The 72,089-nt window shown below is 40.6% G+C and overlaps 1 pseudogene; it reads right to left on the reverse strand.

The window, feature by feature from the left end:
• Positions 1-34,042: 34,042 nt before the first annotated feature.
• On the reverse strand, positions 34,043-56,562 carry LOC122541234 (muscarinic acetylcholine receptor M2-like; annotated as a pseudogene).
• Between the last annotated feature and the right edge of the window lie 15,527 nt (positions 56,563-72,089).

Raw genomic sequence — 72,089 nt, forward strand, 5'->3', positions numbered from 1 at the left:
GACGGGAGTCACTCACCGCCTAGGCACACTGCATGCATTTTGCGTAGAAAAATGTAAATCATTTGGCCTTACGTTAATTGAGATAATGGGAATGGGCAGCATCTTGATGATTGCGGAGTCAACGAATGGATCAAAATCAGAACACCGATTCCAGATGCAGCATGTCTATGCCATAACTCTATCTCCATCCTTCACTCCCGTCCAAGCGGTTCCATCTGGGATTAGATATTTCAACAATTTTCCTTCTCACTTTCACAAACTTGCAATCTCTCATTCCCTTAATCTCTGATCTCTAACTGAACCATTGACATAACCCTTTAATTCAATGATGCCCATTCGGAATACCTGTACAAACATTCATTTTTCTCTCTGCTGCTTCCTCCCATCCATATTATCTCCCTTAGAGATGGCAGGCCAACATTACCAATCGTTTTGTTGGAGGCGCAGCTCTAACAGATTAGCACAGAGCTAATACATGAGATTTAGCGAAACAACAGTTGAAAATAAACCTGTTATTGCTTGGCAGATTATCATATTATCTGACGTGACAGAAGGCTTTTTTTTTTAAAAAAAAGACATCCTATCAACACTCCTATAAACCATTAACGGCTGATCCGAACTGCATTTTCAACTTCTTTCCTTTCGCTTATTTTTCTAAAATTTCTAAAGTTCCTGTGAATTAGGTCACATGAATTTCAATTTAAAAAAAAATCATCGTAACGATGATTTTACCGAAATTTTAAGTTTATCTTGTCACTTTATTAGATTACTGTGCATCCGTGCATCAACTTTGATTGGCTGTTTTTGTTCCATTCTCTTTGTTATTCTCATCATCTGCAATTTCGAAACTTTCAGACCTTTCCGATTTTTAACTGAGTTTGCTTTAGACCAGCAGAGAGATAAGTGAATTGTTTTACCTTTTGGTTGAGTATCGTTGAATAATCCAGCACAGCAAGAGGCCTGTTACCAGCGGTGGAACAGAGTTGGGTCCACGACTTTTCGTCATTTATATTGGATGTGCATATATTGTACAACAGTCTCTTTATTGTGCACAGGTTTCTCAACGAACGGGCGGAATGGTTTATAGACAATCTGGAAGAGCAAATGGAGAGTCAGATGCCGGAAATGGCAAAAAATAGCAGAGAACAAAAATTAAACTCTTTCTCATCGATCTGGACATATCAACTTTTTAAAATCAAATTGGGTCAAAGCACATTGAGTCTCTAGAGTTACGTACTGTCCTCTTTCCCTGCTGCCCCACAAGCTCCAGTCATGAATGGGTTTGGCCCCTCGTGGCGACTGTAATGCAGATATTGGACATCTGTTCATTGATTTTCAAGTAGCTCAGTAACGTCAGCCAAAGGTTATCTTGCTGATTGCCCTCGAGTTATGTTATCTCACCTTATTCGTCCCAACAAAATGCATTGTCTTATATTTCAGTTGTTCAAACTGAACCAGCACAAGAGATGCTGATGTTACCAAACTATGTGCTGTGGCTGCCTCTCCATTCTGACTGTTTCATTTGTTTGGCCTCAGTGAACGTCGAAACGATACTTGGTAGAGCCACTTCACGTCAATAGTTCTTGAGAAACAAGTGGATTCATGACAACGACTTCTGGAGGATACTGTTGCATAACCAGGACTCAGACTTAACATTGCACACTCGCTACAGTTTTCCAGACGCTTGCCTTCTAAACAGTTTGATAGCAGTTACTGAGCTTTAAACTTTGAACTTTGAATTTAAGTTTTCTAATGGGGTTGCTTTACTGTGGAAGAGCCGGTATTGGACTGGGGTCGACAAAACTAAAAACCTCACACAGCACAAGGTTAGAGTCGAACGGGTTTATTTGGAAGCACTGGCTTTCGCAGCGCTGCTCCTTCATCAGGTCGCTGTGAAGCAGGATCATAAGACATAGAATCTATCGCAAAGGATTACAGTGTCACGCAACTGAAATCATATATTGAACAAACCTACATTGTTGTTAAGTCTATCTAGGTTTGTTCAATATATCATTTCAGTCGCGTGACACTGTAATCTTTTGCTATAGATTCTATGTCTTATGATCCTGCTCCAGAGCGGTCTGATGAAGGAACAGCACCCCGAAAGCTAGTACTTCCAAACAAACCTATTGGACTTTAAACTGGTGTTGTGTGATTTTTAACCGAGTTTGCTTTAGACCAGCAGAGAGACAAGTGAATTGTTTGTACCTTTTGGTTGAGAATCGTTGAATAATCCATCACAGCAAGGGGCTATTTGGTTAAACGATTCTGTGCTGGCTATTTCAAAGATCTGTTCAATGGGCCTTACATCCTCCCAGCACAGCCCCACGTTCTGGCAATTGTTCCTCCTTCAATTGGTTAATCAATTCCTCACGACTGAGTCTAAATCAACATAACAAGAAATGATATTAAAAGTTTTAACGCTTGTTGTGAAAAAAAAGAATAAACCCATGTTGCAATACAGAAGAGGTCCTTCGGCCAATTGAGTCTATATCACCAAATTTATATTAATTTACACTGGCCCCACTTTCCAGCAGTGCAGCTGACTGTTATGACGCTTCAAGTGCTCATTCCAGTACATTTAAAAGGTGTTAAGTTTTTAGCCTCAACACCCTCCCAAGCAGTGCACTCCAAATTCCCACCACCCTCTGGGTGAAAACAAAAACTTTTCCTCAAGTCCCCTGTAACCTTCATGCTCGTCATAATTTCATGCACCTCAGCCAGGTCCCTTCCCCACCTTCTCTGCTCTGAAGAAAACAGCTCAAGCTCATCGAGGAGATCTTCATTGCTGAACTGCTCCATTTCAGCCAACATCTTGATGAACCTCCTTTGCAACCCCATCCAGTGCAATCACCGCCTTTCTATAGTCTGATGAACAAAACTGCATGAAATACCTCAGTTGTAATCTAAACAAAGCTCCAACACAGCCCATGCATTGACTCATCAAGGAAGGTGTTACCTCTGCATTTTAACCACCCTATCAACTTGCCTTATTGCCTCCAAGGATCGCCTTCTTTTGTGACAGTTTCTTTTGGTACCAGCTTGTGTCCTGTGGTTATTGATCCGTCAGCCACTAAAATAACCCATCTTTTGGTGCATTTTTATGAGCAATGAATGGATGTTTTAAATTAATTTATTGGATGTAGGCGTTGCCGGCTCAGCCAGCATTTAAGTACCATCCTGGTTGCCCTTGCCCTATTTAACTGTGTCAGTGATATTCGTTTACAGCTATGCAGCCAAAGAATATCAAACCTTAGATATCAAGAAGAAATTAACATTAGTAGTTTGAAATCAACTACAGGCTTCATACCTCTTTCCAGGAAGATTAATTAAGTTGACAAATACATGATGTATTTTATGAAGACAGGAAAAATATGTTTATTTATGATAATCTGTGACAACAATTTTAAGTAAACGCTGCTATATAATGTTAAATAATGTGCACTGTCTCCAATTTGTATAATGTATGCAGTACTTTTCAAAATAAAACATTTGGTGACAATTTTAAATGATCTTTTTGGGACTGTATAAAATATATGTGCTGTGACCATTTGAAGTGATTGTGGTGTTAATTTAAATAGACAATCAGAATATTGATATTGAGTGATAATCATTGTGGAAAATATGACCGTTATTTTCTGGGGCTAAAACATATTTTACTACTGATGTGAGTCACAGCAAAGTATCATTTGGCCCAATCAATTATTGTCAGCATAAATGCTCATCACCATCTTCATCACTTTTCAAGAAGGGCAGGAGAAAGAAAACAGGGAATTACGACTGGTTAGCCTGACGTCAGTGTTGGGAAAGATGCTGGAGTCAATTATGACAGATGAAATTACGACTCATTTGGGTAGCAGTAGCAGTAAGGTCAGAGTCAGTATGGATTTACGAAGGGAAATCGTGCTTGACTAATCTTCTGGAATTTTTTGAGCATGTAACTATGAAGATATACAAGGGAAAGCCAGTGGATGCAATTTATCTGGATTTTCAGGAAGCCTTTGAGAAGGTCGCACATAGAGGATTAGTGAGCAAAGTCAGGGCACATGGTATTCGGGGCAAGGTACTGACTTGGATTGAAAATTGGCTGACTTAAAGCAAGCGAAGAGTAGTGATAAACGGGTCCCTTTTGGAATGGCTGGTGATGACCAGTGGGGGTACCACAAGATTTGGTACTGGGCCCGCAGCTGTTTACAATGTACATCAATGATGTAGATGAAGGCATTCAACGTAATATTAGCAAATTTGCTGATGACACAAAGCTGGGTGGAAGCGTGAAATGTGAGGAGGATGTTATGAGAATACAGGGTGACTTAGTTAAAAAATCACATAACACCAGGTTATAGTCCAACAGGGTGACTTGGACAGACTAGGTGAGTGGATGTATGTATGGCCGATATAGTTTAATATCGATAAATGAGTGGTTATCCGTGTTGGTGGCAAGAACAGGAAGGCAGATTACTATCTAAATTGAGTCAAGTGAGGTAAAAGGGAAGTACAACGAGATCTATGTGTTCTTGTACATTAGTCAATGAAAGCAAGAATGCAGGTACAGCAGGCAATGAAGAAAAGTAATGGCATGCTGGCCTTCATAACAAGAGGGATTGAGTATAGGAACAAGGAGGTCCTCCTGCAGCTGTACAGATCACACCTGGAGTATTGTGTGCAGTTTTGGTCTCCAAATTTGAGGAAGGACATTCTGGCTATTGAGGAAGTGTAGCGTAGGTTCACGAGGTCAGTTCCCAAAATGGCAGGACTATCATAATTTGAAAGATTGGAGCGACTGGGCTTGTATACATTGGAGTTTAGGAAGATGAGAGAGGATCTGATTGAGACATATAAAATTATTAATGGATAGGACACTCTGGAGGCAGGAAGCATGTTTCCGCTGATGGGTGAGTTCAGAACTAGAGGACACAGTTTAAAAATAAGTGGTAGGCCATGTAGAACAGAGTTGAGGAGAAACTTCTTCACCCAGTGAGTAGAGGACATACGGAATGCTTTGCCCCAGAAGGCAGTGGAGACCAAGTCGCTCAATACTTTCAAGAAAGGGATGGATAGAGCTCTTCGAAACAGTGGAATCAAGGGTTATGGGGATAAGGCAGGAACAGGATACTGATTGTGGATGACCAGCCATGATCACAATGAATGGTGGTGCTGGCTCGAATGGCCGAATGCCTACACTTGCACCTATTGTCTATTCATCCCATCTCGGTTAATTTCAATGTAACATCATAACCACGTGCTTCCTTCTCATTTATCTGTCCTCATATAAACACATTTATAATATTCATGTCAACAACTCCTTGAGATAGTGGTATCAATTTTCTTATCACTTTTTGAGGGAAGACGTTTCTTGAGCTTTCCCAGTTGGGAAACATTCATCTTATTTTGATGCCTGTAATGTGAGCTTCCCCCGAAAATATATTCCTTACTTAGTTACTCCATTGAAATATTTCACAATTCTAACGATCTCCATTATGTTATGCTTTAGAGTAATTTTCCAGAGAAATGTGATCCATTCTTTTATTAACTTGCTAATATATGCATGTATCACATGTAAATCGTCTCCACATCCCTTCTGGTGCCTCCATCATTTTCATGCTACTTGCTGATCTGCACCGTATGCGGTGCTGCAATTGTGATCGAACTGAGGTTCCATTATGCGTGGTATGTTCACCCTGCTTTAAGTTCATTCATTCAATGAATGAATTGTGCTTAGTTTGCTTTTACAAGACCATGGTAACTTATGCTGCAACTTGTTGGATTGATGTATCTTTACACCAACTATCCTCACTATTCCATTGTCCCATCATGACCCGAAACATCCAGTAAGAGGGTAATTAACTACCCTTCCCATCGAAATGTTCAAGACTACAAGTATGTGTGTTAAATATTGTTTTGAAATTTTATTTTGCTCATTTCTCATTTATTAACACTTACTTGCGAATTGTTGTTTAGCATCAATGATTCATTCTAAAATCCTTGCCATTGCGCACAGGCATGCAGCCACCTGGATCTTAGAATCCCTACTGTGTAAAAGCAAGCTGTTCGGCTCGTCGAGTCGGCACTGACCCTCTAAAGGGCATCTCACTCAGACTCATGCCTGTACACGATCCCTGGAACACTGCATTTCCATTGCTAATCCACCTCGCCTGCACGTCCCTGGACATTATGGGAAATTTAGCATGGCCAATTCACTTAACCTACACATGTTGACTTTGCGAGGAAACTGGAGCACACCCACACAGAAACGGTAAAAACGTGCAACTTCACACAGAGGGTGGAATCAAACTCATGTTTCTGGGGCTGATGGGCAGCAGTGCTAACCATTGAGACACTATGATTATCTACAATTTTATTGAACATGAACACGTTAAGAATTAACGTTAATGCTGCAAACTGTTCAGTTATTCTCATTTTTCAGTGAATTAAACTATTCTAAAGATGCTTATTGAACACATATTTCAACTACCTCTGAATGTAGTCAGGGTCATGGCATACATCTAAGTGCACATACAGCAATTCCGAAGCTGAAACATGAATCCAAATTCTCATACATAATAAGATATAAATACAGACTCGTCACCTACGATGAGTGGTAGTCATCTTTCCAGCACATGCAGAATTCACCACATAACATCAACTATTAGAGGAGGAGCTTCCCTGAGATAAGTGCAATAGGAATTTTGTTTGGCTTTCCATTCCGAGATCTTTAAGATGTTCCCCATTGCTATTACAATGGAGTCACTTACAGGTTGGCTGGGTAAGCAAATATGTCTTTCTAATGGTGACAGCAGAGCAATAGAATGAAAAAAATGTGGAAGCTGCGCGGTAAGAATGCAGTGAAGAAGCATGACTCGTGAATCCCATAAATATTTTTCAATACAGAACAAAACCAGAGAGTTGCTCACAGCTGATAATGATCCGGTACTATAAAATATCACTTGATATCCTCTAAACAGCTCAGTACAACCATTGCTCACACAGAGAAAAAAAGCCGCAGTTTTCTCACTGCAATATTTACGTTTCAGCTTGTGGAAATAAATGGCCACAAATCAATCAAAAGAAAATATGACAGAGAACCAGACACAACAGTCTGTGGCTGTCTAAACATATTCCGAGGGATCGAGTACACAAATAAAAACCAATGCTGAAAAGCAAAAGGGGTGCACCTAATTATCAATTTAACAATAACAAGCAATAGCCATGGTCACCAAGTAATGGTTAAAGCTTTTAGGAAGCCTGCCCAGTCCCTGGGATAGGATCACAAATGTCACTATGAAATGGTGAGGAAGATGCATTAAAATGAGAAAAAAAGGCTTGCAGTGCTTTCATTATTTATATATTGAGAATTGTAAAATATCTATTCAGTGATGGATGAATTATTTCTAGTTCTGTTTAGTATATTTCACCAGTTCTGACTCGCCAAACTATCTCATCGATATGGATACGACGTACGCTTGTCTAGAAGAGAAGCTCCTCGCATGATCAAGATTGAAAGCCAAGAAAACAACTTAACACACCCAGTCAGAAGAAAATGATGGTGCTGTACTTTTTCTGCAATCAGCAGACCACACACAAAGACTCAAGGCAAGTTATTCCCACTCGTGCAATTATTTCCGCTGAAGTATCATCACATGGATGGAGAAAAGAAAAGAACACACCACTAGATGCAATCGGTACATTCTGCTGTCTGGATACCCGGTGAGAGATGGATTCTCTTTTCGAGGAACTCGACACACTCAATGAGAAAGGCAGACTTCAATGTTGTCTCAAATGAAGGACTCTTATGGATAAACCACAAACTCATCCACATGACCGTGATTATTCACTCAACAACATGATGCATTATGGCATCGAATCTGGATAAACCTTTCAGCCAAACATTCAAATAAATTGGGTTTGCTCATGAAACAGAATATGCTTCACAAGATTGGACATCGGCGAGATTTCCAAGAAACATCTTGTGAGGAGGTAATCTGCACCAGGTGATGATTACATGCAAGGAGCTTCAGTTCAGAGATACTATTAAACTGAAACACGGAGGTCTTCAAAATCACACGCAAGTGGGGAAATTCTGGTCATTATCAACGCAACTGGAGGCAGCAGCCGTCAACCTGGCACTTGGGCGACACCTCTTTTCAGACCTTTGAAATGATATTCCAGTCCAGGCATCAAGGTCATAACATACTTTGTCTCATGCCCATTGGTGAGGGTCAAGTTCGTTAGTGGAGCTTGGTGCAGACTTCCTCATTCCAGTCACTTGATCAGCCATCAAAGCAAGTGCAGCAACTGGCTACATCCTAACTCAACGTTCTGAGACTGCATTCCCATTATCTGTTGGAGATGTTAAGATACCAAACTGAGGCCAATTTTGAATGACACGTAAGACCATGTTACTCTCTGGAAACTATGATGATCGTTCAATGAAATCAATCATGAAATGGAAATTATTACTTTGAAATAAAACAAAAATTAATATTATAGTTTATGTAAAAAAGAAATGAGAGTCTCATGGCAGCTCAGTATTGTTTTCCTATCTCTGAACAGGTGACTCTATCTTCGAGGACAACATCAGAACATTTTGTGATGGAACGCAAACAAAAAATAGATCTGTATGTCTGTAAGCTCTTCCAATACTCTTGATGGTGTTCAGAACAAAAAGAACATCTCCTGCTTAGTAATCACACAGAAAACAATGACAAACACCTATCGTGCTTTGCTCATAAGCAATTATCTGTCCAATAGAGGTCCAAGGCTCAACTCTCCGAAGACTTCGGAGGTTTCTGTCTGTTGGACAAGTCTTAATCTATTGAAGTACGTTACCACCCTAAATCACATAGCATGACAGCAAATCATGAGATAGATTAAGGGTAGGTTTCAGACTGAAAACAGAGTTGAAATTAATTGGTAAATTTTGACACTTACAGTACCACAAGGATCAATGTTTTGGTTTCAGCTTTTCACAATATCTATTAATGAATGGGAATTAAGAGTGTAGGGGAGAACGTGTTGTAATGGTAATGCCACTGGACAAGTAAACATGAGAACATGTGTTCAAATCCCACTGTTGTACCTGGTTCATTTTCAATTCAACTAATAAACCTGGGAACACAAAGTTAGTTTCAGTAATGGAGTCTATAAAACTATCAAGACTTGTTCTAAAAACCAATTTGATTTACTAATGTCCTTGAGAAGGAAATCTATACCTCTTACCTGATCCAGCCGACATGGCACTCAAAGAAGTGACTGGTTCAAAGGCAATTTTGGATGGTTGAGAAATGAAGATCTTACCAGCGACAATTACATCCTCTGAAAAAAAATACAAATCGGGAATTAAATGTAATGTTTCCAAATTTGCAGATGATTGAAACGTTAAGTAGGAATCTATCTTGTATGGAAAACCAAGAACCTTTCCAGGAGAGTTGGTCATGAATCAGTGATTGGGAATGAACATTGAGAGGATGGAATATAACGTGGAAAGATGTGACGTTATTCACTTTGTTAGGAAGAAAAGATCTGTAGAGCTTTTCCTGGTGAGAGTTTGGAAAGCATATATATATATATAAAAGAACTGAGCTATCCTTGTGAATAAGACACTGAGGGTCACATTTGTGAGAGTAAGAAGCAATTAGGAAGGCTAATGTAACTTTTGTTGATATAACAATAAGGTTTTTGTGTACAGGTACAGTGAAATATTGCTTCATATTGTGCAGGTTCACTTCACCAGAGGTACTGTATATAGTTTTCACCTCCTTGTCTCAGGAAAACTAAAGTCATAGCGGTAGTGCAATGATAATTTGCCAGACTTATTCCCAGGTTTATAGGGCTAGTCTCTGAAGAAATTTTGGATAAAATGGATCTGCTTTCCTGGATTTTTGAAGAATGACAGATTATCTAAATTGAACTCTATGCAGTACGTAAAGAGATAAACAGGCTAACTGCAGCTAAGATGTTTCCACTCGTTAGATAGTCTCGAATTAAGGGACACAATTAGAAAAAAAAGGCAGTATGTCTTAAAATTGAAACTAAAACAAAAAAAACATTCAGAGTGCCATGAACAAAAGAATTAAATGTTGCAGGAAATATGAACGACAAAGTTGTTTGCAATAAAGGATAAATGGAACTCATTGAAAGGTGCTTGTTGGACTGCATGAAAGATTCCTTCATCAGTAACAGTCAAAAATTACATGTCAATAATTTCAAAGGATTCCACTAAACGTCTACCTCTGGAGGTTGGCTAACGTGGTGCCACTGTTAAAGAGGGGTGGTAAGGACAATCCAGGGAAGTATAGACCAGTGAGCCTGGCGTTGGTGGGCAGGTTGTCGGAGGGAATCCTGAGGGACAGGATGTACGTGTATTTGGAAAGGGAAGGACTTATTAGGGACAGTCAATTAGGGCTTTGTGAATGAGAAGTCATGTCTCACAAACTTGATTGAGTTTTTTGAAGAAGTAACAAAGAAGATTGGTGAGGGCAGAGCAATTAATGTGATCTATATGGACTTCAGTAAGGTATTCAACAAGGTTCCCCATGGGAGATTCGTTAGCAAGGTTAGATCTGACAGAATACAGGGAGAAATAGCCATTTGGATACAGAACTGGCTCAAAGGTAGAAGACAGAGGGTTGTGATGGAGGGTTGTTTTTCAGACTGGAGGTCTGTGACCAGTGGAGTGCCATAAGGATTGGTGATGGGTCCTCTACTTTTTGTCATTTTCATAAATGATAAGAGGTACAGTTAGTAAGTTTGTAGATGACACCAAAATTGGAGATGTAGTGGACAGAGAAGAAGATTACATCAGATTACAATGGGATCTGGACCAGATGGGCCAATTGGCTGAGAAGTGGCAGATGAAGTTTAATTCAGATAAATGCACGGAGCTGCATTTTGGAAAACCAAATCTTAGCAGGACTTATACACTTCATGGTAAGATCTGAGGGAGTGTTGCTGAGTAAAGAGACCTTGGAGTGCAGGTTCATAGCTCCTTGAAAGTGGAGTCTCAGTAGATAGGATAGTGAAGAAGGCGTTTGGTATGCTTTCTTTTATTGGTCAGAGTATTGAGTACAGGTGCTGGGAGGTCATGTTGCGGCTGTACAGGACATTGGTTAGGCCGCTGTTGGAATATTGCATGCAATTCTGGTCTCCTTCCTATTGGAAAGATGTTGTGAAACTTGAAAGGTTTCAGAAAAGATTGACAAGGATGTTACCAGGATTTGAGGATTTGAGCTATAGCGAGAGGCTGAACAGGCTGGGTCATTTTTCCTGGAGCGTCGGAGGCTGAGGGGTGAGTTTACAGAGGTTTACAGAATTAGGAGGGGCATGGATAGGATAAATGGACAAAGTTTTATCCCTGGGGTCGGGGAGTCCAGAACTGTAAGGCATAAGTTTAGGGTGAGAAGGGAAAGATATAAAAGAGACCTAATGGGTAATTTTTTCACACAGAGAGTGTTACGTGCATGGAATGAGCTGCCAGAGGATGTGGTGGAGGCTGGTCTAATTGCAACATTTAAACGGCATTTGGATGGGTATATGAATAGGAAGGGCTTGGAGGAATATGGGCCAGGTGCTGGCAGGTGGGACTAGATTGGGTTGGGATATCTGGTTGGTATGGATGCGTTGGACTGAAGCGTCCGTTTCCTTCTGTGCATCTTTCTGACTCTATGACTCCACTTAATATATCAATGCGTGATTAGAAGCTAATTCACACTTTCCTTAAAGCCAAACCACCTAGAAGAATAACGTGAATGATGGGAATGGATTCTGATCATGATATTAAAATATATCTATTGACCTATGATCTACATATCGCTGTGGCCTTATATAACTTGGTGTTATGGTGCGTCATACAGAATAGAGTTAGTGATTTCCAATCTGTGCTTCAAGTTTGAACTATTAATCTTAACAAAACTTGAAAGTCACTAAATAAATTGATATAATGCCTTCAAACAGTGGAAAATTTACAGAATTAATAAATGGGAACACCAGCAGCATCAAGAAGAAGATAGTATATCGCTTGCATGTCAACAATTAAATATATATCATCCACTGGTCCAAGTCAAACGTTTACTGATTTTCTTCTAAGTACCAGAGATGGTGCTTCTACTGGCAGTAAGATATGGAACACAAGGAAAAGAGTGTCTTATTAAAAGTAAATGGAAATCTTCCAGTGACTTAGTTTGATTCCATAAGACAGTCAGTAAATAAATATGTTCAGTGAACTCCTTTCAATCCACAACTGATTACTATCATAACTTATCTTTGACCCCATGTCAAACATTCATTAAACATATATATTGTAAGCATAAACATTCAAGGGGTAACTAAATCATTAAAACAACTTAATAATCATTTATAGCATCACATGAAGTTAGTTCTGTGTTTCATATGTTATGCTTTGATATGTATAATCACCCCCCAATGATTATTCAGATACAAGTGGGTAGTTTCTTGGCAGAGCCAGACTCATATCCTCCACGGCCACAATAACGATTGCCATTCACATGTGCCCTTCCACCATGTATTACATTCTGCCCTCATGTGGGTAACTCCAAATATGTTCCCATCTCTGTGCATGTGTTTGGCTTCATACCAACTCAATTGCCTGCCACTCGCTGAACCCGTGTCTTACCCCTGCTCAGAGGTGACATGAAGAAAGTAGGATGTGGGAGAGAGGTGGGAGGATGGTGAAGTCCTTCACCCAAAGGGAAAGGTCGGCTAATGGAGTTAAAAGCAAAAAAAAGAGCTGCAAGTACGCAAATGATGTGTCAACGTCTCTGCATAGAAGCATAATTAACACTTTAGAATATTTACTTTCATCAGAACTGAAGAAAGGTTGGAATGTAATAGGTTGAAACCAGTTGAGTGGGAGGAAAAATGAACTTGAGAACAAGCGGAAGATATGAGACATTGTGTAAAGTACAGTATTGGGTGTGGAAAAGTGATTTATTTTTCCACTGCAATGTGAATGGATGCATAGTACCTGTGTTAATATAACGTAAAAGGATCAATTACGAAAGGTAGCAAATTAACCAAAATAAAAACACTTGGCAAGTTTTATACAAGTGTTATGACACGCCATATTCAGTTATGCCATCAAGTCTGCATTGAGCTTGATTGGAAGACTGCATCAGACTGAATTTAGATTAGATTACTTACAGTGTGGAAACAGGCCCTTCGGCCCAACAAATCCACACCGCCCCGCCGAAGCGCAACCGACCCATACCCTTACATTTGCCCCTTACCTAACACTACGGGCAATTTAGCATGGTCAATTCACCTGACCTGCACATCTTTCGACTGTGGGAGGAAACCGGAGCACCCGGAGGAAACCCACGCAGACACGGGGAGAACGTGCAAACAGTCAGTCGCCCGAGGTGGGAATTGAACCCGGGTCTCTGGCGCTGTGAGGCAGCAGTGCTAACCACTGTGCCACCATGCCGCCCACAAATCTAAAAAAAAATTTAGAAAGGTCAGAATGAGACCGAAATGCAGAGTAAAATTAACGATGAACAGAACACTTGGAGCCATTCTTGCAGACGAACTACAGGTAGTTTGCAAATCAGTCATACAGTCTGCATTGATGCTCTCCAACATGCAGATTACAATGTTATGAACAGAATACTATGTTAACGGAAGCACATGTGAAGAACTGTTTTACTTGGAGGGAGTTTTGGACACTTTGATGCTGAGAATGGAATAGGAAATAGGAAGATTTTTATTTCCTGAGATGTTTTAAGTAAAGACACTGTGGAAAGGAAAGTGAGGTTTGGTTGATGTGAATGGAAGATGAATGGACTTGGGTTTCACATGGAGAACTGAACTTTTGCAAGCTTGCAAAGGGACGTGAAAGGAAATTTTGCTTCACAGTGCCATCAAGCTTTACCTGACGAAAATGATGAAGAATGATCTGTCGATGAAGGAAAAGTCAGAGATAAGAGCAAGGGGAATCTCTTATGTGTATATCATTGCGCCGGATAGTGAGAACAGAATGGAGCACGATGGGGTGTGAATGGTGCATAATCATTTGTTGAAGAGAAAGGAATAAATATTGTAAGTGTTAATTGACAACGATACTTTGTGTGGACTGATCATAAAGAGAAGATGGGAGATAGCAATAAGCTTCATTATTACTAAATTGTCACCTCAATACTGAATGTGATGCCTCACCTACAAAACAAGCTAAGAAATGAGAGACTTATCTTTTCTCTCAAAATGGGCATGGGTTCAAATAATAATTATCAATTAAATTTCTGTCAATTCAAAAATTATCTGCTTGAATTCAAATATTATCAATAATATCACAACATTTTAGAAGGCTATGATTATTCAGTTACGAAATTATGTGCCTTTAGTCAAACCTCTATGGTAGGGATTTTACTAGTTCTGCTCTTACTAAATCAGCAAGGACAAATGGGATATGATCACCAAATTGGAACAAGTATGTCACAACTGCCAACTCTTACTATATAAGAGAACTCCTATGAATGTTTAAGCATTGGTTTGATAAGGTTCCCCATGGTAGGCTATTGCTGAAAATACGAAGGCATGGGATTGAGGGTTATTGGTAGTTTGGATCAAAAATTGGCTAGCTGCAAGAAGATGTTCATCCTGGAGTTCAGTTACTAGTGATGTACTGCAATGATATGTTTTGGGGCCACTGCTGTTTGTCATTTTTATAACTGATCTGGATGAGACTGTCAAAGGATAGGTTAGTAAATTTGCAGATGACACTAAAGTAGGTGGAGTTGTGGATCGTACCAGGGGATGTTGCAGGTTACAGAGGAACATAAATAAGATGCAGAGCTGACCTGAGATGTGGCAAATGGAGCTTAATACAGAAAAGTGTGACGTGATTCGGAAGGAACAACAGGAATATAGAGTACTGGGCTAATGGCAAGTTTCTTGGTCGTAGACATAGATCCGGGAAAGTTACCACCCAGGTTGATAGGGTTGTTAAGACGGCTTATGGCGTGTGAGCGTTTATTGGTAGAGGGATTCAGTTTCAGAGCCATGAGATCACCTTGCAACTGTACAAAAATCTGGTGTGGCTGCACTTGGAGTATGCATACAGTTATGGTCACCGCGTTGTAGGAAAAATGTGGAAGCTTTGGAAAGAGTTCAGAGGAAATTTATTTGGATATTGCCTGGTATGGAGCAAAGGTCTGATGAGGAAAAGCTGAGGGACCTGAGGCTGTTTTCCTTAGAGACAAGAAGGTTGAGAGGTGACTTAATTGAGACATACAAGATAATCAGAGGGTTAGATAGCGTGGACAGTGACAGCCGTTTTCCTCGGATAGTGATGGCTAGCACGAGGTGACGTAGCTTTACATTGAGCTGTGATAGATATAGGATAGATGTCAGAGGTAGTTTCTTTAGTCAGAGAATAGTAAGGGCGTGGAACACCATGCCTGTAACAGTAGTAGACAAGCCGACTTTAAGAACGTTTAAATGGCCATTGGATAAACATATGGATGAAAATGGAATAGCGTAGGATAGATAGGCTTCAGATTGGTTCCACAGGTCAGCGTAACATCAAGGGCCAAAGGACCTGTACTGCACTGTAATGTTCTATGTTCTATTATCGCTTGATGTGTAGTTTATTTCAATGCCTGCTTTGTGATTGGGTGTAGAACTTATTGTCGATGCTGCAGTTTATTGTTGACTGTGATGATACTTCTGGAAATACGTCCTATTATGGAAAGCTGGGTTCTTCATTTGATGTGGAGTTAATTTTAGTCATGAGGTCTATTTCTGATGCAGAGGTTTCGTTTTCGTTGGAGAAAGTCTCGTCTTCCTATGCCCACATCTTCAATGCTTAACTAAGCTTTCTGTCACATTTTCCTGAGATTTTCTCACACAGGATTTGGTTTGGAAGAACCTTTTGCGACTCTTTACAAATGACATGTCATTTAGAAACTTGGCCTCAGTTGTCTAACGTAGCACCTGACACATGCTGTTAGCGTGCTTCTCCATCTATTAAATGTCCATAAGCATCACTTCTCCTTTCCATTCATCACAATGTAACTACATCCTCCCTCAGTTTATCGACGTGTTGTGGATCAGGCCAGACCCTCCTCGAAAGATTTCAAGAAAGTAGCCCGGACCCCAGTTTTGCTAAATGTTTTAAGCAGGTGTCAGTAGATTTTCGAGGAGTGATGCAATTGGCCCAACCACTTAGTTTTAAACATTCAAAATTTATTTGCAAGACTACCAAATGAAACACAAACAAAAATGAAGAGATTGTGGAATAACTGATCTTATCCGAAAACCAAATAGATTATCTCAACTTAATGATACTGTTCCAAATATGTGCAAAAATCTCTGCGGAAAAAATGTAAAATCAATCACAGGCTCTTACAAGAGAGATGTCAGAGAGAGAGAGGATCAACATGGACCTACTTCTTTGGGTACAGCAGCTTCATAACTGACTGCTTTCCGAAACCAAATCAAACCAGAGAGAAGTCGAGCTGGAAGAATTGACTACTCCCTATCATTGTACATGTGTTTTTGAACATGAGGCAGTATATGTTAGCTATAATCAAATTGCCCCAAAACCCATCCAGCCAGATCTCTTGCAACCTGTGTCCTTACGAGCTCTCTGAATAATAAAAAAACAACACAGACAACACAACCTTCTTAAAGGAGCAGCATCAAATCACTTCCACACTAAAAAAAAAACTATCAGCGTCTCCTACATCTACTTCATTCATAATTAGGTTAGTACTTCAAGCTCAGCGAGCTAACTTACATACTTGGATCAGTACTTCCCAGCTTATTTCCACATATCTCTGCATGTGTTAGCAATAACTCAGGTCATTTCGATTTTCCTCTGCAAGTTAACTCACTAATTTATCCCAATATTTGACAACTTCCTCATTGTCAAATTTAATTTCAGGAATGTCCAATTCAGAATCCTGTAAACTTAGTTCTTCCCTCTGTGTTGTAGCCAATAACACATTGGCTTTCCTTTCCTCTCAAAATCCTTTTGAGCTTAGTCATATGATGCACTTTGTGAGATTTCTTTCTGCCTGGAGTCCTCACCAAATTGTTCATGTCACTCAATTTCCTTTTGAAATGATAAGGTTCACTAAACTTTGCCTTTAAACGTTCACCTTTAGGAAGTTAAACTAGAACTCTATTTCCCATAGCAAAATTGTGAGTTTTTTTATTTCTTGCCTGCTTCTTATTTCATAGTATGCTGTGACACTTTTAAATGCGGTCTAGCCAACGCCCCTGCTCTATTCAATCATTCCCGAAAATTCGACATATAGTCCAAATATGTGGTCTTTGAATTATGACTTATCAATTTTCCTGAATCTATTTTAGCCCTCCTCTCACTTAATGTTCAAAAACTAATTTAAATGGATTAAATTTGGTCTATTCTTTTGTTGAATCTCTGATTGCAAAAAGTACAAACAGAATTCCCTTATCCCAATCACTGGATAGTCTTGACTATAACCCCTGAACATGATCTTTAGTGTCTGATGCAACCTTTCCAGTGCTTCCTGTGAATCTGGACGGCAAGCAGTAGATTTGAATTGTTTTATTCATAAGCTGTCCAAAACTTCTTCGAATAATTTTGATGTTAATTTTTTTTTTCTCTTGATCTGATTTTATCTCTTGTGGGTAGTAAGTATCTAGCGAAAATTTTGAGTAATTCTCCTACAATGCTTTTAGCTGTGTTGTTGCGTAATGGAATAACCTCTGGAAATCTAGTGGACACATCGATTATTATTAACAAATACTAATTCCCAATTTTGTTGAGGTGGGCATCCTAAGCAATCCTTTAAGACTCTTGTAAAAGGTTCCTAAAATGTAGGAATACGTATTACTGCCAATGGTTTTACAATTACCTGACATATGTGACATGTTTGGCAAAATTCAACAAAATGCTTGTGCAGCCCAGACCAGTAAAAAAAAATATATTTTAGTTTGGGTTTTTCTTGCCCCAAATGACTCCACACTTTTAGTTCATGCGCCACTTACGACACCTCCTTTCTATGATCCACTAGCAATATGATTTGATGAACAGCTGCCCGTTTCTCCTCTGCCTCAATATGTAATGGTCTCAATTTCTTCATTAATACGTTATTTTAAGATATTAGCATTCAGGGATGCATTCAGATTCTTTGCCCATGTATGCTTTTTGATACAATCACTTTAAAGTTTCATCTGTCTGCTGTAAGATAATTATTTTTTCTGAGCCAAAGATGTCTGCTTTGTCATCTATCTGCTCCTCGTTTTTTGCAAAACATCAATTCAAACATGGTGTCTGCTAATTCCACGTCAACTTGCTTATCTGTACTCTACAATCTCTCCTGCTTCAACTGGTGACTTTCTGATCTTGTTACTAAACAATCCCAAAATATCCCAGGATGTGTGTCTTGCAATAGTTCTTTGTGTGAGTTTCCACTGGCCTTTCAACCATAGTAGGCATCACTCTACCAGTGAACCAACTACATTGTTAGCAAGAACAAATTCTGTAGTTGAGAGCTTGTCCAGTAGAACTACCACAACTTTTCCACTCTTATCTGAACACTCTTATCTCACTTTGCATAATCGAGCACTTCTTGTCTCACCGTGAATTCCCGTTACTTGCACGTTTTCTGCCAAGTGTCCTTCAGAAGTACATACCTCCTAATATTTAAACATCAAATATTTATAGGATTCTGCTCTTTACCTGCTGCCCCTGGCCGATGAGAGTAAACCTTACCTTCACAGGTACATGGTTGAAGAAGATCTGTAACATCATCTTTAACCAACCTTTGTTCAGGTTATACATCCTGGTGCAGCTTTCTAGCCTCCACTGTACTTTCCATATCACTCCAAGAAACTTCACTGGCTTATCCTGTTTTCCTATATTTGGAGATATAAAGGCTGTATGAGCAGCTGAAGAAAGCAACCTTAATTGTATTGTGCCAGAAGCCTACAGACAACGTTTCAGGAATCTAAAGAGGGACCTTGAAAAAACCTACATTAAGTTTGAAAGGATCAAGCAAAGTAATTTTGATAAGTGGATAAGGGCATTAAAAACAGATAAAAACTATGATGCTCTGAGACAATTATTTTGTAGGAGCTCAAAGATTCACTTCCTGGAGTAATGAATACTCATGTGGAAGTTTAGAGAATTAAATTGGCAAGATTAGAAGGGGAAATGACTAATGATTACGGGTTGCTCCACAAATCAAAGTTAGGCTTCCAAAATCAGTTTCAATCCGTGAGGGATTTTCTATCACAAAGCAAAATAAGACTTCAGAGACTAACAGATGATTTAAAAACCAAATCAAATGTACGATAACATTCTTTGCAATTGAAGGAAGTATTCTTATGCATGACAATACGTACACAATGCTGGTCAACATAATGATAACTACACGTACGCAATATATGTTGTTGTGATAGATCATTCCATTCAACACAGATCTGTCATCGTGCAGGGAAAATCAAACAAGCAAAAATACTTTAAATTCTGTATATAAGACTTCAACAACAGTAAAGATATATACAGGAGACATTTATTTTGGTCTTCCAGAGATTCACAAAAAGTGAAGATGGGCATATGATTATTTTATGTTACCGACAATGAGGTGTGTTTTTTTTTCCTATCAGGCATTTTCAGCTCACAAAAACGAAAAGCAAAAAACAAGTTGCAGGGTAAGGAAGTATGTTCTTTTTCCTTCAAAAATAAAAAGTATTTTGAACCCCTTCTCAATTTTGAGAGGAAAACCGAATCTCAGGTGCTCACATAATATTTGATAGGCATTAGTAACAATATGATTAATTTCTGCAAAATGAAACATTCATTGCGAGCCTTGGAGAGCTGCGATGTAAACACCAGTGTACGTGGTAATATGCATCAAATGCTCAAAAAGATAACATAGATGATTGGGTCTCTATCACATTGCTGCCAATGAGATATTCTTTCATGCAAATTAGCTACCAACAATTGTTACATTAACACAGTGCTATGTTTTACGTGTGTTAAATTAATTTAACAGCAATTTATGATCAACACCAATGACGAATAGGATTGAGAAACGCAAGGCCAATTCTAATACTTCTGTTCTTTCAGTCTCCCCCGCTTTGGATCCTGAAAACTCTATTTTTTTTTTTGTTCAATCTTGTCACATTAAAATATTACTAACATCGAATCTGTTTCTTTTTCTTTAAACTTCTGAAATCCACGAATGTAGAGAACTTGCTTGTGACGAAGCTGTCACTTTATCTTCGTTATTTTGACCTTTTTTTCTGAAGAGTCGTGAAGTTTGCGGTCACATAAAGTCCACTTTAACAATGGCAGGAGAGTGGCCAGTTCTCCCAGTTCAGGTGCACTCTTGCTTGGTTTAGTTGTAGCAGAGAAACTGCTGATAGCTGTAGCAGAAGTTGCTACAATGCAAAAAATGTTCCATGCTTCAGCAGATGATTCTTGAACAGTTACCAGGGTTGGAGGATCTGATCGAAAGGGAGAGGCTGAACAGGCTGGGGCTGTTTTCCCTGGAGTGTCGGAGGATGAGGGGTGGCCTTATAGAGGTTTACAAAATTATGTGGGGGCATGGATAGGATAAATAGACAAAGTATTTTCCCTGGCGTGGGGGAGTCCAGAACTAGAGGGCATAGGTTTAGGGTGAGAGGGGAAAGATATAGAACATAGAACATAGAACAATACAGCACAGAACAGGCCCTTCGGCCCACGATGTTGTGCCGAACATTTGTCCTAGCTTAAGCACCCATCCATGTACCTATCCAATTGCCACTTAAAGTTCGCCAATGATTCTGACTCTGCCACTCCCACAGGCAGCGCATTCCATGCCCCCACCACTCTCTGGGTAAAGAACCTACCCCTGACATCTCCCCTATACATTCCACCCTTCACCTTAAATTTATGTCCCCTTGTAACACTCTATTGTACCTGGGGAAAAAAAGTTTCTGATTGTCTACTCTATCTATTCCCCTGATCATCTTATACACCTCTATCGAGTCACCCCTCATCCTTCTCTGTTCCAATGAGAAAAGGCCTAGCATGCTCAACCAATCCTCGTACGACCTATTCTCCATTCCAGGCAACATCCTGGTAAATCTTCTTTGCACCCTCTCCAAAGCTTCCACATCTTTCCTAAAGTGAGGCGACCAGAACTGCACACAGTACTCCAAATGTGGCCTAACCAAAGTCCTGTACAGCTGCAACATCACTTCACGACTCTTGAATTCAATCCCTCTGCTAATGAACGCTAATACACAATAGGCCTTCTTACAAGCTCTATCCACCTGAGTGCCAACTTTCAAAGATCTATGAACATAGACTCCAAGATCCCTCTGCTCCTCCACCTTACTAAGAACCCTACCGTTTACCCTGTATTCCGCATTCTTATTTGTCCTTCCAAAATGGACAACCTCACACTTGGCAGAGTTGAACTCCATCTGCCACTCCTCAGCCCAGCTCTGCATCATATCTAAGTCCCTTTGCAGCTGACAACAGCCCTCCTCACTATCCACAACTCCACCAATCTTCGTATCACCTGCAAAGTTACTGACCCACCCTTTGACTCCCTCTTCCAAGTCTTTAATAAAAATTACAAACAGCAGAGGACCCAGAACGGATCCCTGCGGAACTCCACTTGTAACTGGGCTCCAGGCTGAATATTTACCATCTACCACCACTCTCTGACTTCGACCGGTTAGCCGGTTTTCTATCCAACTGTCCAAATTTCCCTCTATCCCATGTCTCCTGACTTTCCGCATAAGCCTACCACGGGGAAGCTTATCAAATGCCTTACTAAAATCTATGTACACTACATCCACTGCTCTACCCTCATCCACATGCTTGGTCACCACCTCAAAGAATTCAATAAACTTGTAAGGCAAGACCTACCCTTCACAAATACGTGCTGGCTGTCCCTAATCAAGCAGTGTCTTTCCAGATACTCATAAATCCTATCCCTCAGTACCCTTTCCATTACTTTGCCTACCACCGAAGTAAGACTAACTGGCCTGTAATTCCCGGGGTTATCCCTATTCCCTTTTTTGAACAGGGGCACAACATTCGCCACTCTCCAGTCCCCTGGTACCACCCCTGTTGACAGTGAAGACGAAAAGATCATTGCCAATGGCTCTGCAATTTCCTCTCTTGCTTCCCACATAATCCTAGGATATATTCTGTCAAGCCCGGGGGACTTGTCTATCCTCAAGTTATTCAAAATGTCCAACACATCTTCCTACCTAACAAGTGTCTCCTCGAGCTTACCAGTCCATTTCACACTCTCCTCTTCAACAATACGGCCCCTCTCGTTTGTAAATACTGAAGGAAAGTACTCATTCAAGACCTCACTTATCTCTTCTGACTCAATACACAGTCTCCCACTACTGTCCTTGATCGGACCTACCCTCATTCTCCTCATTCTCATGTTTCTCACATACGCATAAAATGCCTTGGGATTATCCTTGATCCTATCTGCCAAAGACTTTTCATGCCCTCTCTTAGCTCTCCTAATCCCTTTCTTCAGCTCCCTTCTGGAAATCCTGTATCCCTCCAATGCTCTGTCTGAACCTTGTTTCCTCAACCTTATGTAAGCCCCCTTCTTCCTCTTTACAAGACATTCAACCTCCCTCGTCAACCAAGGTTCCCTCACACGACCATCTCTTTCCTGCCTGACAGGTACATACATATCAAGGACACATCGTATCTGTTCCTTGAAAAAGTTCTACATTTCCACGACATCCTTCCCTGACAGCCTGTGCTCCCAACTTATGCTCCTCAGATCCTGTCTTACAGCATCGTATTTACCCTTCCCCCAATTGTAAAACCTACCCTGTTGCACGCACCTATCTCTCTCCATAACCAAGGTGAAAGTCACAGACCCGCGGTCACCATCACCAAAATGTTCACCCACTAACAAGCCCATCACTTGTCCCGGTTGGTTACCAAGTCCCAAATCCAATATGGCCTCCCCTCTGGTCGGGCAATCTAGATACTGAGTTAGAAAAGCTTCCTGTACACACTGCACAAACACCACCCATCCAATCTACTTGATCTAAAGAGCTTCCAATCAATGTTTGGGAAGTTGAAGTCACCCATGACTACTACCCTGTGGCTTCTGCACCTTTCCAAAATCTGTTTCCCAATCTGTTTCTCCACATCTCTGCTGCTATTGGGGGGTCTATAGTAAACACCCAACAAGGTGACTGCACCTTTTCTATTTCTGACTTCAGCCCATACTACCTCCAAAGGCAGATCCCCCTCGAACTGCCTTTCTGCAGCCGTTATACCATTTCTAATTAGCAACGCCACCCCCCCTCCTTTTTTACCACCCTCCCTAATCTTACTGAAACATCTGTAACCAGGAACCTCCAACAACCATTCCTGTCCCTCTTCTATCCACGTTTCCGTGATGGCCACAACATCGTAGTCCCAGGTACCGATCCATGCCTTAGGTTCACCCACCTTATTTCTGATACTCCTTGCATTGAAGTATACGCACTTGAGCCCATCTCTGTGTCCGCAAGTACTCCCTGTCAGTGCTACCTTCTCCACAGCCTCCCTCCATTCTTGGACATCCTGACAAACAGCTAGCCTACTTGCTGGACTACAAGTCCGGATCCCATCCCCCTGCCAAATTAGTTTAACCCCCCTCTCCCCCGAAGAGTGCTAGCAAACCTAAGACCCAGGATCTTGGTGCCCTTCTGGTTCAGGTGCAACCCGTCCTGCTTGTACAGGTCCCACCTTCCCCAGAATGCAGTCCAATTGTCCATGTCCACAGAACCGCCTGTCCGTCCCTCTAACTAAAGAGTCTCCTATAACTAGCGCTCTCCTCCTTTCCCCCTTTCCCTTCTGAGCCTCAGAGCCGGACCTCGTGCCAGAGACCCGGTCACTGCAGCATACCCCTGCTAGGCCTTCCCCCCCCCAACAGTATCCAAAGTGGTATACTTATTGTTGAGCGGAACGACCACAGGGGATCCCTGCACTGCCTGCTTCCTCCCCTTCCCACCTCTAACTGTTACCCAGCTACCTCTGTTCTCTGGCGTAACCATGTCCCTGTAGCTTCTATCTATCATCCTCAGCCTCTCGAATAATCCTCAGTTCATCCAATTCCAGTTCCAGTTCCCTAACTCGCTCTGTGAGGAGCAGGATCTGACTGCATTTCCTGCAGATGAAGTCGGCAGGAGTATCGGTAGTCACCCCTACCTCAAACATCCTGCAGGAGGAACATTCCACTGCCTGCGCTGCCATTACTCTACACCTAGTCTCCAAAACAAGAACACTGAGTAGCTTACCTGTGGACTTTAAAGTTAGGTTCGAGGAGGACCATGGAAGGGAGGCCCTACTATGTAGGGCCTGGGGTCTAGAACACACCCACTCAAATATCAATCACTTACCTTCCCGACTAGCTCTGCGCTTCAACTTCACTTCCGCCCAGCTCGCGCCGCTCTTTGCTGTGAAAAAGCAGACCCAAGGGGCAACTTTTTCACGCAGAAGGTGGTATGTGTATGAAATGAGCTGCCAGAGGAAGTGGTGGAGGCTGCTACAATTGCAGCATTTAAGAGGCATTTGCATGGGTATATGAATAGGAAGGGTTTGGAGGGATATGGGCCGGGTGCTGGCAGGTGGGGCTAGATCGGTTGGGATATCTGGTCCGCATGGATGGGTTGGACCGAAGGGCCTGTTTCCATGCTGTACACCTCCATGACTCTATAATAGGTGGATCTCAGGCCAGTTTCCTGTGCGGTACATGATTCTTTGTTGGGAAATGCAAGTCAGTACTGAACGATTGCAGTCTCACCCAGTTACCCGAAATCACAAAAAAAACGGATTAGAAATTTTGACTGACATATACTGGAGGAGCTGCAACCTCTTTCCAGCCGGGCAATATATCATCGTTGGCGCAACTCTTTAGAACATTATAACGTGAACAATGATCAGGAGATTGAAGTAAAACAATGGAAAATCATTCAGAAATCCCAGTAGCTTCATAATATGAGCAAAGACAGCTTTTGTCAGAGAGGATCATTGGATCATCGATTGTGTCTCGACAAGTTGGTTTATTGTCTGATGTATCTTTGCCTAAAAATATATAGCTCTTGTCTTCTCATATATACAAGTATTTTAAAAAAGTTGGTATTCGAAGATATTTAAGATTAACTTTCAACTTGTTTAACACTCAAACACTTCACCTCTATTTAATAGTTACTTATTTATTTTTGCTCGTATCATTAAGGGTTGATACATTTCATGTCATTATTCCCTCCCAGCAACTTGAAGACAAACGGAGTTTGGAAATTTCTGTCTTTTAATCTAAATTGGGTTTGATCCTGCGTCCTGAAAAATGTAAAAGCACTATTGTTCTAATGTATATTACGTTCACAGTGATTCTTTTTATAAAACATTTCTGACCTATCCACCATCCTCAGTGCCATTTTTCTGAGAGGCACAGAAGGCAATCCCAGAGGATACGTAACTGAAAACTGCCTTACCATGAGTCTGGCGTTGCATTCAGGTCAAACATGGCAAGATGGCAGTGCGGTATTACTCCGATGCGATTTGCTGAGCGGGTGCCTCAGCACTTTGCACTGTATTCACATGCTGAAAGCATCATCCTTAATACACCTTCTCTTCAAGGATTATTTGGATGTTAAGTTTGCGGTTGGAAGTGGGATCATTACTGTTTTGATCCTGAGTCAAAACAATGCTTTCCCTTCAATGATCCTGAATCTTGAATGTAAGATTTGAATCTGACATATATTTACATATAAAGAAAAAATATGCAACCCAACTTCTGCTCCCATCACTAACAGAAACCCGCACGACATTATCCTAATGGTGTAGCTTGGTCAGAGGGAGGTTCCGATTTGCAAGATACAGGGTGAAACGTGAAAACTTAGTGGATCAGCTTTATTTTGGAGTTGATTCTGAAGAACGTGAGAAAAGCACATCTTTGATCTAAAGTTGCTGTTGGGTTATTTTCCCCAGTTTAGACTTTTGAGGCCGTCTGACCTTAACTTCAGCTTTACCTTAGTACGATGAGGGTGGAAGTGAGAGTAATGGAATCGTTCAACCCGAAATACCAGCAAAAGTTAAGCAAACACGTATCCCAGTATCATTTTTTTCCGGCTAGAAATGGAAAGTGCGAAGTTTAGCATCATTCTGACTAAATCCATTATTGAGGTTTAATTTCTGAGGAATTGCTTCATAGAGTCAGAAATGCATACAACATGGACACAGACCCTTCAGTGCAATTAGTCGATGCCAAACACAATTCCAAACTTTAATAATCTCACCTGCCTGCTCCTGGCCCATATCACTCCAGACCTTTTGTATTCATGTACTTATACTTTTAAATGTTGTAACTGTGCTTGCATCTATCAAATTCTCAGGACAGTCATCCCACATGCTAACCAACCTCTGTGGAAAGAAAAGTGCCCCTAATGTCTTTTTTATATCTCTCTCCTCTCACTTTAAAAATATGCCTCCTAGTTTTGAAATTCCCCATCTTAGGGAATAGAAACCTACTATTAACCCAATCTATACTTCTCATGATTTTGTAAATCTCTACAAGGTCACCCGAAACCACCTACACTCCAGTGAAAAACATTCCAGGCTATACAGCTTTACATTATAACTCAAGCCTTCCATGCCGGACAACATCCTTGTAAATCTCTTCTGAACACTGTCTAGCTTAAAAATATGCATCAGGGCGACCAGAACTGGACACAATTCTCCAGAAGAGACTATACCCATTCATACTCAAACTCAACATGATTTCTCAACTCCTTTACATATTATGAACTTTTGGGCGTACCTTTAAGAGAGCAAAAATCAACAGAATTAGCGGACATAGCACCAAGTGTTCTCAATAAGGCAACAATGTAACACTCAGTCGAACAACTCAATTAGGTCATTGCCTGGAGACAAAAGCAAATTTGAATTTGGCTAATCAGTTTAAATTATACCCCGAGAAAATACCAATTTCCAATCAAGTTTGAATTAAGTATGATGACAATCCTAAAAGCTTATGACACAATCTAGTGCTTGGGGATATAAGACCAGGGAAAACTGAACAGTTGAGAGGAGAACTGCCAAGTCTTAGCATGTAACAGACTGCTTGAAAAAATATCTCTCTGAAAAGAGCCTTTTTGACCAGTAGCCTGTGACACAGAAATTCCTAACAAGGAGAAAAGAAGACACCAGAACATTCGACGGCAAGAACCTAGAGCTGTGAATTGGCCAAGCTAAACTGCCCGTAGTGTTCAGTAAATGTAGGGAAATGGGTGGGTTGCGCTTCGGCGGGCCGGTGTGGACTTGTTGGGCCGAAGGGCGTGTTTCCACACTGTAAGTAATCGAATCTAATCTTTAAAAAGCTGTCTGGTGTTGAAAAAAGAAGTGTTGTTTTGTAAATCTTAATTGGGAGTTTTATTGGACTAGTATTACAGAAGGGAAGGTAAAAGATAAATTACAGAAAGAAATGGTTAGTTAATTATTCTCTGTTAGTTAAAAAAGTGGTTAGTTAATTATTCTCTGTTATACCTTAAGAAATAAAGTTGTTAATTTTACTTTACATAGTTCTTGGCCACTCGAAGTTTTACAGATTACTACACGGATAAATTATGATGTGTTGCTGATTTTAAATTTAGTAGGAGAATTTACCCTGTGTTGTAACTTAATCAAAGGACTGAACACTGAAGGCAAGCATCTAAATGCATTTAACTACCCCTAGTGATGCAAACTTCAATGAATTATGTACCTGATCCCACAGGTACCTCTGTTCTACAACACCACCTAACGACCGAGCATTAATTGCATGAGTGTTGCCCCAGTTTGTTGTACCAAAATGCATAGCCTCGCATTTATCCAACTTGTACTCTATCTGCTATTTTTAGCGCATTGACCCAATTGATCAATTTTTAAAAATATTCTTTGTATTGAAAATGATTTGATACTGGAAGTACTTCAACACAGCAATTTTGGTAACCAGTAAGATTAAATTTCAGACAATGACAAACAATTATTCAGAGTGAAGATGATTTACACATATTGAGGAAGTGATTCTTCTCCTGATATATGTCTGATATTGATGAGCCACAGAAGGGTGTGATTGCATCGTGATTAGCGCTACTGCCTCACAGCATCAGGTACTCTGGTTCTGTCCCAGCCTTGGCTGACTGTTTGTATGGAGTTTGCAAATTCTCCCTCTGTCTGCGTGATGTTCCTCCCATAGTTCAAAATTATGCAGATTAAATGATTGGCTGTGCTAACGTGCCCAGAGATGTGCAGATTAGGCAGTTTAACTAAGTTACAGTGATAGTTTGGGTGTGGGTGCAAAGTCTTTTGGAGGGTTGGTACAAGGTGATCCGCCCAAAGACTTCTACCTGCATTGCAGACAATCTATGAGTCTGGTTAGCTTCATACACAGTGGTTGTTCCATCTCAGTTGTTCCACATTTGCTTTTGATTTGTGACATTGATTAATTTTCTATTTGCATCTGAACATAAATCAAAGTATTGCTAAGATAACAATCGAACGTTCTAAGATATTTAATAAACAGGTGACAATAAAGAAAGAAAACAGGATTTCCCTCTTTCCTGCAAAATATGCATCATGAATAATTCGTTCGGGGCTCTTTCCTTTATTGATTAGAACATTGCGGATAAGAGTTGAGAGGTTAACCTGCGGTTGTACAAGACATTGGTTAGGCTATTTTCGGATAATTGTGTTCAGTTATGGTCTCCCTTCCATCGAAACGATGTTGTGAAACGTGAAAAGGTTCAGAAAAGATTTACAAGGATGGTGCCATGGTTGGAAGGTTTGACCTATCGGGAGAGGCTGAATAGGGTGGGACTGTTCATCCCGAAACATCCGAGGCTTGGGGGTGAACTTATAATGTTTATAAAATCATGAGGAGCATGGATAGGGAAAATAGACAAGATCTTTTCTCAGGAATCGGGTCCCTAGAACTAGAGGGCAAAAGTTTAGGGTGAGAAGGAAAATGTTTAAAATGGACCGCAGGGGCAGTTTTTACACACAGAGGTTTGTGCGTGTATAAAATGAACTACCAGTGTAAGTGGGGGAGGCTGGTATAATGACAACATTTAAAGGACATCTAGATGGGTATCGGAATAGGAAGGGTTTGAAAGGATATGGGCCAAGTGCTGGCAGATGGGACTAAATTAATGTAAGGTATTTTGTCTGCATGGGCGAGTTGGACCGAAAAGTCTGTTTCCGTCCTGTACATTTGTGTCTTTATGATTCTATGCAGTGTCTGTAACATCTAATCACCTGAATTTATGGTAATTTCTTGGAGGAAAAAAATAATGTCTTATTTGTAAGTGTTTCAAGATAGCTAAGCATCTATTTCTGTCTGAACGGCAGTTAGTTTTAATGAAATTACTTCAGTGTGAGTTTCAATCCGACAATCTTTGAGAAAGGCAAATGACAAAGTTTGCCGCTCAACCAGAACTTATACCCCAGGCACGTTAACTGAATGTGAACCTGCACAGTGGAATTAGGGTAGTGGCCTTGAGAGAGCAGAGGCATCCCATCCTCTCCGCCAAGCTCAGTTAAGCACATTCCCGTTGGAAAGTGACTGTCAGCTCTGTTCCCCCCGCGGCTGGGAATCTCAAGGTGGGAAACATGGAAACAATTCTTAACCGGTTTTAAAAGTAAACCAAGACTCGATGGTATTATTCTATGTACAAAATGAATTTGAGTCATTCTTCGCGGATTCACAGAGCTGCTGTAGACAGTCGGAGCTTCCAATCGTCCTACAGAGACGGTGGGGCGTTGGAGTGGTGGGTGGGGATGTGGGTAGTGTTGTGGGGTGCGGGAGTCAAATGACGAAAATGCTCAGAATGCAAAGGGACCATTCGGGAACCAAAACTTTTATTAACCTGCACATGGGAAAATATATATTGACAGAATTTAAAGTAGGTGAATGCTTCAAATTCGATACAAACTGCTCATGGGGGTGCAGTATGTTTAACAAGAGCAATGTGAAATTTGAACTCTTCACAGAGACATTGATGTCGATCTATAAGCCCATTGCGTCTGCACCAGCCAGAAACACTTAACCCAGAGCCTTGCACATCTTGGCAAGTATACATCTAAGTTCTTGTTAATTTTAATACGCAGGAGCGCTTCAACCATCTTTATAGGCAGTGAGTTACGGATTCCCATATACCTTCTGGTGAAAACATATTTTTTTGTCAATTTTCTAAGGGTTTAAATGGTTATCTTCAATCCATGGTCCATGGTCTTTGATCCCACGTTATTGCCACGCATCCCGCACTCATTGAACTTTGCTGCAAGGAAAATAACTCCAGTGCATCCAATCACAGTTCAATATTCACAGATTTCCGTAAGGTTACAACATAGAGATATTTTACCACATCAGAGGCATCTGTTTGAATTGGCTTTTTGTGAACTCCACCACCTCTGCTCGCTCCACTTTCCATAAATATATATTTAAGTATGCATTGTATTTCTTTCTGAAACGACGATTCAATTTTTTTTCACTATCATTTAGGAAAGGCATTCCAGATCTTAACAACCAACTGTATAAAAGTAATAATACTCATTTCTTTTGTTTTTTTTTTGTAAACAATGATATCCAATTCGTGAGCTTTGGTTATCGACCCTCGTGCCAATGGAAAATGCTTCAAACTTTTGCCAGTGAGGTTATTTGTCGCAATTGCATTTTACGTTGAAGGAATTCTGGATTTCAAATTTGATTTTGTTAGATATCGGACAGAGGAAGGGAGTTCCCAATGAGAAGAAACATCAAAGGAACGGATGACAAGAGTTATGCCTCAGGCAGTTTCAATGACAGAAATGGAACACAGGCTTGGACAGGTCTGAAGGTTAATCTCTTACTTGGAGGGTTATTACATGACCTGAAGAGCTGGTCCGAGTTGAATTCTAGAAGGCAAAGGGGATATGACTATCCATCCAATCAGTTGTGAATGGAAGTGTCATAGAATGCACCAAAAGTGTCTGAGCTGACAGGAGGGCAGTTCAGGGGATAATGCTTTTTGGAGCCAAATCCCACGTACACCATTTGTTTCCGTCCTCCTTCGTTCTCACTGTACGTCCTTTTTTTTTACGTTAAGGAGGGTCATGCAGCAATGAAAAGGAACCTACTGTTTCTTCTGTCTTTACTCCTTCTATGTCTGGTGCAGTTGGTGTGTTGAGAGTTCTGCTTTCCAGCAGAGCTGGGATGTGCTACTTATTTGCATTTTGAGATGGAGGTCCAGAGCTGGGAGGGAAAGGTGTTGGTGAGTGAAGTGCTGAGCATTTGACTTATCTTGCAAGATAGTGGCAAACACTTGATAAGAATGAAATCACTCAAAGGGAGGTGAACTGCTTTGAACAGTGTTACGTCTTTGTTTGCTGAAATGCCTAAATGGGGATTTTGAGGAGGAGAAGCTAAAGATCGATGCACAACAGTAAATCATAAGTCTAGTTGCTAACTATAAATGCATGAAAGCATGATCATTTCTCTGGAGGATTATCATTTGAATACATTATTTGTGCCAAAACATATTCAAATACTATCCACAGATTCCTGCAAACCTGGATGAGAAACCACTATTGATGATAATACAATCTTGGGATAAAATACTTAGTTTTTTTTTCGTTCTGACTGCTTAATCGTCAATGAGGTTTATTTATGATTGAGCTGATTTATACAACGCTGGTATAGATCCATAGGTGAAAGTGAGGACTGCTCCTCGAATGCTGCCTGACGTGCTATGCCTTTCCAGCACCATAATCTCGATTCTGGTAAGGATCCATAACTTCTTAGAGAAACCAAATTCTTACATACACATTGGCCTGCTTGAGATGAGCAAGAATTATGAACAAAAGGTCGAGAGAAGTGTTAGCAATTTAAAATAAAATATATCGCCTTCCTTTCAACAATGGTATCTTGCAAAATAAAAGCAAAATGAGCCAGGAGCTGAATTGCGTATAAGGAATTGTTAATAAACGTATGTTAGGATGGACAGCTGAGAAGCAGAATGCACGATGCGCGTTTGTAGAAATTGGAAAAAGCTAAACAATACTTACACTACTGATAGAAATCTATGATGTGGAGATGTCAGCGTTGGACTGGAATGGACAAAGTCAGAAGCCTCATGACACCAGTTATAGTCCAACATGTTTGTTTGAAATCACAACTTTCTGAGTGCTGGCCATTCGTCAGTTGAAGTGGCCACAATCACTTGGCACACTTCATCTGACGAAGGAACAATACGCTGAAAGCATAGAATTCCACAGTACAGAAAAAGGCCCTTCAGTGGTTCAGCTGCATTTAGAATATTGTGTACAGTTCGGGTTGCCACATTACCAAAATAATGTGGACACTTTGGAGAGGGTGTAGAGAACGTTACCTGGAATGGAAGGTGCGAGCTATGAAGGGAGGTTGAGTAGGTTAGGTTTATTTCCGGTAGAAAATAGGAGATTGAGGGGGGACGTGATTGAGGTTTACAAAATCATGAAGGGTATAGACAGGGTGGATAGAGACAAGCTTTTTCCCAGGGTGAAGGATTAAATAACCAGAGGTCATACTTCCAAGGTGAGAGGTGGAAAGTTTAAGGGGGGATACACACGGCAAGTACTTCACACAAAGGGTGGTGGGCATTTGGAACGCATTGCCAACAGCGGTGGTAGAGGCAGGCACGGTAGATTAATTTAAGATGCATCTGGACAGATGCATGAGTAGGTGGGGAGCAGAGGGATACAAATGCTTAGGAATTGAGAAAAGGTTTAGACCGTACATTTGGATCGGCTAGGGCATGAAGGGCCGAAGGGCTTGTTCCTGGGCTGTAAATTATCTTTGTTCTCTTTCTTTGTTCTAGCCCATCGGATCCATGCCAATAAAATACAACTACCTTATTATTCCAATCCCATTTCCAGCACTTAGCTCAGAAATTTGTATGCCTTGGCATGGTAAGTGCATATCTAAATTCTTTGTTATGGACCAGCCAAACCCCCTGAAAATGCATTAAATGATCGTCCAAAAACTATTTTTTCTTACTTTAAACATAAATACAAGGTGTCGCTTACATTTTCAGTTCCAGGTGCTATTCAGTTAGTCATAATACCAGGTTTGTTGAAAAACATACTTTATTCTACCGTTCGAAGTTTTAAAAAAAGGCTTCACAAGTTGTTTATCTTCTCCTAGACTGTTCTTCATCTCTTCTCAAATCTGTCTCGAAAAATACCAAAACGGTAAAATGCGCACCTTAATACCACAGCATCGTCACAACTTCAATATTGTAATGATTTGGAGATGCCGGTGTTGGACTGGGGTGTACAAAGTTAAAAATCACACAACACCAGGTTATAGTCCAACAGGTTCCAATTAAACCTGTTGGACTATAACCTGGTGTTGTGTGATTTTTAACTCAATTTTGTAAGGGTTTCTGTCTCTACCAATCCTTTCAGGCAGTAAGTTCCAGATACCCACAGTCCTTTGCGTGAAACTCTTTTCATCATATATCCACTACAATGTTTCTTCCAGATCTTAAATAGTTAGCTTGTTCCTCCACTTGAATATAGGTATCTGCTTATTGCTTGATAAGCGTTGATTTCACGACCAGATAATATGCAAAGGTTTACACCAAGACTTCCTCAGTAATGGCTGGGATCAAATCCTGTGCTGATGGCATTAATTTGCTAACAGGCGAGTTGATTCAGTCCTTCGGCCTTATTAAATTGCACGCTATAACCTAGATAACATATTTTACGTTGAGTGATATGATTTAAAAATGAACTGAGCATTTCTCGCTAGATATTATTATACCACGTTTAATATTGCTGAGAATTTTATCTTTCAGTTCCTTCATACATTCATGTGAATAATCAACACATTTTTACATTTAATGTGCATCGCACGTTAGTGGGGCCTAACTAAACGGGCCTCCAAAATTACACATGACAACTGCTTAATTGGTCCATAATCAGACACAAGAAAACACATGCTTCATTGCCAGTCGTGGATGGATATCATGAGAGTCACCATTATGTTCGCAAAGCAGTGCTTGTTTGAAGTATTCATCTTGTTGCACCAACATTTCTGTACTGACACAAGAGAAGATACTTGAAAGTTTTCTTGAAATTGTGATTACAGAGTGCATAACAGGCTGGGTTGACAGTGCTGTTAATGTAACAGAGCCAGTATCCAATAGTCCAAACTGGATTGGGGACACAGATTGAACAAAAAGTTTTAATGAACACGATAACATTGTATGGGGTCCAGGTTATAATAAATGCCAGGAGAAGTGCGAAGATGGTTTGAGTCACCCTCATTTCTCGGGTTGTAATGACCTTCTTCTTAGCAGAAGTCTTGGTCACGGTATTGATTTTATCGTCAGCTCTGATCTCTCTGCCTGTCCCATTCTCGCTACTGATGGTCGCTACTACTATTCCTGAATTAGTTGAACTGTTATTGTAGTTTTGAGATTTGAGAGCTATCTTTAAACAAAATAGTTTGCATATTTCCTTACTGAGACAGCTTTGCTCACTTGGAAGATTTGTTCTCTGTTTCATTCCTTGTTTCATCTGGATTGATGGGAACCCACTGAAAGAAGTGCGCTAATTGAAGAACTCTGGCCCCTTTTTTTGGGCACAATTAGAATTTGTTATTTCACCATTTTGCTTTTGGACGGGGGAGGTACCGTCATCCACATTGGTTATGCTGTTGCCATCCAATTTTATAATTGTATCCTTCATTAGACTGGGACAAACACTGTCCTTGCTTGATTCTGACATCTTCTTATTCTCTTTTATTCGACACTTGCTGGCTCGAGATATGTGCACATACAGGATCACCATGATAGTAACAGGGAGATAAAACGCGAATACCGTAGTACCAAAAGTAACAACAGGATTTGAGAGGAACTGAACATAGCACTCGCCATCACTAACATTCCGTTCCCCTGTGATAAGCTGCCAGACGAGAATGGGAGGAGTGAACATAATAAATGGTAACATCCAAGCAGTCGCAATCATCATCATTGCCCTCTTCGTTGTTCTCCTCAAAGGGTAGCTAAGCGGTTTGGTCACACAGAAGTAGCGGTCAAGGCTGATCACAAGGAGGTTCATGGCGGAGGCATTGCTGACAACATAATCTACAGCAAGCCATAAATCACACATCATTGGGCCCATCGACCAGTGACCTATTACAATGTAAATGGTGTATAGATTCATGGAGAATACACCTACAATCATGTCAGCACAGGCTAAGCTGAAAATAAAGCAGTTATTAATAGCTTGTAATTGTTTGTTGACTTTAATAGAACATATGACCAGAATGTTTCCTATTATAGTCACTAAGCTTAATGATCCTGTTACAATCACAACGAACACCAATTTAAGCGTTTTGTACGAAGTCCCTTTTCCACTATCGAGCCAACCAACTGGGTTACTGAGAGATTCATTTCCATCTGTTCCATTTTCTGCTATGCGATTCTGATGCGCAGTTTGCGCTGATGAAACATAAATGTTGAAGTTAAATAAAAAGATCAATAAAGCATTTTGATTCCAGATCGTTCATTGAATTCTTACAGGAAAGAACAAACAAAGCAAGCGGCTTTTATAAACGTGAAGATGCTTCTCAGGCCCGGGTTTAATTCGAAACGACCTCATGAGGCATTAAATCTAAACTGATTACAATTTGATATTAATCACGCATGATAGCTTATTTACATTGGTCCAAAATGCCCGAATCACGAATGTTTTCCTTACATTTTTAGTGGTTAACATTTATTATTTTTGAGTTGTTAGATTTTCTGCATCAGCAGCAAATAATCATTTAAACTCATTCAATTCAAGCGAGAAGCAGAGAGTTAATGGAGAACAGATGAACCAGTAATACCCCGTCCTCACATACATACACAAAAAAAAACCAAGTGGGATACAATCTAATTAGCTCTCAGATCACGGCAGAAGAGAGGCTCACGCTCTGAGCTCTAAACCCTGGAAGAAGGGATAAAGCTGAATTTCAGTCAATTCATGCAGTCGTTATCCATTTGTTCATTTTGCATGTGATCTGAGTTCAAGAGGGAACATCCCAGTGAGCACGGCTGTAGGACATGTGACTGGCAGCAACGAACATTACAAATTGCAAGATGCAGAATGATGGATTGTCCCGGTGTTTTCCTGTAAAAATGATGCTTCTGCAACAATTTCGCTCACAGAGCAATGCTGCGAAGATCTTCAAAAAATATGGACCATACGTCCATTTAGCATCTCCGAGGTGAGATTTATCGGTTTGCATAAATGAACGGAAAGCCACAGAACGATGATGGCTTATCACCAGCGACAATTCCTCATTTTTCTGATCACATCGCTGCCATGTTTTACGAGGACAGCGCTGTAAACAGGGGAGGATGATTACTTCTCATGGATTTTGTCATTGCTGAGTAGAATTGAAATAGCATGGCATGATGTAACAATTCTTTACTGAAGCTGGTGCGACAAAAGTAACAAATATCCCAATCGCTGCATGTGAATATCGAAATAAATAATATTGCACTGATTAAAATTCCCATAAGGAACAAATGGAAACGAAAACAGAAATTGCTGGAGAAACTCAACATCTGTAGAGAGATATCAGTTAACATTTCCGGGCCAGTCAGCTTTCTTGAGAAAGGAAGAAGCACATGTCTGTTAGTTTAAAATTGACGTTCCAGAATGTTAAGTGTTCTGAAGTTTGCTGCAGAAAAAAAGTCTTCAAAGTTAGTGCCAAGAATGAAATTCAGCCAAAGCTGGGCATTGTATTTAAATCGATGACTATACATGAGTCCAGGGGAACATATTGAACCATGTACAAAAACAAGAGGCATGGAGCCAAACTGATTTTTTTTCCAAGTAGATAAAAGAGACATGATAGAGCAAATCATCTTGGACTGCACTGCATCATTCTATGGTTTCTGCTCGTCACTTAAATCGTCAATAAACTTCAGTACGAAATTGCCAAACTGTTGTTACAAAATTGTGTCCCCGATGATGCTCGTTTTCTGCTCATTTATTCTTTGAGTCCTGTTTTTTAATAAACACTATTCAGCTCAAATATTCCAATATTCAGTGGATTCCATTTAAAAAAAGTAAATGCCGAGAATTGACATGGGTATGCACTGTTTGAAAACTCAAAACACTGTTGCCTAATTTTTTTTTTAACGCTGCACCACATTCGAAATGGATGTGGAAGAAAAAGGCTTCTTTAGTAGTGAAAGACTACATTAATAATTTCGAATGAAACATTGTGTTATTAAGATGATAAATCAATGCATGCTTGAATTTCTTTTTTAAATCCACGATATTAGTAGCTGGCTTTTCTTCATTAGCACAATTTAACTTGAAAATGTCTTTTTTTCCCTAATTTCCTGCTTTAATTTTGTCAGAAAACAACCAAGCAACTGCTTCTCTTATCTGCGTGATGACATCGCAAGATTCCTTTGATTCTTTGCAATGCACAAACTGGTGTCGAGTAAGGGGAAGGTAAGGCCACAATATATTGACCGATTTTTTGTGAGGTGCTTTCTTTCAGTTCGTTCATTCCCCCACCCACATTGCAAACATATGAAACAATTTAAAATAGAAATACATTGTGCGTTTGGGCTTGACTGTTGGTGGTATTGTACCATTCAGCGAATGCTTCTATCAAGATCATTTTCGTCTGTAAGCTCTTCATAGTTCCCAGGAAACCATCCCTTTTTTTTGATGGATTTAGACCGGGCCTGGCACTTCCATAGCCCACTCAGTATATCAGTCGGCTATGTCCTTCTCTCGCACATATTTAATCTAGCTTCCTGTTCATTACCTGTCCTATACATTAAGTGTAGACACGTCCATCATTCTGCATCATAAGGAGTTTCATGTTCGAACTGCTGTGTGGGCAATTAACATCCCGAGTTTTTTTCTCAAACAATGTCACTGCTTTGTATTTTTTGCATCGTCATGATCATTTTGACATGTGAAATGATTTTGAAAATCAAAACCGTTAACTGTTTTGAAGAGTCTTATGACTTTGCATTTCACCCGTGTTTCATATTTTTCTCGAACTTTATTTGAACAATCGAGTCTGCTCCCTTTTATTCTCAATCTAATTTTTCTTTGCATCGATTGTTTTTCCCTCTGCGTTTGATTCTGCTCTTCAACTCTCCGCTGTCCCTTTTGGAAGCATTTGCTGCTGACAAACCTCATTGTTATTACCTATATCTGTGCAAACATTAGTTGTGTTTTCAGAAAAATTCAGGGAAACGAAGCAGCAATAGACAGAAATGCTAGCAGATACTCTTTCCTAACGGATTTACAGGTCAACTGTGAAGCATATGTTTTTTTTCTTGTTTATTCATTCACAGGATGACGGCATTGCTGGCTTGGCCAGCATTTATTGCTCATTAGTAATTGCCCAGAAGACAGTTCAGAGTCAACTATATTATTACAATTATGTTTTGTCCAATGCTGAGAGAAGCTACAAAGCAGGAGAGGCATCCATAGTATTGATGGTGCTCTTTAAAAAAATGGATTACACATGCACAGCAAAATGGTTTGAGAAGCATCAGCTTTAACTGAAAAGTGGGTAGCAAACCTTATCAGTGGTGTATGTTAAAAAAAAACCCAAATGCTCAGCACATCTCTGAAAGAAAAAAAATACGTTCACACTGAAATGTGTCGAACATCTGCTACAACGCAAACGTTCTCATGCGCCAGTTTAGAGGAAAGTAAAGACCACGAGGTGGAATAAATAATATAGCAAAACAGGGAAGTACCACGAGAGAGATGAAACTCGGCAATCATTAGTTCGGGAGAAAATATGAGACATAAATAGCGCTGACTTACTTAAAGGAAATGCCATGGGAAACAAAACAACTTTCATTTGCATACCTTTTTTGGGCCACAAGACATTCTTACCCTGCGGAGGAAGGGTATCAATTAATGTGATTTGAGAAACTGGCATGGGGCTGGGAAGGGGAGTAACATGGAATTTACTGACGACCCTTATGGTTTCAGTTCCATCACTTTATAGCCTGCAAAGTACTTTTATAATGTACTCACTGTTACATATATCGGACATATATGGCTGATTTCACCACAACAAAATCGTGCACTCAACGTTGTGTTAGTATTCGAATAATCAGGTTGAATGATGCTTATGGAGAGAGAATTACTGACTGTGGTACAATAAGTACCTCCCCTGTTCGTCAACAACAAAATTACAAGGGAGAGATTTCATCATTGCGTGCCTGCAGCCAGATCGCAGTTGATTAATCCCTCCAAAAAAGACATTTCAGTATTTCAGTTCTGATCATCTGGGAATGTCGTTCTGACTCTCCAGCAGTGCAGTACTCCACTTTTACAGATAATCAGACGGTGCAGTTGTTCCTCAGTACCGATCCTACGACAGTGCAATGTACATCCAATACCTCTCTTCTGACAGTGTAATACTCCTTTAGGAGTGACCCATCCATAACCCTTAACACATCCTGGTAAAGCGTTTCTGTACCCCCCGCCAAGGATTCTACGTTCTTCTGGTATTGGAATGGCCAAAACTATGTGCAATATTCCAAATGTGGTCGATTAAATTTGTTCACAGCTGGAACATGACTTGCAAAATTTTATAGTCTACGCCTTGAGATGATGAAGGAAAGTATGCCATATGCCTTCTGGAAACTTATCCACTTGTGTTGCCACATTCAGTGAACTTTGGACGTGTATGCCGAGAACTCTCTGAATGTTAATGTTTCGAAGAGTTGTATCATTTACTGTGTATTACCGTCCAATATTAGACATTCTAAAATACATCAGTTCACATTTGGTCAGACTTAATCTATCTGCTTTTTCTTTGCCCAACTCTCTTGCCTATCTGTATTCAGCTGTATCCTATGGCAAACGTCCTCAGTATTTGTAGCTCCCTCATTTTGTGTATTCGACAAACTTCCTAATCAGACGACAGACATTCTAATCCAAACTATTTATGCATTGATCGCAAACAATAGGGATCATACTGAACCCTGTGAAAGAAATGAAATTTATAACTCATGGAAATGATGCTTAATGTCTCTTATGAGTTTAGGCTGGTCTGTACTGTCTCCCTCCATTCTTACAAAAAACGCAAATGAGTTTTATTTTTGTTCATAACATTTTATCAGCAAAGAGGCTACCTTGAATATCATGATTTGGACATGCTGGTGTTGGATTGAGTTGTACAAAGTAAAAATCACACAAATCCAGGTTATCGTCCAACAGGTTTAATTGGCACTACTAGCTTTCGGAGTACTGCTCCTTCATCAGGTGCTGTGGAGTACACAATTGTAAGACAGAATTTATAGCAAAAGTTTACAGTGTGATGTAATTGAAATTATATATTGAAAAATACCTTGATTGTTTATTAAATCTCTCATCTGTTAGAATGACCATGATAGATTTACTTCTTTCATATTTAAACCACATTCTCAGGTTAACTGTAACAGCTGGTGTCAGTCGAGATAAGATGTTAGGATTAGATTAGGTTACTTACAGTGTGGAAACAGGCCCTTCGGTCCAACAAGTCCACACTGCCCCGCCGAAGCGTAACCCACCCATACCCCCTACATTTACCCTTTACCTAACAATACGGGCAATTTAGCATGGCCAATTCACCTGACCTGCACATCTTTGGACTGTGGGAGGAAACCGGAGCACCCGAAGGAAACCCACGCAGACACGGGGAGAACGTGCAAACTCCACACAGTCAGTCGCCTGAGGCGGGAATTGAACCCGGGTCTCTGGAGCTGTGAGGCAGCAGTGCTAACCACTGTGCCACCGTGCCACCCACAGGATGTTGAACGTGTTAACCTCCCTGTGTTCCCTTTCTGTGCCATAATGTTTAGACGGATTCTAAACTAAAAGGTGAGTTAACAGAGTCTTACATGGATCAAGAAGTTTTTGAGCAAAGTACAATGTAACTGCAAGTACAAATTGACCTCACAAACGCATATATGTATTGGATGTAGGTTTGCTCACTGAGCTGAAAGGTTCATTTCCAGATGTTTCGTTACCTTACTAGGTATCATCTTCCAGGTAACTGCTTTCTATTTAGATGTTTGGATTTCTTTGGGTTGGTGATGTCAATTCATGTGGAGATGTTATGCAGAGACTTTGCGAACCATCCAAACCAAACTCTGCGTCTGCTACATGGATGACACCTTTGTTATCACTAAACGAAATAAGTTAGAGGAAACCTTCAAGACCATCAATAATACCCTTACTGGCATAAATTCACTAAAGAGGAGGAAAATAACAACAAACTTCCATTCCTCGCTGTCACAGTAGAGCGAACAGCCAATGGGGAACGTCAAACCTGCTTTTACAGCAAAACAACACATACACACCAAATATTGAACTACAGAAGCAATCAACCCAACACCAACAAACGAAGCTGCCTCAGAACATTATTTCAACGATCCCACTTACATTGCAGCGCAGAAGAACGACGCAGAGCAGAGGAAAATCACCTATAGCGTGTATTCAAAAGATTGGGTACCCAATGAACACAGTCCACCGATTTCTCAGCAAAAAAACCAAACAAGCAGACAAAACACGTCCAGAAACCCAAGCCCCTCTCCCCTACATCAAAGGCATCTCTGAAATGACTGCCAGATTACTCAGACCCCTTGGCATCATGGTAGCCCACAAACCCACCAACACACTCAAACTGCAGCTAATGAAAATGAAAGACACTATACAGACAATGAGCAAAACTAACATCGTTTACAACATACCGTGCAAGGACTGTAACAAACACTATATTGGACAAACAGGCAGAAAACTAGCCACCAAGATACATGAACACCAACTAGCCACTAAAATACATGACCCTCTCTCACTAGTATCCTCACACACGGATGAGGAAGGACACCACTTCGACTAGGACAATCCATCCTAGGACAAGCCAAACAAAGACATGCACGAGAATTCAGAGAAGCATGACAATCCAACCGGAACTCTATCAACAAACACATCTAGTTAGACCCCATCTACCATCCCCTGAAAAAAGGAACAGGAAGTGACTTCACCCCAGGAAATAACATCACCCCAGGAAATAACATCACCAACACAAAGAAACCCAAACATATAAATGGAAAACAGGGATTTTCAGTATTGCTTCGCATCAGGTTCACTGAAGATGTTACCCAGTAAGGTAATAAAACATCTGGAAATGAATCTTTCAGCTCAGCGAGCAAACCTACATCCAAAGCCTCAACCTGAGCTACAAATCTTCTCAAAACTCGGTATATATGTATGTGTGCATGTGGGTTTGTGTGTGTGTGTGTTTGGGGTGGGGGGTTGTGAGTGCCTGTGAGAGAGAGTGTATATGCGTGTGTGAGTGTAAAGTGGTCGAAGTCTGTGAGAGGGTGCATGTGTGAGCGTGGCAGTGTGTATGTCTACAGGAGTGTGTGTGTGTGTGTGAGTGTCTGTGTGCGTGTCTGTGTGTGTGTGTGTGGGAGTGCCTCTGTGTTTTGTGTGTGTGTGTGTATCCGAGTGCCTGTGTGTGTGTATAGTTCAATGGTGGTCACCTGTAGTGTGACATGAACTCAAGGTCCCTGTTGAGGCCCTCCCTATTGGTACAGAACTTAGCTATCAGCCTCTGCTCGGCCACTTTTCACTGCTGCCTGTCTCAAAGTCCACCTTGGAGAAAGGCCACCCGAAAATCCGAGGTCGAATGTCCAACTGGGAGGGAACACTTCTGTCTGCTGATTGTTGTGCAATGCTCATTCATCCATTTCCATAGCCTCTGCTCGGTTTCACAAATACACCATGTGTCAGAACATCGTTGCCTGCAGTGTATGAGATAGACACATTGGCTGAGTCGCATGAGTACCTGCCAGGTACATGGTGGGAGGTGTCCCCATGTAATGGTGGTATCTATGTCAACACTCTGACACGTCTTGCAACGCCTACTGTTACAGGATTGTATGGAGCTGTCCTGAATGCCGGGCAGTTTGCTACGAACAATGATCTGTTTGAGGTTTGATTGTTTTTTAAAGGCAAGCAGTGGAGATGTGCGGGTAGGTCTTGGCGAGGTGCTCATCCTCATTGATAATGTTTTGCGGGAGGCGAGGATCATAGCATAAGTTTTTGGCTTTTGGGAAGTACTGGACAACAAAGGGTATCCTGTCGGTTGCAGCACATGTCTGATCCTGAGGTGGTCATTACGGTTCCTTGCTGTGGCACGTTGGAACTGGCGGTCAATGAGTGGAGCATCATACCCCGTTCTTATGAGGACATTCCTGAGTGCATTCAGGTGTCTGTCATATTCCTCCTCATGTGAACAGATACGGTGTACACGTAGGGCTTGTCCATAGGGGTTGCCTGTTTTAATAATTTTTTGTGGAAGCCGGAGAAGTGCAGCATTGTGAGGTTGTCTGTGGGTTTGTGGTAGAGTGTAGTGTGCTGAGTTATCAAACTTTAATCGAGATGCATGTGTCCAAGAATGAGACAGATCGTAGAGAGCAGTCCATGGTGAGTTTGACAGTGGGATGAAACTTGTTGATATCACTGTGTAGTTTTATCTGTGACTCCTCACCATGGCCCAGAGGAAGAAGATGCCATCAATGTACCTGGTGTATAATGTTGGTTGGAGGTCATGCGTAGAGAAGAAGTCTTGTTCGAACCTGTGCATGAAGATATTGGCATATTGGGGTGCAAATTTGGTCCATGGCTGTTCCATGAGTCTGGATGAAGAACTGGTTGTCAAAAGTGAGCGAGGATAAAGCGAATGATTTGTAGGATGGTGTTATGAGATTGGCAGTTGTTGGTGTTGAGTACTGAGGCTGTTGCCACGATGCCATTATTGTGAGCAAGCCGGTGTAGAGTGCTGAAACATCCATTGTGATGAGGAATGTTCCCGGTTCGACTGGTCCATGGGTGCTGAGTTTATGTAAGAAAGTCACAGTGTCGCGACAGAAGCTGGGTATCCCCTGTACAAGGGTTTCAAGATGCCTTCAACATAGCCGGAGAGATACTCACACAGGGTCCAATTGCCTGATATGATGGGACATATTGGTATATTGGCTTTGTGTATCTTTGGAAGGCAGTAGAAGTCAACTACAACTGAAGTACGTCGGATGAGGGCACGTAGGGAACTCTGAAGGACTGGATCCAAAGTCCTGATCAATGTATTTAGTTCACAGGTGTATTCTGTGGTCGGATCAGCTGGTAGTTGCCTGTAGTGTTCCTGATTGTTCAGTTGTCGGTACGCTTCCTTGTATTCTGAATGATGATGGCTCCTCCTTTATCTGCTGGTTTGATGACAATGTTTTGATTGGTTTTGAGAGCATGGATGGCGTTGCATTGTGAACTGGTGATGTTTTGTTCTACCTTGACGGTACAGCTGATGAACCTGGCAATTGTATATTTCCTGATGGTTTGAGCATACATGTCAACCACAGGGCAGCTGCCCTCCAGTGGGGTTCAAGTTGACTCCTTCTTTGGTAGCTCCGCTACAGATCCCTATGATGATTGTTCTGGTTCGTCAGTAGCCTTGTTGCGATCACTGCTGGCAGCCTGAAAGAATTCTTGGAGTCTCATTCATCTGATGAATTCCTCCGTGTCTGCTGCAAGAACCAAGTCGTTAATTTTGGTGGTGGGGCAGAAATTGAGACTCCTGCTCAGGGTTTCAATCTCTTCCAGTCGAAAGATATGGTTCAATAAGTTGATAACAGACTTCCCCGCGGTGATAATGTTACCCACTGTGGTGCCAAGGTGGGCTTCGCTATTACTGGTGAGAATGCCAAGTTTCTCCACTTTTTTGTTCTTGGTGTGCATGTAAATGATGTAGTGTTGTTGCCTTGTCTGTTTCGCCAACTCCATACAACTCTCTCACAGTAGGCACTGCAAGACGTGTCAGAGTATGGACATGGATACCAACATTACACATGGCGACACCTCCCACCATGTGCGTGGCAGGTACTCATGCAACTCAGCCAATGTAGTCTATCTCATACATTGCAGGCAAGGATGCCCTGAGCCATGGCATATTGGTGAAACCAAGCAGAGGCTACGGCAGCAAATGAATGGACACTGCACAACAATCAACAGACAGGAGTGTGTCCTCCCAGTTGGAGAACACTTCAGCGGTCCAGGCCATTCGACCTCGGACGTTCAGGTGACCTTCCTCCAAGATGGAATTTGGGGCAGGCAACAGCGAAAAGTGGTCGATCAGAGGCTGATAGCTAATTTCAGTAACCATATGGAGGGCCTGGACCGGGACCATGAGTTCATGTCCCACCATTGCACTATACACACACAGACACTCCTACACACACACACACACACACACACAAACACACTCCCACACTCCCGCACTCACACAAGCACCCTCTCACAGACTTAGACCACTTTACACTCACGCACACACATGTATACACTCTCTCACAGACTCTCACAACCCCTCACCCCAGGTGCGCGCGCACACACGTTAACATATGCGTTAAACATACGTTTGTGGGGTGAATTTGTACTTGCAGAGTTATATTGTACTTTGCTCAAAAACTGCATAAATCCATTTAACTCACTTTTTAGATTAGAATCAGTCTAAACATTATCGCACAGACAGGGAACACAGGGAGCCAAAAACTTTCAACATCTTAACATCTTATCTGGGCTGACACCAATTGTTTCAGTTAACCTGAGAATGTAACTTTTAAAAAAAAAGTTTTGTGATTTACATATGAAAGAAGTGAAACTATCATGATCATTCTAACAGATGAGAGGCTTAACAATGATCACAGTATTTTTCAATGTATAATCTCAGTTACATCACACTGTAAACATTTGCTATAAATTCTGTGACGTACAATTGTGTACTTCACAAGCACCTGATGAAGGAGCAACACTCCGAAAGCTAGTGCTTCCAATTAAACCTGTTGGACTATAACCTGGTGTTGTGTGATTTTTAACTTGATTACCAGTTACTGTTACTGACCCTCTGCCCTGAAGGCTATTTTTGCTTGTTGTCATGAATGTTGAAACGATACCCTGTCATACCATTTACATATTAAAAAGGCGCAATTCATAGCATCCACATGTATTGGATATCACTGTTTACCCGCGGTTCAGACCTAACATAGTCCACTTACTACTGTTTTTGTAGTTCTTTCTGTTAGCCAATTTGTTATCACCAATGTCCCTATCAATGCTAGGGACGTTAACTATCATGTTGTTTCCTAATCTAATTTCGGATTAACAATGAGTTTAACAAGGAATTTTTTTTTGCTTCAGAATGATTAATAAAAAAGATCCAGCACAGCAGCAAGCTTTTTATTTCAACCGTTCTATCCTGGATATTTCAAAGATCTGTTGAACGACCCTCACTTTTTCTCACTGTTTTACAGTATTCTGGCAATTGTTCTTCCTTCAGTTATTTATTATATTCCTGTTTGAAGCCGACAGTTGCATTTGAGTCAATCAACTTATCAAGTTCTGGGTTTCAAATCCTGAGCACTGTTTGTGCGAAATTGTTTCCCTTTGTTTTTATGCGTTTTGTTTTGAACGTCTGTGTACCTGATTATTAGTAGTATAGCCATTGGAATCATTTTATCTTAGTATAGATCATTATGCAAAAAATCTCATTGAATTTATGGATTGTGGGCATCACTAGCTAGGCCAGTCAGTATTAATCCACTCACCGTTACGCTCATTCAACATTCAAGCGACCTTCCCTTCTAATCATTCTCCCTTTAATGTTTATTTTATCTTTACAATTACAACATTAATATTCACTTCAACCACTTCTGCAGTGAAATCAGTTTTCCTATCAATCTTTGATTGATGTTTTGGAATTCGTTGTTGGTTTTGAAGGGGCCGAAGTGTAATTTACACTTCCAAACATTCAAGCCCTGTATCTACTCTAATTTAAAATCTGCCCGCCAGCATGTTTTGGATTGCTAATCTTCTCCTCACCCTTTTCACTGTTTCCACCACATTGATGGCGATCACTTGGCGATCAGGCCTACAGACATTTTTTTGAAATTATACTCGGAAAGGTTTTCTCTTTATGTTTATCATAACCTGACTATTAAAGTTTATCAACTTAGAAACAAAACTGCTGTTTCATATGTTTTTTTTTGTTAACTTGCTGCCACTTGTTAGATTGGTATAATGGGAATGCAACAATCACTTTTTCCTGTATCTTAACATGATTTGCAGCTGCATTATTGATTTTTCCATTCCTTCAAACAAAAGTTTGTTTTATAACACATTTATTTCTATTGAACTTTAGCTTACAAGTGTTTGGCTATTCCTCGAGTTTCCAAGTATTCCCCTACAATATTTTAAAATCCTCCTTATTTCCAATTTTTACACTCTGAGACCTGTATTGTTGCCACTCACAGAAAAAAGTCGAGAGTTCCCAGATCATGAATTCGGTGAGAATTACTGGTAATGGTGGGAAGTATCTCGCTCACATCGTTTAATGAATTAACCAATTTAAGTAAACGGATTATTGAACACATATTTCAACTGCTCTCTGAATTTACTGAGAGTCAAGGCATAAATGTACGTACGTGTGCAGCAACTTAGGAGCTGGAGCATGACTCCTAATTCTTGCCTTAAATAAGGCACCAATATAGACTCAGACTCGAAGAACAGCATCCCAACACATGCAGAATCCACCACATGGGTCGACCATAACAGAATGAAATTCCCAGATAGAACAAAAAGTAAAGTGATGGATTTTGTGTGTCTCTCCATTATCGGTTGGGAAGGACACTCACTATTGCTGCTTCCCTGTGGTCTCTTACAGACTGTTCTGGATAATAATGTATGTCTAATGATGAGAGCAAGAAGCAGTAGAATGACGACAAATGGAAACACCAGAGTAAGAAGATAGTGAAGACGCATGGCTGTCAACCTATCCTGTGTTTCCGTGACATTTCTTGATACACAGCAAAACCAAGCTCTGTACCCAAGCAGGTAATCATCCATTAACATAACATACCACGTGAGCTCAATAAAATCACCGATCCCAGGGTAAAAGCCGCAGTTTTCTCAGTGCAATATTTCCGTTTAAACTTATGGAAACAAATGGCTACAAACCAATCAAAAGTGAACACGACAGTGAACCAGACACAACAGTCTGTGGCTGAATGAAGCATGATGTCATGGATTTTATATATTTCGGTGAAGTGCTCAAGGACAAAACTTTTCTGAAAAAGAATAGGAAAGTATCTGTCCATCAATTCAATAATAAGAAGCAAGGTATCCGCCGCAGCCATAGACAGCAAGTAATGGGTAACACATTTGGTGAGACCACAATTCCCCCAAGATAGAATCAGAGCAGTCACTATGTTAACTGTAAGGAAGAGATATAAATATGAGAAAAAGTAGTTCACACTTGTAAAACAAAACGTCACTATTCAGATATTGTCAAAAGTACAACATATCAATATGTTCTCATTTTGATATATTTTCAGATCTACTCAAATACACAGGACTATCAAAATAGTTGGTGTGTGCATTTACAGATAATTAGGTGGGAAACTCCTCAACGAACTTATTTCAGAGCCAACAGAAGTTTTTCATATTTATGTCAGCGGTATTCTGCACGCTGATGATCCTGCACTAGCCTGAAGACAAGTTACCAAACCTCATGGATTGACGTGTGCGATCTTCTCTTCCACACACTATAGTTCAAGAAAACTCTGCTTTGGGACAATGTGGCGTTTCTACTCACATAATCAGCCTGAAAAAGAAAAATAGCACTGGAAGCAATCAACAATTTCTGCCACCTAGTCTATGTTGAGAGAGAAACTGCCTCCTACTGACAAACTCAGAAAAACACCAGTCTCCACGTTTGATCCGTTGTTAGAGCTGATAGGAAGAGAAAAAACAAACAACTGAAACAATCTGACCGACGCTACCTTTAGTGGTTGAATACATTCAGCCAATTGCTTATTGATCGTGAAGCGTGAATAACCAAAATGACAATGTCAGGGTAGCGGTGTTAAAGCGACTGAGGCCGAGGCTCAGGTGCTCCTTTCTCTCTCTGCTGTTTTACTCTGTTTTAACTTCTTTTTCTTTTTTATCTTTAGTCTTTTTTAATCTTGATGCCGTTTGCTTTCATTTGGGGAGCTCAAATGCGGAGACATTGGCGGGGTGGATGAGTAATGGTGGCAGTGTAGGATACAAAGCGGTTGTAGGGAGATGACGCTGGAGAGTGGTGACTTTAGTTCCAGTGGCGGTAACGTTGTTTGGTCTGGTGCAGGCAGCGCCATTGTGGTGGCTGAGGCTGTGACAGCAATTCTCGGCCAAATGCAGGATTCATGGTGGCGGCGGTGGAAAAATATTGGTAGAGAGTGGCAACTCTCTACTTTGGAGGGGAGTCATTTGTAACAACTAAACCGGGACTCAGCCGAACCCCCGTCAGTGGTGGAGATTCCATAGTCCGACCAATTTCTACCGTCAGAGGGAGAGCCAGAAGTCGCCTGGACAGCTTGGGATATTCCATTTGGTTTTGTTCCTGTTCCTTCAATGTGTACTTGTTGCATTGTTTCTCTAAGATGGCGAGGAGATTGTAGACTTTCACCGTGTTCCTGTACTTGGTTAAAAATCACACAACACCAGGTTATAGTCCAACAGGTTTAATAGGAAACACACTAGCTTTCGGAGCGACGCTCCTTCATCAGGTGATTGTGGAGGGCTCGATCGTAACACAGAATTTATAGCAAAAATTTGCAGTGTGATGTAACTGAAATTATACATTGAAGAATTGATTGTCTGTTAAGCCTTTCATCTGTTAGAATACAGTGATAGTTTCACTTCTTTCATGAGTAAATCACAAAACCCTTTTTTAAAAAAAGGGGTTCTAACAGATGAAAGGCTTAACAGACAATCAATTCTTCAATGTATAATTTCAGTTACATCACACTGCAAATTTTTGCTATAAATTCTGTGTCACGATCGAGCCCTCCACAATCACCTGATGAAGGAGCGTCGCTCAGAAAGCTAGTGTGCTTCCTACTAAACCTGTTGGACTATAACCTGGTGTTGTGTGATTTTTAACTTTGTACACCCCAGTCCAACACTGGCATCTCCGAATCATTCCTGTACTTGGTATGTGACAAGAGAATCTCGTCTAATCTAACCGGCTGAATCAAATATGCCAAGAACGGTTTTGGCACTTAAATGTGGATATCTCACTAGTTTTGGTCGTTCCACGTCTACAAAGAAATTCCTTGCAAGAAGATGAATGTGTAAGGGATCTCAACTTCAAGAAAATTGTCAAACAACACCTCAGACGTCAACGGCAATCAGAAGTCAAGAATTCTTCCTGAAGATTGATATAAATAAAGACAACTTCTGTAAAGTGCAACCAAAATGCACTCAAATTTTAGAGATGCAAAAGGGAATTCCAACTTGTCAAACTTGGTCACAACAGATTCCATCCACAATGACGAATGAGGTGAATTTCCTTCGTGATACTTGGATCAGTCTGTCTCGTTCCACATCGCTTGCACAACCTTTATCACAAGTGAAGCAAATCATTTCACCGATGCTCCCCATTTTTCTGAGGCTGCATTTGCATCATCTCTTGCAGGTGGTTCGTTGTTAAACTGAGATTAATTTTGGAATTCACGTGTGACAATACAATATGTTGGTGTCAGTGACAACTACCCAACGCACACCATCACTTAATGAAAATGAATATTTGAGATAAAGAAAAAAAATGGAAGTCTTATTGTGACAGAGTTCCTTTCTCTCTGCCTTAGAATCCAGTCTCGAGTCCAGCATCAAAATGTTTTCGTGCTGGATGTTAAAGTGGTACTGTGATCAAACCAATTGATAATTAGTGAGTAAGTCCATTCACACACCTGATGGCTTTTCAGTAAGAGCGGCAACATCTCCTGATCAGCAATTCAGTGGAATGGGATAGCAAACCATTATAGTCACTCCAATGCGAGTGTATGATCCAATGTCCAAAAACCCTCTCTGCTTTCTGTTTTCTGCTGATTCATAATCCATAGCAGTAATTAATTGCTAAACGTCATGGTACAGGAAACATGTATTGACATTTATTAACCTTTGGCTATCCGACAGGAAAGAAGTACTCAGTATAAATGGATCATTTGCACATTTACAGACTATGATTGTTGGAGGCACAGTCAGATCAGTATATGTGTTCGTTCACAACCTATATCAACGTTTTGGCCGCACAAACCAAATGTAATTTTCTAAAATTGCAGACGTCACTAAGGAACTCAGGGATGTATCCAATGAGGAACATGTAAAACACACTCCAGAAAATGTGGACAGGAATAATGATTGGGAATAAGACGGCAATTGACATGCATATATATTTGGGATTATCCAATTTCACAAGAAGAACATATGTCCAGAGTAGTCCATAAATGGTGAGAGGTAGACATTTCTAAATTAGGAAAGGAACCTTTGTGTGCTTGTCAATAAATCTCTGAAGGCATGCATTCAAGTGTCTTGACAGATTAGAATGGTGAATGGAATGTTGGCCTTTCTCACAAGGGGATCTGAGTACAGCTGTGCTGAATTGTTGCTCTCATTATTCGGGAGCTTGTTTAGCCTGCAGCTGGATTACTCTGTGCAGTTTTGGCGTCTTTATTCAAAGATATGTTTAACATCGAAGGAATGTAATGAAGATTCACCAGACATGTTGTCTGGATATCATGATATGTCTCTTCAGAGAGATTCAACAAAGTTGGTTTGTAGATATAAGAGTTTTGACGAATGTGTCGTCATCGCCTTGAAAACTGCAAAATATATAAAGGGATCAAAAATGCAAGCAAGTTTGTTCCTCTGGCTTAGGATTCGGGAACTACATGTCATAACATTAAAATAACGATGTCTTTCATGACCAAAGTCTGGAGAATTTTGTTTTGCTCAGAGATAGGAAACCTTAGAGAACTGCAGCCTCGAGCCCTGTGGAAGTGCATCAGTTTAAATAGGTGTTGGTGTTTTTCTTAGCAATGCTGCAAAGGGTTATATGCCTAGAGTGAAAAAAATCTTGATACATTCAATCAGAAATGGCTAGTTATTGGCAGGTCAGAATTGTCGGTTGAATGGTCTACTTGTCTCATATGTTCCTATGTTCCCAAACAAGCGGAAAAGGCAGATGCACAAACGTGAATGGTAACAGTTTGTCAAAGATGATGTCGGAGACAGTGCATTCAGAAATTTTCCTAATTTTCGGGTAAAAAGAGCTATGCCTGTCAAAAAGTAGTGAAGAGACCAAGAAACATTAGTGGAGTTCGGGACTTCACAGCAAGTTGTTTATCGGACTGAGTGAGACACTCTCTCACGTGCCACAGACCCCATTAGGTTCAATTATTTCAAATCAACAATTTGAAAGGGGTCCACTGCAAGTCTATTGATTACATTAAATTACGATTAGGAAGTGATTCGTGCTTGTTATAAAATGAAGCTATCTTGAAAAGAAACAATGATGTGAAGTTAGGGATAACATAAAGTGAGATGGATGACCGGAGCTGCATTCCAAGTCATGACTGCGAAATTTATCACCGATTATCTAAGGTCTATGTATCTCCACGTGTTGATATTAATCTGTATCATGATGCGTGTGAGACAGAATTAGAATTCGTGTTTTCTAGTGTGTGCTGGAAATTTGAAATCTTTGAATCTGAAGGAGAAAATATCAAATGGGAACAATTGGAAAAGTAAATGGGCTACAGCATTCTAAATAAATCCAATAGCATTAAACATAAAAGTACATTGCAATAACTTGATGGGTGGAATGAATAAAGTTCATTCAATGAATGGCTTTGCTGGCTTAAAACAATGAAAGTTTATAAAACTTAATAACTGGATGTATAGACTTACCAGGAACACCAAAGACAGCAAGGAGAGGATAGTACATCTTTCCTAAATTGATGATGAAATTGTATATCATCCATTGGTCCATTTCAGTAGAGCCACTGATGAGAATAAGTGATGCATCTGCTGACACTAAATATATATAACCGATTGAAAAGTGTTTCATCGACAAAAATAAGTGGTGTATATTGATTCCATGGAGGCAGTAATTAATTGCAGTTAGTGAACAAATATGTTCAGATAATTCATTTCAGATTCAACACGTTTTGGTATCATTGCATACATTTGGCCACAGGTGCACCCTTCACAAAGCAAATTCCTTGATATTTCCAGTATAAACACGCCATGAAACCAACATCAATGCACACTTGATGGTCCCCATAGCATGAGACGATGCATTACTCGTCTAACTTCAGTGATCTGTTAAGCATACTCTATTTCGTTACAGTTATCAGCCCCATCTCACGCCCACGTTCCTATCACAAGCAGAAAATATCTCTGACAGAGACAAGTTCTTGTTTTCCAAAACTACAATACTAATTGCCCTCCACCAGGTGTCACCTCAACTGCATTACTGTCTGTGCATATATGGTGAAAATCCTACAAAGAACATTTTCCTTCCCTGCTGTCTTCATGCCCTTTGTCTAACTGAAAAGGCATGAGGGAGGCGTAATGTCAAGATACTTTAGAGGATTCCCTCTTTTGTAAATGGTCTAGGTGGGTGAAAAACAGAACAAGCTGCAATTAGTCTGCAGGTCAGTTTTGTTCTGTGGAGAGAAACATAATAAATATGGCAGGAGGATGACGTTAATCAGAACTGAATAAAGATTAAAATGTAATCATTTTAAGGTAGTGAAAAAGGCAAAAGGGTGCCTTGAAGAACAAAATACATTAATTATAAAGGGTGCTAAAGCAGGTTTGATGATATGGCAAAAGTTTTATATTACAAATGCCAAATACTCTTGTTGACTTCAGAAAAGCAACAAAAAATGCAAACATTGATGAGAACAATCGATCCCTGTAGTAAGGTAACACATACGATGAAGATAGAAGAAAGATTAATGAACCAAATAAAAACATATGGGCGACAGAATTTATGCTGAGGTTTTATCTAAAATAATGGAATTTAACGTTCAGTTGACCAGACTGTAGAAAACTCAGAAACTCTGCTACTATTCTTTCAACTTTCATTTCGCTTGATTGGCAGACAAGGACAAGCCAAGGCCAAGAAGGCCAGATTGAGAGCAACATTGGGAATTAACCAACCTAGTATTTCTAAACTTGGGGCCACAGTTGCAAACACAGTGGAAGTATATTGCGAATGGTCACTCAGTCTGTAATTAGATTCCTAAATATGCATGAGGCAGCATTATGAGCAAGAACAGATTATACCAAATTAAGGAATGCACATGTAAATCTATACTATCTGTATTATTGGGTTATGGCTTTGGTTTCTGAGAACGGAGTAGAAAACAAAGCTGATCTTCCATTTCATGTGTTTTTAACAAAATAAACTTTAGAAAAATGATACCGGATTTTGGAAATGACAGAGGTGAGGAGTAGGCTTTCAAGTACATTGTGGCCACTTGTAATGCTGAAAAAGTAAAGCAGTTAGTTAAGTAAGATGTGCATGACAGTGTTGGCTATTTGCCATGAATGGAACGCCATGATGAAATTATATTGCAATGTTAGCTGTTCACCATGAAGGAAGGCTTGGTGATTGGGAGTGTGGAAATTACAATATTTAGTCGAGGAGAAATAAAGCACTTCGTCAGTGTTAATATGTAAACATGCTTCGTCTTGAATGATAATACAGAAAAGTTGGGAGAACGGAATACGCCTCATTGCTCACTCAACTGATAACTCAATAACAAAGCAGAGCCTTCATTGAGAAACATTTCAAAACTCAGTTTGCAGCTTCAGTCTCAGACTGACCAGCAATAACAACAGTTGTGAATATTTATAATTCAGTCCATTCAAGAATCAGCAGCTGATATTCTAATGTCACTACGGTGCTGTGCAATTCAATAATGCTAAAATGAATGGACGAGGATCTTATCTGAATGTTAGTTCAAACTCTGAGGGCTGGAATGGACTGGTTTTGCTCTTGAGGTTCAGCAAGGGCACGTGCAATCTCATCAGATGATGTCAAGGAAGAGAAAAAAAAACAGTTTTGAAATGATAAATCATGAACAAGCTTAATTGAATTTAATTTGAAGTAGGAAAACCGACGTTTTCTATGAGTGAATATGGTTTATTGTCTATTGTCACATCGGGTCCATTATCTGCGCATGATTTAACTTTCAATTGGTGAGAAGCTGTCTTTCAGATTTTACTTGCATCCAAAATGCTCACCTAAATTATGTGGGATTTCTTCCTGGGAATTTTGTGTATTGGAACCGAGTTTGCTTATAAAGTGCAATTTTGCGATTCATGCTCGTGGGTGTAATGAAAATGGGATGAAACAAATCTGCTTCAATTCTCTCACACTACAGCCCAACTCCCAACTGATTAATGCTCCGAACGTTCAATGCTCGAAGTTCATGGATGCTAATCGACCCCCAACATCCTTCAGATCGATCATCTCAACATGTGTTAACTCATAATTTCAATGTCTCAAAGCTCAGATACTACGATATGTTCGATGAAATCTCACCAATTTCTATGTCATTCAATGCCACTGACAACAACACCGATTTCTTTCTTTAGTCAATCGGCAAATAATTAGTATTTACAGGGTTCGGAAGCTATGTACTATGATATCAGTGGAAAATTAAAACTGTAACAATATGATGGGATCAATGGTACGAAAAAGAAAACAGGCATATAACATAAAAGACTGTGTCGATGTTCTTAACATAAGGACGAAAGCATATAGGAGTCAAATCATGCCATTTTAACACTTTAATGCATTCAAATATATTTGGATAAATTGATCGAAACTTCAACTTAAGCATGTTAGAGTAACTGAAACACAGACAAGTATTCATTTTCACTACATCTGTCATATCAAAAGCGTGCAGCTGCATAGTTTGAAAGGAGGAAAGCAAAGTAGTGTTCTGTTTCCATTTGAACGGAGCCTCTGTCAATAAATGGAAGGGAAATTGTCCAGTGTTTTCACACGTACTTTCAAAATCATTGTTTTCATCAATGGGCTGACGAAACAGTTTATTTAAAACACAGCAGAAAATAAGACAGTGGACGCTGACAGATTTTAAGAACATTTTAAGTTCACTATCATAGTACAGAGAATTGAAAACAAAAACGCTTTAACATGTGACAACAATACAGAATGCCGATCAACATTCGTATCAACTTTGCTTCACGGTACAAAAATGTTGTGTTCAATCAATTGAGTAGAATCTCAACCCTCCCCAGGGAAATGGATAAAAAGAGAAACACATAACAGTGAACAATTGCTCAAGTGGCGTCCTAAAATATTCAAGGTTTCTATCGGGGTATATTTGTTTTCGGGTTTTCAAAATGCGCAACAAATGAAAAAAAGGTGGCTGGAGGGCATGCAGTCTTGAGAATAGGAGTTAAGATCTCAGAAGAACCGCGTTAGAGTTTTGCATACAAGAACGTCCGAGCTTTCAAAAAAATGCACACTAAACATGGCCTCAATTTTTAGCAGCGGCGGGAATGGTGACTGCGTGGACCAGGAGGCTGCCCGGAAGGTAACATTCCATTGAAAAAGACTTACCTTGAGAGACAATGGCGTCCATTTTCAGCAGCAGGGGGAGATGTAAGAGCTAGGACCAGGCCGCTGCAAGGAAGGTAAAGTACTTTTCGTTTGGGCAGCACAGCTACGTGGGAGCGGTAGAATTGCGCTCTGGGATATTGAGTGAACTAATATATTTGGGCAGCAGCCGAGACATTACACGTGTAGTGTCTCCCACCCGACCCATCTAGTAAATAATAAGACTTTATGGTATGTTCTTAATATGTGGATAATCTATTTCTTATTTATCGTGTGATTGGTAAAAAAAAAAGTCTTTTTTTACATATCTATTGTTTGATTTCATAATTGCGCAAAATTAAGCTTAAGAGTAAAAGTGGCAGGAGATATCCTTCCTGTGTTATGCTCCTCTTTCTCACTTTGGACCGTTTGATCGCCCTGACTGCTTCACGTGCAGGAAGTGGGGTCAGCTTCAGCTCTTGTTAGACAGCAAGACAGCTCTGAATCAGCAGATAGATTCATTTTAGGGAATCCTCGATGCTGTGGAGGTCGTAGATAACACGTTGAGATTAAGATTGATGAGGGAGAAAGGAAATGGGTTACAAAAGGCAGAGAAAGAGCAGGAAGGCAGTGCAGGTGTCCCCTGCTATCATCTTCCACCAAAACAGGTATACTGTTTTGGATACTGTGAGGGGAGATGGCTCACCCTGGGAAGGCAGCAGTAGCCAGGTTGACCGGCTCTGCTGGACAGAAGGGTGGGAAAACGACTGGAAGGGCTATAGTCATATGGGGATTCAATTATAAGGGAGAAGATAGACGGTTCAGTGGTAGAAAACGAGACTTGCGAATGGTATGTTGCCTTGCAGGTTCACGGGTCAGGGATCTATCAGATTGGCTTCAGGAGATTCTGAAGGGGGAGGGTTAACAGCCATACTTCGTTGTGCATATGGGCACCAACGTAAAAACCGGGCTGCGGCCCCACAAGCAAAATTTAGGGTGTTGGAGCCAAGTTAAAAAGGAAGACAACAGAGATAGTAATCTCAGGATTGTTACCAGTGCCACGTGCTCGTCAGTTCACAAATGAAAGAATAGATAGGATGAATGCGTGGCTTGAGAGATTGCGCAGGAAGGCGGGGTTCTGAATTTTGGGATATTAGGACCGGTTCTGGAGGAGATGAACCATTATTGGATGGTGTTCATCTGTGCAGGACTGGAACCAATGTCTATGGGGCGTTTTTGTAAACTCTGTTGGGGAGGGTTTAAACTAATGTGGCAGGATGATGGCAACCAAATGAGGAGGTTGTTAGTAAGTAACGAATGTGAGGAACTAGATAAGGAAGTCAACATGACTAAGAAGACGAGTAGGCAGGGAGCAGATGATGAACACAGAGGGAGGCTTGAGATGCATTTATTTTAATGCAATAAGTCTACTAACAAAAACGGATGAAATTACGGCTTGGTTTTGTACCTGGTAGTATGATGCTCTTGCTATTACTGAGACTTGGTTCAGACAAAGGTGTGATGGGCAACGAAATATCGCAGTATATAGATGGTTCAGGCGGTATAGAGAGGAACGTAGAAGGGGTGAAGGAGTTGCATTACTGGTCAGAGAGGATATCACAGATGTGCTGAAGAAGGGCATTATGGAAGACTCGAAGAGTGAGGCAATATAGGCAGAGCTCAGAAATAGGAAGGCTGTGGTAAAAATGTTAGGGCTGTATGACAGTCCTCCCATCAGTGAGCGTGAGTTTGAGGTACAAACGTGTAAACAGAATATGGAAAAAATGCAGGAGGAACAGGGTGGTGGAGATTGGAGATTTCAATTTTACCAACATTGACTGGGGTTCACTTCGTGTTAGATGTCTAGAGGGGACAGAATATGTAAGAAACATCCAGGAGGGTTTTGTAGAGCAGTATCTAAATAGTCTAACTCGAGAAGGGGGCGTACTGCACCAAGTGTTGGGGAATGAGTCCAGCCAGGTCGTTGAAATTTCAGTACGGGATTACTTTAGGAATATTGATCACAATTCCTAAGTTATAGAACACTCATGGACAAAAAGAAGAGTGGTCCAAAAGTAAGAGTGCGAAATTTGGGGTAAGGCCAACCATAGCAAAATTCGGCAGGAGTTGGAGATGTTGAGTGGGAGGTAAATCCACATTTGGTATGTGGGAAGCTTTTAAAGGGAGTTTTATTAAAGTGCAGGGCAGATATCTTCCTGTGAAAGTGACGGGTAGAAATGGCAAAGTTGGGAATCATGGATGACAGGTGAAATTGTGAGACTGGCTAAGAGGACAAAAGAAGCATCTAAGTTCTAGGGACTGAAAACAGACAAAGCTTTTGAGGAATATCAGGAAAATAGGACCAATTTGAAATGATGAATTAAGAGGGCTAATTGCGCTCATGAAATATCTTTAGCAAACAGGGTTAAGGAAAATCCCAAACCTTTTATACATATATAGGAAGCAAGAGGATAATGAGGTAAAGGATTAACACACTCAAGGACAAAGGAGAAAAGCTCTGCATGGAGTCATAGAAAGTGGGTGAGATTCTTAATGAGTACTTTGCATCGGATTTAACTGACGAGAGGGACACAATGGATGTTGAGGTTAGGGATAGATGTTTAATTGCTCCAGGTCAGGTCAGCATAAGGAGGGAGCAAGTATTAGGGATATAAAAGGCATTAAGATGGACAGATCCCCATTTCCAGGTGGGATGTTTCCCAGCTAACTGAGGGAAGTGAGAGTGGAAATAGACCTTAATAGATATCTTTTCAACATCCCGGAAGTTAGATGTTGTCCCGAAGGACTTTCGAATTGCTCATGTCGTCCCTTTGTTTAAGATAAGTAGCAGAGATATTCCAGGTAATTATAGACCAGTGACCCTGTTGTCACTGGTAAGGAAGCTGCTGGAGAAGATAGTGAGGGATAGGATCTATTTACATTTGGAAGAAAATCGACTTATCAGTGGTAGTCAACATGATTTTGTGTAGGGAAGGTCATGTCTTACTAACTTAATAGAATTCCATGAATTCATGGCAAAGTTGATTGCTGACGGAAGAGCTGTAGATGTCATATGCATCGATTTCAGTTCGGTATTTGATAAGGTTCTTCAAACGCTGATGGAGAAAGAGAAGGTTTTATTTTAATAAGTCATTAAAGGCTGATAGTATGGAGGGCTATTGCAGGCTGCAGCGTGACATAGATGGGATGCAGAACTGGGCTGAGAAATGGCAAATGGAGTTCAACCTGGATAAATGCGAAAGTGATGCATTTTGGAAAGTTGAACTCAAATGCTGAATATAGGATTAAAGACATGATTAATGGAGATGTGGAGGAACAGTTGGATCTTGGTGTTCAAGTACATTGATCCCTCAAAATTGCCACCCGAGTGGATAGGGCTGTTATGAAAGCATATGGTGTTTTGGCTTTCATTAACAGTGGGATCGAGTTTAAGAGTTGCGAGGTTTTGCTACAGCTAAAGAAGTCCCTGGTGAGACTACACTTGGAATATTGTGTCCAGTTCTGGTCTCCCTATTATAGGAGAGATGCAGATGCTTTGGAAACGGTGCAAATAAGGTTTACCAGGATGATTCCTGGACTGGAGGGCTTGTCTTATGAAGAAAGGCTGACTACGCTTGGACTTTTGTCTCTCCGGAGACAAGGAGAAAGAGAAGTGACCTGATCGAGGTGTACAAGATAATGAGAGGAACGGATAGAGTCAATAGCCAGAGATTTATCCCTAGGGCAGGATTGATTGGCACGAGAGGGCAAAGTTTTAAGACATTAGGAGAAACGTTTAGAGGAATGTCAGAGGAAGATTCTTTATGCAGAGAGTTGTGAATGCATGGAATGCGTTGCCTGCGGTGGTGGTGGAAGCAGAGTCATTAGGGATATTTATGTGCCTGCTGGACATGCACATGGATAGCAGCGAATTGAGAGGTGTGTAGGTTAAGTTATTTTATTTTATATTAGGATTAATGATCGGCACCGCATCACGGGCCAAAGGGCCTGTTCTGGGCTGTACTTTTCTATGTTCTATGTTCTATTAAGTCATAAAGGTTCCAGCTAGATGGATAGATAACTGACTGGACAGCAGGAGACAGAGAGTAGTGGTAGAAGGGTGTTCTAAAAATGGAGAACCGTGACCAGTCGTGTCCACATTGATCTATGTTGGGACCACTGTTGTTTGTGGTATACATAAATGATCTGAAGAAAGGTGCAGGCGGTCTGATTAGCGAGTTTGCAAATAGCACTAAAATTGATGCAGATAGTGAAGGAGACTGTCAGAAAATGCAGTAGAATATAGATGCGTTGCAGAGTTGGGCAGGCAAATGTCAGATAGAGTTCAATCCGGGCAAATGCTAGGTGATGTATTTTGAAGAACCAATTCAAGAGCAAATTACATGATAAACTGAACAGCTCTGTGGAAAATTGATGCACAAGACATTGGGTGTTCAGGTTCATTGTATGCTGAGGGTGACAACACAAGTCGGTAGTGTGGTCAGGAAGGCATGCAGCACGCTTTCCTTCATTGGATGTGGCCCTGAGAATAAGATTTGGCGTGTTATGTTACAGTTGTATGAGACTTTGATTCGGTCACAATTAGAATACTGAATACAGTTCTGATCACTGCATGACCAAAAGGATGTGGATGTTTTGAAGATGGTGAGGAGGAGGTTCTCCAGGATGTCGGCACTAACTTTGAAGAGAAGTTGAGTACATTAGGATTATTTGGGGGGGGTGGGTGGGGGGGAGGCATTGAGGTCTACAAAATCATAAGAGGTATAGACAAGGTGGATAGTAAGATGATTTTTCCTGGAGTGAGGGACTCAATTACTAGAAGTCAGGAGTTCAAGGTAAGAGGGTAAATGTCTAAGGGAGATATGCTGATAGGTGCCTGGAATGCGTTGACAGCGGAAGTGGTAAAGGCGGGCATGAGAGCTTCATTTAAGATGCATCTAGACAGATACATGAATGGGTAAAGAGCCGAGATAGAGACCCTTACAAAATTGGCAGCAGGTTTAGATAGAAGGTCTGGATCAGCGCAGAGTTTGAGGGCCAAAGAGCCTGTTCCTGTGTTGTAATTTTCTTTATTCTTTTTTCTTCCTTCCTTGTTCTTTGTTCTAAAATGGCGCAACGGTTTAGAATGCAGAAGTTGACTTCTACTTTTCGAAATGAAACACAAGCCCCTGCACACCAACTCAACTTTGCGATGAAAATTTAAGTCCAGTCAATCAGATTGATGTTGATAGGGAAGAGAAGGAATAGGATTATTTCCCTTGAAAACCTACGTTCGAAAAGAGAGGACAGCGATTGCAACACCAAACAACATGTACCCTTTACACATCACATAAAACACATAATTTGTTCCTGTAGTTGGTGGGATATTCTTGCAGAGAAACCAACATCTGTGTTTCCTAAATTTTGAACGTGGTATCCTTGATGTGTATGAAAACACCAATAGAGCCATGTGATTGTTAAAGGACGTTATAAATTCAAATCTATTTCCAGCAATTCTTGTATTTGTTCGTTTGTTCAATTTGGGCACCAAAGTTCCAGTTTATGGAACTGTGCCCTTTAATACTGCTCATCTTCGAACTTTTTTTCTTATATTTTTGAAGGTTGTGTGCATTGCTAGCTGGGCCAGCATTTACTGCTTGCTTCTAATTGCCCTGCAGAAGGTGGTGATCAGCTGTCATCTTGAACTGCTGCAGTCCACCTGTTGTTGGCTGACCCTCAATTCCATTCGAGAAGGAATTCTATTATTTTGACTCAATAATAGCGAAGTAACACTAACATATTTCCAAGTGAGGATGTTCAATGTCTTCGAGCAGAACTTGAGGATGGTGGTGTTCCAATATGTCTACTGTCCTTATCCTTCTACATAGGAGTCATCGTAGGTTTGGAAGGCGCAGTCTGTAGATCTTTGGTGAATTTCTGCAGTGCATCGTTTAAATAGTACTCACTGCTGCTAGTGAGTGTCGATAGTGGAGAGAGTGGAAGTCTGTGAATGTGTTGCCAACCAAGCAGGCTGCTTTGTCTTGGATGGTGTCAATCTTCTTGCGTTTTGGTGAGGGTGGGTCTACACTTAATCACCCGTTTGCTTGTCCCTTATAGGTAATTATCATAGCCTATCATTGTGTGTTGCAAATATTACTTACCAATTATCAGTCTAAGCCTAGATATTGTCCGTATTATATCCCATTTGAAAGTGGTCTGTTCAGTATCTGAGAAGCTGTGAAAGGTGTTGAATATTGTGCAATCATCGGCAAACATCGCCACTTCTGACTATGTAATGGACGGAGGGTAATCGATGAAGCAACTGAAGATTGTTGTGCTTAGAATATGAACTTTCAAAATTCCTGCAAAGCCCTGGATAACGGATCTGTAACAACCATAACCATCTACCTACGTGTCTAGTGTGACTCCAAACAATAGAGAATTCACTCCTCATACCCATTGATTCCAGTTTCGCTAGATCTCCTTGATGCCAGTTGAATGCAGCCTTGATGTGAAATGCTGTCACTCTCACCTCACCTCTGGAATTCAAGTCTTTGTCCATGTTTGACCTAAGGCTGTAATGATGCCAGGTGCTGATTGGCCATGGCAGAACGTAATTGGGCGTTATTAAGTGAGTTATTGCTTGCAATTTACTGATTAATACTACGGTTAATGATACCTTGCATCATTTTACTGATGAACGAGAGTAGACTAATGGAGTAGTAATTGACCGAATTGCATCTATCAGCTTTTTTTGTTTAAGGCATACGTTAGTAATTTTCCACATAATTGGTAAATGGCAATGTTATGAATGGTTCAGCACAGCTTGTCAGGGGAACGGCAAGTTCTGAAGTACACATCTTCAGTTCTGTTGCTGGAATATTGCAAGCGTCCATAGGCTTTGCACTATCCAATATCTCCAACTATTTCTTGATATCACCTGGAGTGAATGAAATTGGCTGAAAACTTGTTTCTATAATACTGCTGGCTACTGGAAGATGCCGAGGTGGATCATTTACTCAGTGTTTCTGTCTGAAGATTGCTGCAAAAGCTGGAGCTTGTCTTTTGCAGTGATGTGCTGGGCTCTTTCATCATTGAGAGCCGGGTTATTTGTGGAACCTCCTCCTTCAGTGAGTTTAATTTTCCACCACCATTCTCGACTGAATGTATTAGGTGCACACAAGTTAGATCTGATCCATTGTTTGTGAAATTGTTTTGTTCTGTCTACTACTTGCTGCTTGTGCTGTTTGGCATGAACATAGTCCTCCTTGTTGGTTTCACCAGATTGACATCTGCTGCTACCTGGCCTTCCTGCAATATCCATTGAACAGGGGTTGATCCCTTGGCTCTTGGCAATGTTTCAGTGGAAGCTATGCCACATTGTTAGGGTGCAGATTGTGCTGGAGTACAATTCTTCTCCTACATGGGCCAGAGCGTCTCTTAGAGTTTTGAGTTGCTGGACCCGTTCTCAGTCTATCCCATTCATCACGGTGATAGTGTCACACAGCGTGATACAGTTTAATCTCAATGAGAAGGCAGAACGTGGTCCCCACAGGACTGTGCAGTGGTCGTTCTTACGAATAATGTGAAGGACAGATGCACCTGCAGCGGGTACATTGGTAAGGACAAGGTCAAATACGTTATTTCTTCTAGTTGATTCCCTCACCATCTTCCATACAGAGAGTCTAGCAGCTATGTCTTTTCAGACTTGACCAGTTCGCTTAGGAGTACTTATGCTGAACCACTCTAGATAGTGGACATTTAAATCCACAACCCAGACTATATTTTTTGCCTTATCACCTGTCACACTTCCTCGAAGTGTTGCTTAAAATGATAGAATACCGATTCATCAGCTGAGGGAGGATGGTAACAAGAAATTTCCTTGCCCATGCTTAACCTGAAGCCACGAGACTGCGTGGGGTCCGGAGCCAATGTTGAGGTCACCCAGCGCAACTGAACTCTGAATGTGGGCCATCGTGCTGCCGCTTCTGCTGGGTCTGTCCTGCAAGACAGCCAATTCAAATTGCATGCTGCTGGCATGTCAGGAACATTCCTAAAAAAAGATGCAGAAGTTTCAAGCAACACAGGCCCTCTTCTCCATTTAGTCTTGCTGATGTATTCGTGGACACATTGTGAGAGGTGTGCACTGCAGACTGAATGGAAGTAAGGCCAAGTAAAATGGCACTTCACTTGACGTTTGTGACTTCAGTCAGTAAGGAGGTTGTGATGTCACTCGATTGCATAATATACTTCGAATAAGAAAAACATCTACCATAAAATCACTCCTTCAGTTCTGAAGAAGGGCCATACCCTATTCAAAATCTTAACTCTGATTCTCTCTTCATGAATGCCACATCGAGGCATTAAATTTCGTGGACAAATGAATAACCTACCTTCGAGAAGAAATCTCCACAAATACCGTCAATGATGGAAGAGAAGAGCACAAAGATTATCCTAGAGTACGTGCTGCAAACTTCAGCCAGAAATGCAGTGTTGACTATCCATCCCGGCCTCCTCCAGCTGTTCCTAGCATCACAGGTCCTTGTTTTCAGTCAATTCAATTCAATCCACGTGATATTAGGCTCTTAGCTGTTACTGTCGTGAGTCCTACATTGCTCCTGAAGAAAGTGAAATATAAATGACACATATTTGATATGAAGTTGCTGTTAGAGCAAAGTGCCGAGTGTAGATTTTTGAGGCAGCCTGATCTGAAGTCCGTCATTACACTTGTATGTGTGTCTTGAAAGTGGAGGTGAGTGGAAACTTTAAATCCAAAACACCAGCACAAATTAAGCAAAAATGCATTTCAAAGGTTAATGTGTCTATCATTGAGGAATCTTAGGTGGTTATAGCTACATTGCACAACATCTCAGGGGTCTTTCACATTACCTTTTCTCTACGATACAGATTAATTTTGCATTTTGGTGATGTCATGTAAATCGAATAGATTGCTAAAATTGGAATCAAACATCCCATTTAAATAGGATTTCCTCCGAAATATCACTTGTTTATTAAATATTCAATTTCACACCTTCATTTTTCCACATCTAGTCATCTGAATTCATGACAAATTATTGGAATCGATATTAAAGTTTTAGGACGCTTTTATTTGTAAATGCTTCCTAAGGATAAAGCAACTACCTCTGTCTGAAAGTCAGTTACTTTCAATAGAGCAGGTTTGGTGTGGGATGCAATTCGACAACCTTTCAGGCCCAAAACTGACAAAGAAGCCGCTCAATCAAAACCAACGCCTCATACTCTTTAACTGGATGTGAATCTGCCCACTTACATGATAGCCATGGCCCCGAAAGATCAGAAATATTTCATCCTTTTTACGAAACCTAAAAGGTGAAAACAAGGACAGCAGATCTGGAAGCCAAATTCTAGATTAGAGTGGTTCTGGAAAAGCACAACAGTTCAGGCATCATCCGAGGAGCAGGGAAATCGATGTTTTGGGCAAAAGCCCTTCATCAGGAACAGAGGCTTTTTTTTTTCGAAGCGCCGATTTCCCTGCTCCTTGGATGCTGCCCAAAACCCAACAAGCATAGTCCCGCAGAAACCTAACTCTGTCTGTCAGTTTCCTGGAGTTAAGGATGGGAATCTGAATGCAGAAACATAGGAACATGCTTTATTGGTTTCAAAGGTAACCCGGACTCGATAGTTTCATTCCATATACTGAGGTAATTTTAGTCATTCTTTTGGATGTCACAGGATGCTGTGTATTGGCTGAGCTCCCAAATGCCCCAGGGAGAGGGTGGGACTGAATCACGAAAATGAAACACGGCTGATCACGGATTTGCAGGAACACATTTTCTGCGTGAACACCATTTGTTGCTCGCCCCACTCCTTCTCAATGTACATCTTCTCTTCGTTGTGGAAGGACTTGTGACTGTGCAGAAGAAAACTTGCGCTTCATCTGTCCCCGTCCTTCCATTTCTGGTGCAGTTCGTAAGGTGAGGCTTCATCTTTGCAACACACATGGAAAGTGCTGCTTTTTGCCATTTAAGATGCAAGCCAACAGCAGGGAGAGAATGATGGTGACTGAAGTGCTGGACAGTTGAATTGTTTTCCATAATAATGTGAAGCACATGTCAAGAATGAAAGCACTCAATGAAAGATGAACTGCATTGAGCAGTGTTCTTTGTTCTTCTTTTCTTTGATGCTATGATAGCTATTTGAGGAAAGGAGCCAAAAATCCACCAAAATAGTTAATTTTTAGTGTCCTGCTACCAACTACAAAAGTATGAAAGGCGTATTCATACCTCTGGAGTATTACCAGTAAAATGTTTTATTGATGCAAATAATAATCAAATGCTATTCACAGATACCTGCAAATCCAGGTGTGAAACTATTATTGTTTGATAATTTAGCTATGGGTATAATACTTATTTTATTTTCATTCTGAATACTGAATCCTCAATGAGGTTTGTCTTTGATTCAGGCGATATTTCCAATGCTGATATAGATCCATAGCTTCTTAGATAAACAAGCTTGTTGCACCTACATCAGCCTTGGCGAGATGAGCAAGTGGTTTTAAAATGATCAGGACAGCAGTCTGTAGTTTAAAGTAATTTACGTGTTCTTTCTTTCTTTGAATGTATCTTGTCAAATAAAAGCAAAATGAGCCAGGAACTCAACTGCTCGTGAGGAACTGTCACTCAATATATCAGAGTATACACTGTCTAAATACACATTGTCCAGTTTGTGGAAACTGGAAAGATTAAACAACATTTCGAGTGAGAGAGTTATAGCGATCTACATCAGAGAAAAAAAAAACTTTGATAATTCTCCTCTCTGCCAGTAATTTAATAAAAACACCTCGTTACTTTAAATCTCATTTTCAGCAATTGGTCCAGAGCCTTGTATGCATTGGCATCGTAAATAAACTTCGAGATGTTTCCTCAATGTTATCAGAGTTTGTGCCTCTACTATCCTTACACGCAATGATTTCTAAAGGCCAGCCGCGGCTTGAGTGAAACGTTTTTTTTTCAGATAGGAACAAAAATTGCTGCTCCTTATCTTAGATTATTAAGTTGTTCTTCTTCGATTCTCCACCTAAAAGTAGATACTCACGATTACTTGATGAGCTTTGACCCAATATCAGGGTGATGTATGAAGGTATAATTCGAGTCTGCTAAAGCCATTGTGGGAATCAAAACCCTTGCTGTTGCCTTGAAGCTTAAAGAGGTTTAGTTGATACAGTCAATCGGCCTCAGTAAACAGCATATGCAGTCTTGGCAGCATACTTCTATTGAGCAATATTACAAAAAGTGAACATTTCACGCTAAATATTCTTATAATATTAATGAAGCTGATAAATTTATCCTACTGTTCCTTCATAACAATCAGTAAATATCTTTGTACTTCTAATTTGAATGGGATGCAATAAAACTGGACTTTAACATTACATATGATATTGCCTAATTGACCCAGTACCTGGAACACAACGACATGTCCCTTATAGCCATTTGTGAATGCACAGTATGAAAATCATTATATATTCGCAAAGCAATTTTTTTTTTGTTACATTCATCTTGTTAAATGGCCATTTCTGCACTGGCACAACAGAACATGCTTGAAAGTTTTCTTGAAATTGCTGTTAAAGAGTGTATAACAGGCTGGATTGACAATACAGTTAATGTAACAGAGCCAGTATCCAATAGTCCAAACTGTCTTAGGGCCATATCGTGATCGAAAGCATCTAAGGAGCACAATAACACTGTATGGGTACGCATTATTATAAATACGAGGAGAATCCTGAAAATGGTTTGAATGACCCTCACTTCTCGAGATTAGCTACCTTCTTCTTAGTAGGGCTGGTATGTTTTATGAGGACACCACTGTCAACTAGCCAAGAATGAAGTATTTCTCTGACATTGTATTCCCTGAGTAGAATTGAAATTGCATGGGCATGACTTTACTGAACTGGTGCTATCAATGTGCTAACTTATCCAATCACGCATTCATCAAAGTGAATGGGTCCAAATTGACATTGTTTTTTCAAGTAGACAACAGAGGCATGATAACGTAAATCACCTTAGTTTGTACCACATCGCTCTTTGATTTCTGTTCTCAGCTTTGTAAAACGTGAATAGACGTCAGTGTGAACTTGCCACACAGTCAATATTGTGTTCCCTTCTGACATTTAGCCATTCAAGAGACAACGTTCAGCTGAATGCAGACATTAACTTAAAAAGCTGCATATACATATTTTTGAAACGACCATTTCCAACAATTCACCACTGCTTAGTGAAACTAAATTACACCTTGATAGTTCGGTAAATTCAAAGGAAAATGGACATGCTGCAGCATAGGAGCAAGTAAATTGGAACTGTATGATTGTAGTCAGTTGTCAATGGTACATGCACAGAGATTTCAGCAGATGCAACAAGACTGAAAAAGATATTGCAAATGTTCTGAAATATCAGAATATGTACTCGGATTGATCAGAGAAACTACGGGTGCTCAATTCCTGCTCTACATTTGTTTTAGTCATGTATCTGAGTAAACGCTATTTAGCATAAATATTCCATTCAACAGTAACTTCCATTTAAAAACAAATCCGCAGAATTTATATTAGTAAGTGGTTTTGCACAGCAAAAAAACCTGAGAATTACAGTGGGGCAGGCAGTAGCTGTGGGGAGAGAACAAGCTAACGTTTCGAATCCAGATGGCACTACATTCGAGCTGATGTGAAATGTGGAGGGGCAGCATTTATACAATATTAGGGGTGGGGTTGGGGTTTGAGTTCCGGTGGGGAAAGGGTGCTAATAATGCGGATAAAGTGATTGCATTGTCAGAATGGCAGTAAATTAGCATGTTTAACTGCCAAACTGGAGAGAAAAGATTGTTCAACTGGAGTGCGGGGACGGAATAGAGGAAATGGTGGCAGAAAATTCAAAGAGTAAAGCTAAAATCCTGCATCATTATCGTTTGCCCACTTCTTTGTCCTCGGCTTACAATAATGCTCGAGCCAACTGAAGGAAGAACGGCTCACATTCACAGTCGTTCACCTTACAACCTTCTCGAATTAATATTCACATTGTGAACTCACTTCCATTTTTTCCCTGTCTTTTAGCTTCACATATTGCATTCTCTATCGGCAGAGAATATACTCCAACATATTAGATTAGATTAGATTACTTTATTAGATTAGATCACTTACAGTGTGGAAACACATATGCGCACAAACAATTTCAAACTGCAGCAATATCAACTCACTCTCTCACAAAATCCTCTCAAAGTTTCACTCCAACTTTCCTGTCATCTGTCGTCTCACAATATATTTCTCACTTTTTTTTCCAGATACCAAGGCACGGACGCTGCTGCAACTTATGAACTGTGCTGCCTTCTCCTTTTAGTCTCTCAGACCCCACCACCTCCATCACCGAGAGCCATTCCCTTACTGTTGCTTTACACCCTACCCTTCCGAATCCTCAGTTGCCATCTCTTTCTGTCCCTCAGATGTCTCTCATCCCAATTGTATTCCCTTGCCTTTGCTTCACCGTCTCTCCTGACATCTCCCTCTCTGAAGCTGAACCATCCTCAGCAAATGGATCCGTTTATATCCCTTATAATCCCAGATTATTGCCATGATGTGGAATGGTTTTTCCAATACCTCCGTCTCCGAACTCAGTTCTTCAAGCAGTAAGTCCAAAAATCCCCATCACACTAATCACTTCACCTGCATCTAGTATTCATCCACCGCTTTGATGTTTTCATTTGGCTGCTTCCCTGCCCTTGATCCTTTCATTAAAAATTGTCTGTGTGACATCAGCCATCTCAAATTCTCTGCTCGTCTTACCTATTATAATCTGTCCCGTTCTGAAGTTGCCAAACTGCACACCTTCGGGTACAATCTTAACATTGTTATCAAACCCACAGGCAAGGATAGTTACATTTTTCGCTGACTCACTAATCTTTACATTGAAGAGGCCCAAAGCCAACTCTTGGACACTTTTACCAACGTCCCACTAGACCATAATATCACATCCCAACATCACACCATTATCGTCAGGTTTGTCACTGAAATCATTACCTCCAGAGACCTTCACCCCATTGGCTCCAACCTTATAACCTCTTAACCATGCACAGCCTGCTTCTATCTGCTTCATAAAATCCACAGTTCAGACTGACCCGGTAGACCCATTTCATCAGACTGTTCTTTGCCCACTGAGCATATTTCCCCCTATTGTGACTGCCCTCTTCCTCCACTTGTCTAGACACTGTTCCTCTACATCCTCGATTCCTCGGATGTCCTCTGTAATATTGACAATTTCTCGTTCCATAGCTCTAATTGCTGGTTCTTCACAAAACCTGTGCAATTCCTCCAATCCCCACCAGGAGGTTCTGAGCACTGTTCGCTTCTTCCTCAACCAGAGACCGAAAGTTACCTCATCCAGCACTACTCACCTCTGCTTCGTTTCTCTTTTAATTCATCTCATTTTTGCAAAGTCAAAGGAGTGACTTATAAACACACACATGGGATCCGGTTATGTCTGCCTGTTTATGGGGCATGTGGAACAATCCTTGTTCCAGATCTATACTGGCCTCTTCCGAGAATTATTTTTCAAAACATGCACAACTGTTTCGGTACTGCTGCATGCTCCCACCTGGAACTTGAAAAAGTTCTTAATTTTGTACCCACTTTCCACCACTCTGTAATTTTTTCAAGATATATCTCCTACACTTCTTTTCCATTGCTTGACCTGTCTGTCTCCATTTCGAGAAATAAATTGTTCACTGCCATCCACTGTAAAGGCAGTGACACCCTTAAATACTTTAACCACATGTCTTCATATCTCACGTCCTGTAAGGATTTCATTCCACTCCCACAGTTCCTTCATCCATTTAATCTCTTTTCAGATGATGTTACTTACCAAAACAACATTGTTTACATGGCTTCCTTTTTCCATAAGTGTAGTTTCTAGCCCACGTGGTTCACATCAAATCTGACCTATAATCGCACTTACAGCCTTTCCCCTTCCCATCACTCACAACAATGTGATCAGTCACCCTTCTCATCACTTTTCATCCCACCAGCCTTCGCTTTCAAAGGATCATCTTCTGCCATTTCAGACAACTCACGCAGAACGCGGGAACGAAACAAATCTCTGTCCTCACCCTGTCCACACGTCGTAGGGACCATTCCCTACAGGACACCATAGTCCATTACTCAATGACCGCCCAAACCAACCTTCCCTGTTCCTATGACATCTTCCAATGTAAACACAGCAGTTGCAACACCTGCCCCTTCATTTGTTACACGGTCACCTATCAAAGGCCTAAGAACTCTTTCCACGTGAAGCAACAGTTCACCAATAACTTTCAATCTTGTCTAATACACCCATTGCACCCATTGTAGCCTACTATACATTAGAGAAACCAAACACAGACTTGGTGAACACGTTACAGGACACCTCCAGACCGTGTGTAAACATGACACCGATCTTCCCATAACTGACCTTTTTAATACAGCTTCCTGCTTGAATGCCTACTGCGCTGCACACTGTAGATCCAACATCTCATCTTCCAAGTAGGCACTATACAACTTTCTGGAATTAATATTGAGTT

This window comes from Chiloscyllium plagiosum, unplaced genomic scaffold (genome assembly GCF_037043375.1).
Source record: "Chiloscyllium plagiosum isolate Xiang-an unplaced genomic scaffold, Cpla_swu_hap1 HiC_scaffold_35, whole genome shotgun sequence".
Taxonomy (NCBI): domain Eukaryota; kingdom Metazoa; phylum Chordata; class Chondrichthyes; order Orectolobiformes; family Hemiscylliidae; genus Chiloscyllium; species Chiloscyllium plagiosum.